At 50.4% G+C, this 69,791-nt stretch overlaps 4 protein-coding genes across 4 annotated transcripts in view; 2 read left to right on the forward strand and 2 right to left on the reverse strand.

Moving 5' to 3' along the window:
- Positions 1-13,729: 13,729 nt before the first annotated feature.
- LOC141975162 (C-type lectin domain family 10 member A-like) lies at positions 13,730-23,210 on the reverse strand. The gene is made up of 9 exons (XM_074935360.1): positions 22,940-23,210; positions 20,844-20,969; positions 20,228-20,290; positions 17,970-18,032; positions 17,684-17,746; positions 16,656-16,745; positions 15,646-15,791; positions 15,424-15,530; positions 13,730-14,095 (listed from the first exon to the last, which is right to left on the reverse strand). The coding sequence occupies exons 1-9, from the start codon at positions 23,028-23,030 to the stop codon at positions 13,948-13,950; spliced, it is 897 nt and encodes a 298-aa protein (XP_074791461.1). The 5' UTR covers positions 23,031-23,210; the 3' UTR covers positions 13,730-13,947.
- Positions 23,211-23,274: 64 nt separating this feature from the next.
- LOC141975336 (adhesion G protein-coupled receptor E3-like) lies at positions 23,275-34,561 on the reverse strand. The gene is made up of 7 exons (XM_074935624.1): positions 34,378-34,561; positions 32,108-32,332; positions 31,274-31,407; positions 30,407-30,619; positions 29,578-29,748; positions 29,220-29,409; positions 23,275-23,336 (listed from the first exon to the last, which is right to left on the reverse strand). The coding sequence occupies exons 1-7, from the start codon at positions 34,559-34,561 to the stop codon at positions 23,275-23,277; spliced, it is 1,179 nt and encodes a 392-aa protein (XP_074791725.1).
- A 6,333-nt stretch (positions 34,562-40,894) lies between these two features.
- Positions 40,895-50,263, forward strand: LOC141975163 (CD209 antigen-like protein C). The gene is made up of 9 exons (XM_074935362.1): positions 40,895-41,009; positions 41,584-41,694; positions 42,073-42,162; positions 44,590-44,640; positions 45,058-45,147; positions 46,330-46,443; positions 47,627-47,778; positions 49,328-49,437; positions 50,131-50,263. Exons 1-9 carry the CDS (start codon positions 40,913-40,915, stop codon positions 50,261-50,263), a joined length of 948 nt encoding a protein of 315 aa, XP_074791463.1. The 5' UTR covers positions 40,895-40,912.
- Positions 50,264-54,519: 4,256 nt separating this feature from the next.
- The window catches only part of LOC141975161 (C-type lectin domain family 17, member A-like), a 23,751-nt gene continuing 8,479 nt past the window's right edge, over positions 54,520-69,791 (forward strand). Inside the window, exons 1-8 of the mRNA XM_074935359.1 lie at positions 54,520-54,694; positions 60,488-60,538; positions 61,488-61,625; positions 61,825-61,875; positions 62,665-62,790; positions 64,441-64,503; positions 65,578-65,667; positions 66,111-66,280. Of these exons, the coding sequence (XP_074791460.1) occupies positions 54,619-54,694; positions 60,488-60,538; positions 61,488-61,625; positions 61,825-61,875; positions 62,665-62,790; positions 64,441-64,503; positions 65,578-65,667; positions 66,111-66,280 (765 nt within the window). The 5' untranslated portion in view covers positions 54,520-54,618. The remainder of the gene's footprint in view (positions 54,695-60,487; positions 60,539-61,487; positions 61,626-61,824; positions 61,876-62,664; positions 62,791-64,440; positions 64,504-65,577; positions 65,668-66,110; positions 66,281-69,791) is intronic.

Raw genomic sequence — 69,791 nt, forward strand, 5'->3', positions numbered from 1 at the left:
TAGGACAAGAAGGAATTGCCTTAGTTAGCAGCAAGGGAGACTTAGGTTAGATATTAGAAAAAAACTTTCTAACTCTAAGGATGGTTCAGCACAGGAACAGGTGACCTAGGGAGGTTGTGGAATCCCTGTTATTGGGGGGTTTTAAGAACAGGTTGGACAAACACCTGCTCGGGATGTTCTAGGTGCACTTGGTCCTGCCTCAGCGCATGGGAGTGGATTGTTCGACCTCCTGAGGTCCCTTGCAACTCCACATTTCTGTGTGAAGATTGTGTGAAGTGATGCTAGGTCCTCTGCACTGTGGTCAGTATCCCCCATAGGTACTCAGCAAGGTGAATGATTATGGGGCTGGGAGAAGTGGTCGGGCAGAAGGAAGGAGAGCAGGGCATGCTGAGAAGACAGTGCTCTCATGTGTGCAGTACTGTTGGTTGATAAGATATAAAGCAACAGGACATGAGTCGACTTGGCTTCCTGTCTAAGTTCTTGAAGATAAGGAGGTTGCAAAGCTCAGAATCCTCAGAACTCGACCTGCCCTGACAGCGTCTGAGCCACCATGGGAACCTGAGGTGACGTGTATCCATTGGGTGAGTGGAACAAAGTCCATGGGCTGAACTCGGGTGGGCCTAGGAGAGTCCAGAGGGGCCCACGGGTCTGTCTGCAGAGGGGCTGGAAGGTGACTGTTCCAGCTCGAGAAGACATAGTCACACTAGCTCTCATCTCGCTAGAAATAGAAGTGTTGCCATGGGGGCAGGAGGGGCTGGCCGGCCTGAGTGCGTACCTGTGGTCTTGGATGGGATCGTAGTCGGGGCAGGGAGCCGCTCCTGTTGCTTGCCCAAGCGTGGCCACGCTTCCATTTTTGGCATGCCAGCTAGGTCAGAGGAAGCCCGGGTATGTCTCCTTGAGCTAGAATTTACACTTAGGTGTAATGCACAATTTCCTCTGCTCCCTCCAATGCTCAGCTTACACCAACTGAGACTCCATCCAGATTCACTGAAACACCCTTAGATTTACCTGGCCTGATTCCTGGGGCTGGCTGAGATGGGCTCATCTGAGATGGGCTCACTATGAGACCAGAGCGTGGAGGGGTCCCAGATGGCTTTCCACCACTTTCACAGCTTCTGAATCCCAGGGGATAACGGCAGATCAGTCTGGTTAAATCTATTTCTGAAGTGTTCACCCATATATGCCAGGCTAATATATCACATGATCAATAGGTATGATTCACATTACATATATTAATATGGATAGTATGTGCTTAATGCATATAACATTCTATTGTATGTACACTTCTAGCAGTTAGATGGCCTGGAATGGTGGCCTGTGTCTTTCTATAGTCTTGTTCACCTTTGCTAAGTATCCCATGATATCTCGCATTAGCCAGGAAACCTGTCAGGATCAGCACATATGTAGTAACAGGCAGGGAGTTACTCTCATTGGAATGTAAGGACAATATATACGGGACAAGCCTAGGAGGTGCATCACGCTCTTGGTACCTGGAATTCCTGAGTCCGGAACAGAGCCAAGGGGTACCGTATGGTACCAGAAAAACAAGGTAGAAAGATGGTAGTTTAAGACTAGCCTCAGAGGATACATACAGTACCTCTTTCCTTGTAAACAGGTTGAGTATAAAAGGGACAGCTTTAGGGGTCTGACTTTGGATGCAAGCCTTCTTAGTAAGGTGAATTCAGCACTGCTGCAGGAGACGGGTTCCCAGAAATTGGAGTTGTATTGAACCTTTGTTCCTGTAATATGCTGTTACTGACTTTTAGCAATAAACCGGACCGATACTGGTTATTTGGTCTCTTGTGCATATTGCATAATGAACCAAAGTGTGGTTGAGCAATTGACCATATGGTTTACCAACAGAAGGGAAAACTCCGAATCTTTGGAACTGGAAAGGTTTGTGGGCTGCATCCCGTGGCGGCACTGATCAGCTGTGCAGCGGAGCCACCAAAGGCACCACGGATCAGCTGTTTGGAGGGGCCACCGATCAGCTGTTCCAGTTGTCTCAGAGCCAAAGCCACCAGCGTGCCCATGTCTGGCTCTGGGAGCAGAGCAGGGGCCGTGTCACAGTTCCCTCCCCACTCTGAACTCTAGGGTACAGATGTGGGGACCTGCATGAAAGACCCCCTAAGCTTATTTCTACCAGCTTAGGTTAAAACTTCCCCAAGGCACAAATTCTTTGCCCTTGGATGGTACACTGCCACCACCAAGTGATTTAACAAAGAATCAGGGAAAAGGTCACTTGGAGTTCCTAGTTCCCCAGTATACCCCCCCAAGCCCTTACACCCCCTTTCCTGGGGAGGCTTGAGAATAATATCCTAACCAGTTGGTTACAAAGTGATCACAGACCCAAACCCCTGGGTCTTTTCGCCGATTGACCATTGGCTTTCCCTCTCAGACAGTTTTTTGCTGAGAAACACGACAGGACAGAATTCTTGATCCGGTCCTTCCTGCATTAAAACTGCTCCCACACCACACTCCGACGCATCTGTGGTTACTAGGAAAGGTTTGTCAAAGTCTGGGGCCCTTAGCACAGGGTCAGACATGAGTGTCGCTTTAAGCTGGTTAAAGGCCTTCTGACACTCTTCAGTCCACTGAACTGCTTTTGGCTGTTTCTTTTTGGTTAGGTCTGTCAGTGGGGCGGCGATTTGGCTGTAGTGCGGTACAAATGGACTGTAATATCCGGCCAAGCCTAAGAAGGATTGGACCTGTTTCTTTGTCTTTGGGACAGGCCACTTTTGGATGGCAGTCACTTTGACGTTTAGGGGGTTGATAGTTCCTTGACCCACCTGGTGTCCAAGGTAAGTCACTCTGTTTAGGCCTATTTGACACTTTCTAGCCTTAACAGTTAGTCCTGCCTCCCTTATGCGCTCGAAGACTTTTTGCAGATGCTCCAGGTGTTCTGCCCATGAATCAGAAAAGATGGCCACATCATCAAGGAAGGTGACTGCAGATTCTCCCAATCCTGCTAGGAGACTATCTACAAGTTTTTAGAAAGTGGCGGGTGCATTTTGCAGCCCGAAAGGGAGTACATTACATTCATACAGCCCTACATGTGTGGTGAAGGCTGACCTTTCCTTGGCGGATTCATCCAGCGGTACCTGCCAGTACCCCTTGGTTAAGTCCAAGGTAGAGATGAACTGGGCCCGTCCCATTTTCTCTAATAGTTCATCTGTGCGTGGCATTGGACAGTTATCTGGGTGAGTTACAGCATTTAGCTTACGGTAGTCCACGCAAAAGGGTATCTCCCCATCTGGTTTGGGAACTAGAACCACTGGAGATGCCCATGCACTGCCAGAGGGGCAGATTACACTCATCTGTAGCATGTCCCGGATCTCCCTTTCTTGTAGCAGTTTTGGCTTGAGGAGACACCCGGTATGGTTGGGCTCTAATTGGTTGAGCATTACCTGTGTCGATGGAGTGGTATGCCCGTTCAGTCAGTCCTGGGGTGGCTGAGAACATCAGCGTGAAGCTAGTGCACAGCTCCTTGATCTGTTGGAGCTACATACATCCGAGGGTCATTGAGAGGTTCACCTCTTCCACGCCACCGTAACTTTTTCCTTCATAGTAGACGCCCTCAGGCCACTCAGCGTCATCTCCTCCCTGGGCTGTAAACTGACAAACCTTTAATTCTCTGGAATAAAAGGGCTTTAGAGAATTAACATGGTACACCTTAGGCTTTAGGCTTAAGGTGGGGGATGCTATGAAATAGTTAACAGCTCCCAGGCGCTCCTGGACTGTAAATGGCCCTTCCCATGACGCTTCCATCTTATGGGCCTGGAGCGCCTTCAAGACCGTGACCTGGTCCCCTACTTTAAAGGAATGTTCTCTGGCATGTTTATCATACCAGGCCTTTTGCTCTTCCTGAGCATCTTTTAGGTTTTCTTTAGCAAGGACTAAAGAGGTTTGAAGGGTGTTTTGTAGGTTGTTTACAAAGTCCAGAATGTTAGTTCCTGGAAAAGGCGTAAACCCCTCCCATTGCTGCTTCACCAACTGCAATGGCCCCTTAATCTCGCAGCCATACACAAATTCAAATGGTGAAAACCCTAAACTGGTGAAAACCCTAAACTGGTACAGCCCTGTAGGCAAAGAGCAACTGCTGCAACACTAGGTCCCAATCGTTGGAGTGCTCATTTACGAATTAACGTATCATGCCCCCCAAAGTTCCATTAAACTTCTCCACCAAGACATTTGTTTGATGGTGGTAAGGGGTGGCAACCAAGTGGTTCACCCCATGAGCTTCCCAAAAGCTTTTCATGGTTCTTGCCAGGAAATTAGTTCCTGCCTCTGTAAGGATGTTGGAGGGCCAACCTACCCTGGCAAAAATGTGTGTTAATGCCTGGCACACACTTTTAACTTTGGTGTTGCTTAGAGCTACTGCTTCTGGCCATCGGGTGGCAAAATCCATGAAAGTCAGTATGTACTGCTTTCCTCTGGGTGTCTTTTTCGGGAAAGGACCCAGAATATCCACAGCTACTCGCTGAAATGGGACCTCAATGATGGGGAGTGGCTGGAGAGGGGCTTTGACCTGGTCTTGGGATTTTCCCACTCTTTGGCACACCTCACAAGACCGGACATAGGTAGAAACATCCTTGCCCATTCCCTCACAGTGGAAGGACCTCCCCAAATGGTCTTTGGTCCTGTTCACCCCAGCACGGCCACTAGGATGATCGTGGGCTAAGCTCAAGAGCTTTACCTGGTACTTAGTTGGAACTACCAACTGTTCCAACTGAGGATGCCAGTCTTCCTGGTGCCCACCAGAAAGAGTTTCCTTGTATAAAAGTCTTCTTTCTGCAACAAACCGGGATTGATTAGAAGAATTGATAGGCGGTGGGTTGCTCCATGCCGCCGTCCAAGCTCCCTGGAGGCTTTCATCTTCTTCCTGCTTGGCCTGGAACTGTTCCCTTGATGCTGGAGACACCAGTTCCTCACTGGATTGTGGACTTGGGCTTGGTCCCTCTGGAAGCGATGCAGGTGATGGGGTGGTTTCTGTTGACGGTGAACCGCTTTCCCCTGATGCACTATGGGGTATTTCAGGCTCTGGCTGAGCCTCTTGTGTAGGGTTATCTGCTGTTGCTAGTGCAGGCTCGGTGGTGCCCTCTGGTGTTGGGGTTGTAGACAGGGTTGCAAGCATTGGATTCAGCGCTGGCAATGGTTCTGGTGCCGGTGGCTCCGCCCATTCTGGTTTTGGGACTGGTTCTGGTTGGGTCTCTGGGACTGGATTCACTGTTGCTGTTGCAGTTGGTGGCAGGGGGTCTGGTTCCACCACCTCAGTCTGGGTCTCTGGTAACACAGACGGGGCCCTGGTAGAAGGCTCAGGAACAGGGATAGGTGTGAAGGCTTGCTTAGCATGGCTGCAGGTGACCATTCCCACCCTCTTGGCTAGCTTCACATGGTTGGCCAAGTCTTCCCCCAGCAGCATGGGAATGGAATAATCATCATAGACTGCAAAAGTCCACATTCCTGAACAGCCCTTGTACTGGACAGGCAACTTGGCTGTAGGCAAGTTTAAAGAGTTTGACATGAAGGGTTGAATCGTCACTTGGGCCTCTGGGTTGATGAATTTGGGGTCCACTAAGGATTGGTGGATAGCTGACACCTGTGCTCCAGTGTCCCTCCACGAGATAACCTTTTCCCCACCCAGACACACAGTTTCCCTTTGCTCTGAGGGTATCTGGGAGGCATTTGGGCCTGAGGACCTTTGGTGTGATTTCGGTGTAATGAACTGCAATTTGTTGGGGTTCTTGGGGCAGTTGGCCTTCCCATGCCCCAGCTCATTACATTTAAAACTGACGGGTCACTGGGGTGAGGTGAGTTGCTGGAGACTGGTGTGGTGGGACAATAAGGTGTTTGGGATTTTCCTTGGGATGTAGGTGGGGCCTTGGGCTGCCCCCCGGTGGTAGGGTTTTGTTTCAGGTTGCCCCTTCTGATATCTGCTCCAACTGCTACCAGCTTTTTTCTTTTCCACCACCTCCACCGAAGAGAGCACAAACAAAACCACTCTCCCCCTCCCTCCAGATTTGAAAGTATCTTCTTTCCTTATTGGTCCTTTTGGTCAGGTGCCAACCAGGTTATCTGAGCTTCTTAACCCCTTACAGGTGAAGTGATTCTGGACCTCTGGCCAGGAGGGATTTTATGTTACTGCATACATAAAGGTCGTTACCTTTCCCATTATATTTATAACATACTTGTGTCTCAATATGTTTGATTCTAAGTAGCCTTAGTGAAGCATTTGGTCAGCTTCTTGAGAAAGGACTATTCTCAGTAAGTGCCGAATCAAGAAACACTTAGCTGACAATGGATTTTGGGAGACGCCAATCCACATCTGAGTTTTCCTGGGAACGTTCAAACTAACATGTAAACAGTGGTGTCGGCCTGCAAAAAGCTGAATCATTCATGGATGTGTGACTTGCCCAGGTGGCTACAAACTCCATCTTGTTGCTGTGACTGCACAGGAAAACAAAGGGGTTTCTGCCCACAAGGGAGAGAATATAAAAGGCCCTGGAAGCCTCTCCATTTTGTCTTCAGCTGGCTTAAGAGATGGTCTCTCCACCCCCAAAAGATGCCTGAAAGAGACTGGAACAGAGGACAGTAACTATAGGGGTGTGAGTGATTGCTGAGCTCAGACTAGGAAGGAGTCAAGTCTGTGAAAGCTGCTTATTAGAATATCTCTAAGGGTGAGATTTACCTGTGTGCAGTTTCTTAATGTATTAGGCTTAGACTTGCGTGTTTTGTTTCATTTTGCTCGGTGACTTAGTTTGTTCTGTCTCTTATTACTTGGAACCAATTAAATCCTACTTTTTATACTTAATAAAATCACTTTTGCTTATTATTGAACCCAGAGTTAGTGACTAACGCTTGGGGGAGCAAACTGCTGTGCACATCTCTCTATCAGTGTTATAGAGGGTGGACAATTTATGAGTTAGCCCTGTATAAGCTTTATACAGAGTAAGATGAATTCATGTGGGGTTTAGGCTCCCAGAAAGACTGAATACTGGGTGCTGGAAAGTCTCTGTTAACGAAGAAGCCCCTGAGCTGAGTGGATCTCAGTTTCAGTGAACTGCAGGGGGGCATGGCCCAACCTCTTGCTCTGTGCTGTAATTGACTGGAGTGTCTTACTCAGCAAGACAAGAGTAGAGGAAAGCCTTCTCTGGCAGGGGCGTATGTTCTCAGTGATATCCCAGCACATCTAGTGACTGTCTTAAGGGGGTTTCTGTGACCAAAACTGTCACACCTGGAGTTTAGCAGCTTGCCTTAAAGGGGGTTATGTGAAAATCCTCTTAATGTGCCAGAGATGATTCTGGATGTAACTAAAACACAGAGGGAGTTTGTTGTGGCTCCACAGAGCAATGCTTCTGTACAGCAAGAAAAAGACGGATTGTTGCTTAGAAAGGCTCCTCCTGAAGAGAAAAATCTTTGCTGCAACTGATGGGTGTGGAAAGGAGAGGGGAGCGCGAGACAACAGCCCCCCCCCGCCCGAAGGGTCCCCTGGGCTCATCGTCTCTTCCCGCCTTAGCAGCAGGGCCCGCGGGGCGCCCAGGGCGGCGCGCCAGGCCCCGCAGCACCAGCCCCCGCTCACCAAATTGCTGCCGCGGAACAGGCCGGGCGACGCTGGAGCCAGCGACCCGCGCAGCGGGCCCCGGGGCTGTTCTCGGCCCGCGGCCGGGCCCCACGAGCCTGGACCCCGCAGGGACCCCGGCTGGGCCCGGCTCCAGCAGCCTGGCCCCTGAGCTCTGTGCGCAGCAGGGGCGAGCCCACCACGTGCCCCCACTCCCCACTCTCCCAATGGCTTCTTGCCCCCTGGGGGAATCACGTGACGGGGGGGAGGAGGCGGGACCAGCTGGGGAGGCTTTGCCTGTTTGTAGCACGGGGCGGGGGGGTGGAAGCAGCCCCGTCCCCCGATCCCACCCAGGTGCTTCCTCAGCTGGCCCCAAGCGCTGTGTCTCCCGCCAAGCCCGCCCCCTTCACTCACCCCGCCCCCCCGCTATGGTTCTGGCTCTTTGGGTCGCCGCCGGGACCCTCGCGCACCTAGGCACCGCCCACGAGGCTCCCCATTGGCGGTGGCCTCCGGCCTCTCCCATTGGCTCCCAGGCGCTATTTAAGCGAGGAGGTGGCGGCGGGAGCATCAAAGTGAATCCCTGGCTGGCTGCCATGTTGTACCTGCCTCCTGGGTCCGGTCCGGTCCCTTCCCTCCTGCCCTGTTTCAGATCCTCTGGCTACTGACTCCAGCTCCAGCTCCAGGCTCTATTCCTGACTCTGACTGTGGCTCTGATCCTTGGCTTGACTCCCACCTCTGGTTCCTGAGCACCCTGGCTCTGACCATTAGGCCTGGCTGCCGGTGGGCTGTGATAGCTCCCCACCGCCCTGCACTCCTGAACCCAGAGCGAGACTCTCCTGCCCCCTAATCCCATGGCTCATCTAGAGCCTGATCCTCCCCCAGAGCCCTAAACCAGAGGGGTATCCTGCAGCACCCCATCCCAGCTGGGTGCTCATCCCCTGCCCACACCCATGTGGGCTCTGTCCCTGTTCTCAGCCTGGGACATTAAGGAGAGGAAGACCAGGAACGTACGATAAAAGCCCAGAGAACACCTCCTTGGGGGCCAGCTTGACCGAACCGCAGCACTCGGGGGGACAAGTGCTGATGTAGCTACTTCTCATTTTTCAGTGAAGATCTGGCCTCACTTACCCCTCCCTTACTGCCCGGCCCTGATCTTACCCATTAGGCTCCTCTCGGGTGTGGGGCTGGGGACCTCCGGTGCAACTGAGCAGACGTTGTCAGGCTCGGGGACGTCAGTGCTGATGGGACATGGTTCGACAAGCTGGTGGGTTGGCCGCGCCTCGGTCTGGTCCATTATGCTTGTTGCTGTAGTTGGATTGGGCAGGAATCTCAGTGTGTGTGTGGAGGGCTCTCCATGGCCCATCTGGGCTCTACGCAAGGGGGGGTGGGCTCTTGCCTCCTTGGGGCAGGAAAGAACAGGATTTGGGGAGGAGGTGATGCCACCTCAGATCCCTGCACCCCATAATAATCTCTAGCTCTTCAGATCATGTTGCAAAGGCGACCTGGTCTCACAAAGTCCCCAGCCCTTCACCAGAACATCTCGAGCTCCTGGCTCATGCTGGACCCTCAAGGACGAGGAGGCCCAGCACTGTCGGGCGCAATTTGGTGGCCATGATGACTAGGGTGGGGCTCAGGGGTGACCAGTTCATGAGAGGGGGGATCTAAAAGGGGGGATAACCCTGTCCTGACCACACCCTGGCTCTTACCCTCCCCCAGCACTGAGCAGGACGCACTTTGGATCAAGCCTGAGAATAATTAAAGGGGCACGGATCGGTGTGTAGCATCTTTAGCTAAAAGAGCTTTTCTCCCTGCTGTGTCTCAGGCATTTGAATTAAAAGGGCACCCGCAAAAATGATAAGGATGAAGCTGAAGGGTCAAACTCTGCTCCCAGTTACACCAGTGTAAATCTAGAGTGAAGGCATTAGTGTGACTCAGGATTTACACTGGTGTAAATGGGAGCCGATGTTGGATCAAATAGGTTCTAAAACTTTGTCGGCAAATAATCATGTCCCCTGCCAGGCAGTGAGGTTTCCCCCGCACAGGGTGTGATGCTGTCAGTCCTGCCAGCTCCCCAGTCACCCCCGGGACTTCCATGGATGGCAGGGTAGGTGAGACCCCCATTTCTGATCTATTTTTGAAAAGAGAAAAAAAACAAACTGCTTTTTGAACTTTCTTCCAGCACCATGAAGGAGCAAAAAGGGCGGGAACCCAACTGCCACCCCTAGAGAATGAGGAACACAAGGAGCAGCAGGTTCCTCATCAGCCAGCAAAGGAGCTAGCATGTCTCACCGTGGGGAAGGGACAGATCCCCAGCCCATATTCCTGGGTCCTCCTGGTCCTGCTGAGGTTCTCCAGCCTGGTTGGGCATCTGCTCTGGGTCCCCTTGGATCTCTTAGTCATGCAGGCGTCTTCCTCTCTGGGGCCAAGGGTAGCGGGCTGGGTGGGTGCCCTGTGTGCTCTGCTGTTAGCTCCGACTGGGCTTCCTGCCCTGTAAGAGGGTGTCTTATACATGCGGTGACTCAGGCGCTCCTGTGGTGAGGCCTGCGTGGGCAATGTCAGGGCCCCGCCCCATCACCCTGCCTCCTGCGTTGGGCGGTGGTGACCCTGAGTGAGTCACAGTGTCAAAGAGGGAACAGCTCTGTTAGGTCCCATCTGGTCCATCGTCCCAGAGCAGGACTATTCTCCCCAGGCTAGTTTTAAATATGGCATAACCGGCTGGGTTGTCGGGATGAGGGATTGAACCCTGGACCTCTGGGGTGAGCTGCTACGACCTGAGCTAAAAGAGGCACTGCAGTAGCAGGCTCATAAACATCCCTCTGGGATCCCACCACTGCAGGGAGACAGGGTATGGCCATATGGGTTAGGCAAATGTCCCTAGCCATAGAGCTCCCAATCGGCCCCCAGGGAAGAGATTCCCAGTGGCAGCATCACACAGTATTTCCTGGTGTGAGTATAGGGGGTGAACAGTGAGGTGGCAAAATTTGAAGACAATACAAAACTATTCAAGCTAGTTAAGGCCAAAGCTGACCGCAAAGAGATACAAAAGGATCCCAGGAAACTGGGTGACTGGGCAACAAGATGGCAGATGACATTCAGTGGTGACAAGTGGAAAGTAATGCACATTGGCAAACATAATCCCAACTACACACACAAACGGATGGGGTCTAAACTAGCTGTTACTACGCAAGAAACGGATCGTGGCGTCATCGTGGAGAGTTCTCTGAAAACATCCACTCAATGTGCAGCGGCCGTCGCAAAAGTCAAGAGAACGTTAGGAACCACTAGGAAAGGGCTAGATGATGAAACAGAAAATATCATTGTGCCTCTATTTAGAGCCATGGTACGACCACACCTTGAATACTGCATGCAATTCTGAGTGCCCCGTCTCTGAAAGGATATATTAGAACTGGAATAGATGCAGAGAAGGGCAATGAAAATTATTAGGGAGCTGGAACAACTTCTGTTTGAGGACAGATTAGAAAGACTTGCACTGTTCAGCTTGGAAAAGAGACACTTAGGGGGGATGTGATAGAGGGCTGTGACATCATGAGGAAGTGACTAGGGAAGTGTTATTTACCCCACTGCAAGAACCAGGCGTTGCCCAAGGAAATTATTAGGCAGCGGGTTTAAAACTCACAAAGGGAATTGTGAAGGCCAAAAGCATAACAGGTGTGACAAAGTTCCTCCTCTACCTTGGTGGGTCTTGCGCTTATTGGTGGATTTGCTCGCCTTGGAGCTTCATGGCAGCCCTCAGCTTGGCCGTTACTCTGAACCCACAGTCCAGGTCGACTCCTCCTGTGTCTGACCAGGAGTTGGGAGGATTTGGAGGGAACCCAGGCCCGCCCTCTACTCCGGGTTCCAGCCCAGGACCCTGTGGAATGCAGCTGTCTAGAGTGCCTCCTGGAACAGCTGTGCGACAGCGACAACTCCCTGGGCTACTTCCCCATGGCCTCCTCCCAACACCTTCTTAATCCTCACCATAGGACCTTCCTCCTGGTGTCTGATAATGCTTGTACACCTCAGTCCTCCAACAGTCTGCGTTTCTCACTCTCAGCTCCTAGTGCCTCTTGCTCCCAGCTCCTCACACGCACATCACAAACTGAAGTGAGCTCCTTTTTAAACACAGGTGCCCTGATTAGCCTGCCTTAATTGATTCTAGCAGCTTCTTGATTGGCTGCAGGTGTTCCAATCAGCCTGTCTGTCTTCATTGTCTCCAGAAGGTTCCTGATTGTTCTGAAACCTTCCCTGTTACCTTACCCAGGGCAAAGGGACCTATTTAATCTGGGGCTAATATATCTGCCTTCTATTACCCTCCTGTAGCCATCTGGCCTGACCCTGTCACACAGGGTTCAAAAAAGAATAAGTTCCTGGAGGACAGGTCCAGCAATGGCTATTAGCCAAGATGCTCAGGGACACAACCCCATGCTCTGGGTGTCCCTAAACCTCCACCTGCCAGAAGCATCTGACACTTACCACTGTCAGAGACAGGACACTGGGCTAGGTGGACCATTGGTCTGACCCAGTGTGGCTGTTGGCCTGTTCCTCCTAATCCTCCGCCTATATGAGGCCCATGGCTGGATGAAGGCGTAGGTGCTACAAGCCCATGGCTAGGGCCTCAGCTCCCGGAATCATGCCGGGATTGAGACTGTTATCCCTTCTCACCCCTGGGCAGGGCCCAGCATGAGAGCTAGGCACCATTTTTATTCCACTTCAGCTCAGTGTGATCCTCAGTGGCTCCCAGCAGATCATGGGGCTGCCACCAGCCTCTGGCTGCAGATGAGAAGAGACCTCCTGCGGTCCCAGCACAGCCTGTCTGTGCGTGTGTGTATGTACATCTCAGCACTCTGGTCAGTGCACACCCAGAATTACACAGAGAAACAAGTCAGTTTACACCAGCACGTGTTCTGAGTCCAAGGTAGCTGTATTCCACACAGGGTCGCCCTCCGCAGCCCGCGTAGCACTGAGGGCCCTCTCCACGCACATGGCCACAACCACACAAGCATCTCAAGGTGGGTCTAAAGCCTCCATTCGCCAGCTCGCCCGGCCCACGGCTGGAGGAGGCATTCTCAGCCCCATTTCACAGGAGGGTCAGCAGAGCACGACGGGGAGCAGCCACCTGGAGCTGAGACCTGACTCCCAGCCCCCCCGTTTTAACCACTGCCCCCAGCTGCCTCCTCCCCCATATAGCACCAAAATGGGCACTGCTGGGTTCACACAGCGATGGGGGTTCAGAGCGGGGGGGAAACACGGGGGCCGGATGCAGGCGGCAGGGATTGCAGGGGAGAAGGGGCTTGCACTGCGAACAGCAAGTTTGTAAACATGAAGCAGTGGTGAACGGGGGGCAGGGTGGCACCGGCAGAGCGTGGACCATCTCCGGTGGGTGGCTGCCGCGAGAGAAATTCGCCCCTGTATGGAGAGGGAGCACACGAGCCCTCTGGGCTGTAGGGTTGCCCCGTGTCTGGTTTTTGAGTGGAACGCCCGGTTGAAAAGGGACCCTGGCGGCTCCAGTCAACATCACTGACCGGGCCACTAAAAGTCCAGACTGTGGCACAGTGGGGCAAAGGCAGGCTCCCTGCCTGCCCTGGCTCCATGTGGCTCCTGGAATCAGCCAGCATATCCAGCTCCTAGGTGTAGGGGCATGGCCCCCGCCCCGAGCACCAGCTCCACAGGTCCCATTTGCCAGGAGCTGCGAGGATGGTGCCCGCGTGTGCAGGCAGCATGCCAAGCCCCCTGCCCCTTGGCCTAGGGGCCAGACATGCTGGCCACTTCTGGGAGCCTCCTGAAACAAGCGCTGCTTGGCAGAAGCCCTCACCCCAAACCCCCTCCCGCACCCAAATCCTTCCTCCCAGAGCCCGCATCACTTCCTTCACCCCAGCCCCCTGTCCTAGCCCTGATCCCCCTCCTGCACCCCAAATCACTCATCCCCGGCCCCACCCCAGAGCCCACACCTCCAACCGAAGCCCGCACCCACTCCCGAACCCCAACCCCCTCGGCCACAGCCTGGAGCTCGCACCCCCACCCGGAGCCTGCACCCCCTTCCGCACTCCAACCCTCTGCCCCAGCCCTGAGGCCCCTCCCGCTTTCTGAATACCTCGGCCCCAGCCTGGAGCCTGCACCCTCAGCCGGAGCCCTCACCCCCTCCTGCACCCCAGCCCCCTGCCCCAGCCCGGTGAAAGTGAGTGAGCATGGGGGAGAGTGAGCAATGGAGGGAGGGGGGGATGGTGTGAGTGGGGCCTTAGGGCTGGGGCAGGGCAAGGGAGTTCAGTTTTGTGCTATTAGAGTAAGCTGGCAACCCTAATGGACTGGTGTGGGGCTGGAACAGTTCTCAGGCCTCATGGGCCGGGGTACATTTCAGCCAGTGCTCAGAGCAAGGGCGGGACTCTGGCCATTTAGACAGAAGCAGCTTTTTCGCAGATCCACCTGTAGTGCAAGTTGCAGGGCTCGTCGTTCCACCGGCCGTCCTCGTGCAGGTGGGCGCAGTCCTCATCTCTGATGTGAAAACTGTACCTGTTATTGGGCTCCCCTGTGGCCCAAAACCTGAAAGGGAAGGAAGAGAAGAGCCCTCAAGCCGTTGGGCCACCGGTTCTGGCTGAGATGCTCCCATCTATGTGCTATCTGGTAACCGGGTTCCCCCTCAACGTAACCTAGAGCAGCCTCAGGGTTGGTCTAACTTATGCTCAGGCCCCTGCGGCGTTGTGGGCAGCCAAAAATAGCCAAAGCCCAGCTGTGCTCCAGCCCCATCCCTACGTAGGAGGCTTTTCTGCTCTTCTCCAGGCCCTTGAGCCCTGGGCAAGTGTGTGTGTGGGAGATTACGTTCCCTTTATGGCCCCTTGATGGCACCAGAGCTGCATAAAGGGGGGTCTCAGGAAAAAGGAGGGAACAAAATGGCCTCCAAGGAAGGCAGGCTGCCCTCTCCCTGAATCGGGGTTTGTGGCATTTTCACCCCAAAACTCAAGGGTTCATTAAATTCCCCCCACAAACAGACAGATTTTTTTATTTTGAATTATCCAGATCAACACAGGTCTGGGGAAAGTGTCACCTGCTAGCAGAGCAGGCTTCGTTACTGGCCCACTAGAGGATAACAACCTGCTACCAGTTAATGGAGCTGCTCTTTTGGCTCAATAACGCCTAGCTTGGAGATAGTACCTTTCAACAGGGGAGAGAAAAGCACTTTACAAAGCATCATTTGGCCATTTTGCAGCAGGGGAAACCGAGGCACAGAGCGGGGCAGTGACTTGCCCAAGGCCACCCAGCAGGCCAGCAGCACAGTCGGGAATGGAAGCCAGCACTACTGAGTCCCAGAGCAGGGCTCTAACCACTGGGCAAGGACGTTACTGTTACAGGCCCTCAGTTCACACCCATGCAGTGGAGGATGTCACCTTATCAGTGGTTGAAGCTGCCACCTGCCCAGGCTATGGCAGCACAAACTTCTCCTTGCCATGGTGGCTCAGACCTGCCCTGCCTTGGAGAGACCCTTCTGTAGGCTGAGAGGGGCGCTCCGTCCCCTTGGCCCATTCAGTCCTTGGCCCCTCGGCTGTGATGGCCGACAAGCCCCCACTGCGATCTGTGGATGCTTTTCCCACTGGGAACTGGGCTGAGACCCAGCAAGCTCGTTTCATACAGAGGGCACCCAGCAGCAACACCATGTAGTCGCTACAGACCTGGGCCCGATTCGAACCAGTGACCTGCGGGGGACTGATAAAGGCTCGAGTTGGTCAGTCGTCAGGGCATGAAATCAAACCTGAGTGGTGCTGCCCCAGGCCTCAGCCTTGGAGCTACTGAGGTGGAAAGCGCCTGCAGGAGCAGGGGCAGCTGGGGAAGGCCAGGGGCAGGAAGGGGAGAGCAGAGGATCGTCCCATGCTTACGTAAATGCCGCAGGGGTATTGTCCACCCAGTGCCAGACACCTTCAGTCCCTTGGTCTGTGAAGCCGATCCAGTGACGAACAGAATCAGCTTTAATGGCCAAGTAATTCTAGAGAGGGGACAGCACAGAGGATTGGGTGGTTAGACCTGGAGCATAAGCTAGGCCTCATGGCGGCCCTCTGCATGGGTGCATTTTACCCGAGGAGGGGGCCGGAGGGTCGTACCTGCTCCGTTTGATCGTTGATCACCACCAGATCGGCAGTCTGGCTCAAACAGGTCCTTCTGGCCACCTGCCAGCCCTGGGCAGCCGAGGAGAAAAGGTAGCACCTCCCTCGGTACTGCTCCCAGCCAGGCTGGCACTGGGAAGTGCCTGCCGGAGAGAACACAGCAGAGCCAGCACGTGACTCGGGAGGTGTGGGCGGGAGGGGCTCCCCACCCTGGATAAACCCAGCGAATGCCTTCAGCAGCTGCCAGGTACCGCGGGAGCTTCCTTCAAGCAGGCCCTGCCCCAGGAAAGCATTTCAGCAAGGGCATAGCTGTAAGGTCACTGGGAGAATATTTGCCAAAAGAAAAGGAGTACTTGTGGCACCTTAGAAACTAACCAATTTATTTGATCAGTGAGCTGTAGCTCACGAAAGCTCATGCTCAAATAAATTGGTTAGTCTCTAAGGTGCCACAAGTACTCCTTTTCTTTTTGCAAATACAGACTAACACGGCTGTTACTCTGAAACCTGGGAGAATATTATTCACCCATTTTATGCTTCCTCTAAATGTGGAGGAAATTCTGAGTCACTTCCTGATGGAACAGATCACTATTTACTCTCTCAGCTTGCCAGCAGGTTTTTAGACACTTAGCTATCGAGAAGAGAGAGATGGATGGGTAGATACAATAGAGACTTTGCTTAATACGCTGCTGAAAACATTAAACTGACTCTTTCAGCACAATCCTTCATACAACGCCGAGGGAAGAGCGCCCCGTAGGACCGCAGTGGGGGATTGCGCTCAGCACTGACTGCGAGGGAAGACTGCCCCCTCCAGACTCCTCATTGCCTACGGCTTCAACGAATATGAAGGCCCCCCAATGTTCGCGAGGGGCTGAGAGTTATTCAGTATTATTATCTATACTGCCGTAGCCCCCCCAATCAGGCCCCGTTGTGCCAGGCGCTGTACAGACGCAGAACAGAAAACGGTCCCCCTGCCACGAAAAGCGAGCCAAGGCTGGCATGTATCTCACCGTTCCCTTTCTGTGCGGCATCCAGGATCTTGTAGGTCTCGGCCCTGATGTCATCTCTGTCATGTTTCGCTTTGGCCAGATCCCTGGACACTGGAAACAGAACACGCCGTCATGTATGGGAATGGGGTCCCATCCCTTTAAATAGTTTGGGAGCCTCGAGTGGCGCTCACCATGTTCTGTGCGTCCAAAGCGACCAGAAGTTAGCCAGAGCCGCGGGTGTGTGCAGCTCGGCCTGGCGTGTCTGTGTACAGACCGTAAGCACCGGGATTTGGGGCCTGGCTGTGACACTGAAATGGGGCCCCTTTCTCAGCAGCGAGAGGCACCAAGCTTGTTACAGTTGGTCCGATACAGTCATTAGGGACTCGAGACCTGGCCGAACACTCCAGCAGAAGCCCACCTTTCACCAGGGTCAAATTTATTCAGCTCAATCCTGGTCTCTCTCTTTCCCCAAACCCCAGCAGGAGCCCTGCCTCTCCCCCCTCTGCCCTGCCCCCCAGTTCCCTACCCTTGGCTCCCCAACACCCCATGCTTATTACACCTGGCCCTCCTCTTTCTGCCACGCCCTTGAATCTACCTGCCTCCCCTCAGCCCCATCTCCTCCCAGCTTTTCCCCAAATGATTCTGGGGCGCAAGAAACAGCCTCTCTGGAGCAGCCCAGCCCAAAGAGTTCCCTGAAGCCCAGACTGGGAATCCCTGGCACTAAAGGGTTAATCGACTTTCCCCCATTCAGAATGGGGCCCCTGGTGCACACAGAGCCCAGAGTGCAGGCTCTGGCGGTATTGGCTGCGTCCCCACTGGGGTCCGCAAGGTTGGGGCTTGGCCCTGAGTTTCCTGCCTCGGTGCCTCCAACTCAGGGAACGAATCACAAAAGCCGCTCATTCAGGCTGGATCCGGTGTGGGGGGGATCCCAGCTTGCCATGGCCACCCAGGGCTGGGATTCTCCAGCCCCATCTCAGCTTCCTGCTGCTGTTCCCCCACCCCGGCCTTCCTCCGCCTGAGCCCTGCTCCACACCCCCGCCTGCCCTCACCTTCCTCTCTCAGCGTGGCCTGGTCCGACTGCAGCCTCTTCAGCTCCTTGGCCAGCTCCTCCCCTGAGAGACAAACAGAGCCCATCACACTCCTGGGGAGTCTCGGGGACCGGGGCTGAGTGGGAGTGGGGAGAGGTGGAGATTGGTCAGGAATGGGGAATGGGGTAGGGAGGGGATTGTGAGGAGGAGGAGGAGGAGGGAGGAAGGCCAAAGGGGTGAGATGAGAGGTGCAGGGGAGTCAGAGAGGGGACGTCGGGCTGTGGATCGTGAGGACTCTGGTACGTACCAGTGCTGTGCATGGCAGATTGATTGAAATGAAGCATCCCCAGTTGCTTCGCCATCTTGGAGCCTGGAAGAGACAGAGCCCGGTGAGCTGGGAACCGTCTTTCTCCCCTGCACTGGTCACGTGGGGCAGGGCCATGTTCCCAAGCAGAGCGGGTCTATGAGGGCCGCCCAGGGCTGGTTTCCTTCCCCAGAGGAGGCTGCATGCGGGTGGATTTGCTTTAACCCCCCAGGCCCTGATAGTCATTAAGGCTCCAGATGGGAGTGAATTGCCCCAGGCCAGGCAGTGAGGCAAGGTTAGAACTCAGGGCCCCCTGACTCCCTGCCCTGTGCTCATTCCCCCAGACCCACGGACGTCGGCCAGCCCTGCCTAGGGGAGAGCCAGTTAGTGGGATTAGTTAGGGTCCCCCCTAGACTAGTGAGTAATGGGGCACCTCGTCAAGAACACCCTTTGCAAGCGGAACGCCCTGAAAAGTCGAGAGATGAAGCTGAGGCTCTGCAGAGCTGCGGTGCTCAGTATCTGGGCCTCTGGGACTGAATTGTGGCCCAGCACCGTCAAGATTGGCAAGAAATTGGGCGCCATTCAGGCGAAGCGTCTTCAAACGATCGAAAGCATCAAATGCCTGGGATGCAGGTCGAATGAAGGGATCTGCTTTCTAACGAATCAGGTCCTGCTCGACTAGACGGTCGCCCAATCCTCTCTCAGGCGGCATGGTCATCTGCTCCGAAGTCCTGCCAACTTCCCTGAGAGACTCTCTTCGACTTTGACCGGCGGAAAGCTGGATGGGAGACCTAAAACACGACAGCTGGACGGTGTCAGAGACGCGTCCCTCACCGGCATCCTAACTCATAATGCGCAGCTTTGGCTCAGGGCAGAACAGCATGGAGGCCCAGAGTGCCTTCCGTCACCTCTATGCTGTCCAAACAACAGCAAGAGAACTGACCAGCCCTCTAGCCTAGGGAAATTTGCACTAGTGTCTCCATGTCCTGGTGCAAATCTCTAGTGTCGACACACAGCACGGGGCTTGCACACTGACATTCCCTTTTGTAATTCACCAGCGTGAGACCCACTGGAGTGACTCCTGCTTTGCACCAAGGAAGCACGTCTACATGAACGGGTTTGCATCACCTTTTAACCATCAGGGCAAAGTCTCAGCGACGGGGCAGATTTTCCGTCACTCAGAGCTTTTAACAGATTGGGCCTCTCTCCCGTAAAGCACTGGTATACTCCACCACCCAATATGGAATCGCTGGGTGGCCTCCTCTGGCCTGGGTTCTGCAGGAGGTCAGAACAGATGCTCCGAACAGTCTCTTCTGGCCATAACATTCATGGGTTTGTGAGCTACCAGGGTGTACATTTCCCTGCTGCAGACAGGCTCTTAGCTAAATAAAGCCTGATCCAAACACCATTCAAGATCATAGGAGTCTTTCCCTCAGGCTTAACAGGCTGAGATCATTAATCAGTGAATTGGGGTGCAACCAAAACAATAAGAGGCTTGACATGTCCTGTTCCCTTGTGCTCCTGCATCTGTTTGCCTGCCTCCACCTCTTGTCCCTTGTCTAATACTTAGGTCGGAAGCGATTTGGAGCAGGGACTGTCGTTTTGTTCGGTATTTGTGCAGCGCCCAGCGCAACTGGGGTCTGGGCTGCGAGTGGGACTTCTATGCTACCGTAATACACCTAATAGTGTTATGCTGGAGGGTGCTGTTGACTGCCCTCACATGGGTCTGGGAGCCACAGACAATGACAGACCTCATTAAAGCCAATGGGTGCCAAGTGTGGGAGGAGCAATCAAGCCCCTGTAGGCCGTGAGATGGCTGCAGACAATGGAGGTGATTGCCCAAAGCACCAGGCTGCATGGCAGGTTAGAGCTGAGGTGGGCCGGCCTGAAGGTGTCACGGGTTGCAGCCCCAGGTGCTAGGAAACCGGCTGCCAGCTGCATGGGTGGAAGGATGAAGGAGCTGTGAGTGGGACCCTGGGAGGAAGCAGAGACAGAGCTCCCCAGGCACAGAGCTCACTGGAGGGGCAGCTGTGGAGATTTCTAAGCAAGGAACCTGGCTGCTCCTGTTAGTTCCTGCCCTGCTCAGTAGAACAGGACCCCAGGAAACTAAACAAGTCACAGTGAGAACAGACATGCCTGTGAGCAGCGTTTGCCCCCCTCACGGGAACAAACCTGGCAAGGCCTCAGATTTTGCCTTGGGCCAAAGGGGTAACAAGAGTAATACAAACAAATGGATGCCTGGGAGAAAGATGAATTGTTACCACTGGCTCTGAGCATGGATTGATCAGTCCGCATCTGCTCCAGCTCCTTGGACATCTCTGTGCCTAGAAAGAGGGACAGACGTCAGCTGTTGTTTATATGGTTTTGGGGGACTCAGAGTAGGGATGGGTTTTCAGTTTGGAGTCACGGCCCAGGGAGGAATGCTGCATTTCTATTTCCCAGCTTCCCACTGCTCACTCGTGTCTGGGGGAGACAATCTCCCAGTCCTCTCTGAGCCACCCCTGCCCTGGCGCAGTCTGGCCAACCCCAAATGTTAAAAAAAAACAAGAGATTGGCTTAAAGATCATGAGCTTTGTAAAAAATAATAAATTTTGGATCCCTTTTCTTTGCCTTCTGGTTCCTGAATTGTCACGTCACTTTCTCATTATGCATTATGTGCATTATGGGGGATTATACCCCAACCCCTGCAGCATTCCACGCTGGCCATTAACAGAGACACGGGCTGGGGATGGGAGGGACATGTGGGGTGATATCTTGGCCTCGTTGAAGCCAATGAGAGTTTGACCATTGACTTAAAAGAGCTAGGATTGCACCCCTGGGATTTTCCACTGGGACTGTTCCTCTGTCACGGTCCTAAATGCTCTCCAGGATACTTACACTTTGCAATTGCCACGGCGAGGAGCACGGCCCAAAGCACGAACGATATGGCATGCAGGGCGTAAAGGGTGAATATGGACTTTGCTGCCCCCTTCGGGCCCCTAGGAAACTGCAGCCAGGCATTCCCTGGAAGGGAGCAGCAGAGATGGGGCGGTTAGAGCACCAATCCCTGCCCCATGGGGAAGGCACGAGGGAAATCAGCAGTCACGGTTATTCGCCTTCACTAACTCAGAGTGATGGACGTGCCTCTGGGGTCAGGCACCTCTGGGCACCGCAGGGCAATTCACACCCAGAGGTTGGGAGGGACATCAAATAGGAATTGGAACATGATTTTGTGTATTTCCATCCAGCCATCCCTGTTCTATCTAATCTCTCTATCCCCAGGACATCTAGGGTCCATCCACCGTCTCAGGCTTCCTTCACTCCTGTTACCCTAGCAGTGAGAGAACCCCATTTCCTGGGAGTCCCCTGTGTTTTCCCAAGGATCCTTCAGGGAACCAGGCTGGGCGCTGCATGTGAGATGCTGTGAGGATTCCCAGGTGTTTCACTCTCTGCCCTGCCCCTGTCTCCTCTGTCCCCTTTGACTAGCTTCCACCATCAGCTTCCGGCTCTATGGCTCAGCTCTCTGTGTACATCTCCCCCCGCAGCCCCAGCCCCTGCTCGACCTGTGATCCCCTCTTGATGGCTGCCTGTACCCCTGCCCTGGCCTCCCCTCCCAGTGCCTGGAGCTTCCCCAGCACTGTCCCCCAAGAATCCTCCCCATCGTGCCAAAGACTCATGCGTTATGAAGACCCCCAGCCAGCGAGGCTGCCCCCAGCTCTGTGCCGCTGTCCCCTCTGCTGTAGCCTCCTACAGGCAGGGACCAGCCGTTGGCTCGGAAGGGTGTTCCCTGCACAGTGCCCTGTGCACCCCAGCCACTCCCCAGCCTCAGCCCACTGTGCTCCTGTCAGCGGGGGGCTGGAGAGGGGAAGGAAGCAGCTATGTCCCCAACCCCCACATCAGCCCCATCCCACCCATCACCCCCCTTCGCTTCCCAGGCATGAAAATAAAAAAGAGGAAGAAAAGAGCTGAAAATCTGCTGTAAATGCAGAATTGTTTCTACCCAGGAAGCACGCGACACCTTCCCATTGCACAACCCGGGGCATGCTGCCTGGTCAGCAGGACTCCGGAGCTGAAATGCAGCGGGCAGGACATGTACCTCTGGGCCTAGGAAAGGCACTGGGGACAAGGCTGCTGATGGCACCACCTGGGATGTGTATGAGAGCCCTGCATGGGACAATTATTTTAATCCCGCTCTAGTCCTGCTCTGCAATACGCAGGCCCACCCGCTCCCGCATTGTTACTTGTGTTTTTATCCCGCTCCCACCCGTAAAAACCTTAGATCCCGCAAATCCCGCAGGAGACACAGATCCCCCCATGCTACTAAAAGTACAAACAAAACAATAACCGTCAGGTAATCTAATCTGTCTAGATAGACAGATCTCAATGAAGTTCAGTTACAATTTTTAGCACTGAAAGAATAAAACTAGATGGTGATCAGACTGAACTCTTGGACACTCTGTTCACCTTCCCCAGACCTGAAGATGAGCTCTGTGAAGCTCAAAAGCTTGTCCCGTCCACCAAGAGAAATTGGTCCAAGAAAAGATATTACCCCACCCGCCTTGTCTCTCACACATCCTGGGACCAATACAGTTACAAGACTATCTATCTATCTGTCTGTCTGCTTTTAGATCCCTCGTTGCTGTACTACCAAAGCACCAAACACAAACATCTGACAAAATGCTGCTGAACCAAGTTGGGAAGTCCAGCCTGGTTCTGTCCAGCGCCCTCCGGCTGCGATGTCTGAAAAGCCACATCCCAGAGTAGAAACCTGCTCAGTTCCCACCCCATCCCCTTCCGGAGAACAGGGGCCCCTTCACGGGTGAGCACTGCACAGCTCTGTATGTCGGGCCCGATTCCGCAGAGCTCCCTCAAACCGCCCAGCCCTTGGTTTCAGTGGTGTGTGAGAGCTGCGGGATCGGGGCCTCTTATTAAGGAGTCAGCTGATTGGGAGGAACCGACGGTGGGATCTCTCACTATTGCAGCCTGGGTGTTACCTGCTCTTCCAGCTGCCATTTCTGCCTCTTGTTCCTTGAGCTCCACTCGGTCAGACTCTTCACACTTCTGGTAAATGCGGTCGAAAGCCATCGCTCCAAGCTTCTCCCTTTCCCGACTCTGCGCCGGTGGGTTTTATAGCCGCAGAGCCTCTGAGCAGCTTTCCCTGAAAAGGAAACACATGCACCCAGTCACCCTTCCCCTCTTCAGAACTGCAGAGATCCGTGTCCCTGTCACGTCTCCCCCAGCGGCTGGGAACCTTCGTACAATCAGTGTTCCTGGAAACTTGTGAGGGGGTACAACCCACCTCCCCCCCGCCCAAACCGTGACTCAGTGCCTATTTTGCTTCAGTCTTCAGGTTAATGGAGACCAGATACTCAGCACAATTAATATTAACAACTGCGGGAAGGAACACAAGCCAAACTCGCGAATGATTAGGTTAAGGGATAGTTTAATAAGTTAGATGTACTCAAGACGGCAGGGCCCAATGCAATTCATCCTACTTAAGGAACTAGCTGCTGAAGCAATCTCACAGCCACTAACAAAGGAATGGTCTCTGTTCCTTCCTGACTGCGTACTTCTGGTTCCAAATGAGGTGTGTGGTTAGCCACTCTGAGGTTCTACTGTAGTGAAAACAAGAGTAAGTTTGCAAACAGAAAAGGAGGACTTGTGGCCCCTTAGAGTCTAACAAATTTATTTGAGCATAAGCTTTCGTGAGCTACAGCCCACTTCATCGGATGCATTCAGTGGAAAATATAGTGGGGAGATTTATATACACAGAGAACATGAAACAATGGGTGTCACCATACACACTGTAATGAGAGTGATCAGGGAAGGTGAGCTATTACCAGCAGGAGAGCGGGGGGGGGGAACCTTTTGTAGTGATAATCAAGGTGGGCCATTTCCAGCAGTTGACAAGAATGTGTGAGGAATGGTGCGGGTGGGGGGAGGGGGAATAAACAAGGGGAAATAGTTTTACTTTGTGTAATGACCCATCCACTCCCAGTCTCTATTCAAGCCTCAGTTAATTGTATCCAGTTTTCAGAGTAACAGCCCTGTTAGTCTGTATTCACAAAAAGAAAAGGAGGACTTGTGGCACCTTAGAGACTAACCAATTTATTTGCGCATAAGCTGTAGCTCACGAAAGCTTATGCTCAAATAAATTGGTTAGTCTCTAAGGTGCCACAAGTCCTCCTTTTCTTTTTGTATCCAGTTTGCAATTTAACTCCAATTCAGCAGTCTCTTGTTGGAGTCTGTTTTTGAAGTTTTTTTGTTGAAGAATTGCCACTTTTAGGTCTGTAATCGAGTGACCAAAGAGATTGAAGTGTTCTCCGATTGGTTTTTGTATGTTACAATTCTTGATGTCTGATTTGTGTCCATTTATTCTTTCACGTAGAGACTGTCCAGTCTGGCCAATGTACATGGCAGAGGGGCATTGCTGGCACATGATGGCATAGATCACATTGGTGGATGTGCAGGTGAACGAGCCTCTGATAGTGTGGCTGATGTGCTTAGGCCCTATGGTGGTGTCCCCTGAATAGATATGTGGACACAGTTGGCAACGGGCTTTGTTGCAAGGATAGGTTCCTGGGTTAGTGGTTGTGCTGTGTGGTGTGTGGTTGCTGGTGAGTATTTGCTTCAGGTTGGGGGGCTGTCTGTAAGCAAGGAGTGGCCTGTCTCCATAATCGAGAGTGAGAATATTGGAGACAAATGGTTACTGTCACGCTGTCTGGAGAGGCTCACAACCCTGAGTGCCAACCTCAGGGCAGAGACCCCAAACTGGTGGTATGTTCTGTGATTTAGCTTTCATTAACCCCGTAACAAGAGTGAATTCCTGAAGTACTGTAACAGTCTTCTCGTGGAGTCACAGTCCTTGTGGGCATTCCAGGCTGTCTCGCCAGGCAAGCTGGACTTTAGATTACACACCAAAGACATCGCTTGTAGCCAGTCCTGTAATAACCTAACTAAAGGTTTATTAACCAGGCAAATGAAATAAGAGAGTTAAAGGAGGCAACATGCATACACAAATGAGTTACACGCTGTGGTTCCCAAAGGTGAGAGAGTTGTAGAAATCTGTCAGCACTGCCTGTCTGTTAGGGCTCACCCAGATTGACACAGGGGATCTTAGCTCCTGTTTCCTAGCTCCAGCCTGTGAGAGTCCAAACAGCAGAGCGAGAGAGAGAGAGAGAGAGAAAGAGATGAAAAAGTTTCTTGTCATCTAGTTTTATTTCCTTCTTCCACAATTCAAGATGATGGGTCGAGCCCTTTCGCAAGGACCCTCTCCATGGGTGCGATGGGGTCATTAACAAAGCCTTTGTGTTGTTATGTCCCACAATGGACCATTTGGATTCAATAGTCCATCCTGATGGGCAGGAGATAACATCTTTTGTAAGGATTCAGCATTGTACATTAAGTGATTTCCCCCCCTGGCTGGTGAGTTATTCAGAAGAAACATTTTACAATTACGGCGCAAACATGTAATATTACCTTGTAGCATGGCATAGGGACATAAATAGGATTAATCCATGCAGCAATTTACAGGCATTTCATAAATTCTAAACACTAAACACATTGTCGTAAGTCCAGTACCCATCTTAACCATGCTAACACATAGGTAAGTGGGACTGGTTGTCAGCAATGAATTTATCAATGCTTGGCTGAGGCCTAAAGCTTTGGCAGAGCGGACGTCTGGTTTGCCAGCGTCACAGTTACATGCAGAGAACAAAATCATAACCCACTTTCTAGAATCTAAGCTTAACTACCAAGCCATTCCCCTGTCTCCTACGAGATAGCTTGGCCCAAGGGCTTTTCCAGGCATGTCCAACCAGTCAGGCAGAGATCTTTTCTCAGAAGATCAAGCCTGCCGGTGGCTTGCCCACACAGATTGAAGGAATCACTGGGGGTTCATCTGCACCCCAGAGAGAGCTCCAAACTTTCATTCTCTGACTCCTACACAGGATAACCCCTTTGGCTTTGGTGTTTTCTGCAACCCAGAAGCTGGGAATGGATGACAGGGCATGGGTCACTTGATGATGACCTGTTCTGTTCATTCCCTCTGGGGCACCTGGAAATGGCCACTCTTGGAAGACAGGACACTGGGCTAGATGGACCTTTGGCCAGACCCAGTGTGGCCGTGCTTATGTTCTTACGTTCTCTGCAGGCTAACAATTAGCTCTGCGCTCAGACTGTAAATGGGCATCCGTTGTGAACCATCCACTCCTTCATTCACACATGACAAACCCAAGTGAGAAAAGCAACAGACAATGGAAGCAGCAGTGAAAAAACTTACAAGCTTTGCCCTTAAAAGGCAGGGACAATCAAAGTGACTCAGGCACCTTAGAGGTGTTTCCGCATCAGTTTGTAACTTTAAAATGGCAGCATCTCAAGCCCCGGAGGGCAGGGCCGGATTTACACCTTATGCGCCCCTAGGCACTGCATCTTCAGCGCCCCCCTGCCTGCAGCTGGACTTCGTGTTGCACACAATTTTAGAGAGGTAAGGTGCCCCTAGAATGCTGACACCCCTAGACATGTGCCTACTATGCCTATAGACCCCTATGGTATGTCTACACAGCGTACTAAGCTGGGGCTCTGACTCAGGTTTAAGACCAAGCCCCACTTCTGTCCACACACAGAAGTTAGTTTGACTCAGGCTTGCAGATCCTGCTAGGGGGTGGGGTCAGAGCCGAAGTCCCTCTGTGATGCAAGTCAGAGCCCAAATGTTTCTTAGCCCTGGTCTACACTATGAGTTGAGGTCGAATTTAGCAGCGTTAGATCGATTTAACCCTGCTCCCGTCCACACAACAAAGCCATTTTTGTCAACTTAATGGGCTCTTAAAAATCGATTTCTGTACTCCTCCCCAACGAGGGGATTACAGCTGAAATCGACATCGCCGGGTCGAATTTGGGTTAGTGTGGACACAATTCGACGGTATTGGCCTCTGGGAGTTATCCCACAGTGCTCCATTGTGACTGCTCTGGACAGCACTCTCAACTCGGATGCACTGGCCAGGCAGACAGGAAAAGCACCGCAAACTTTTGAATTTCATTTCCTGTTTGGCCAGCGTGGCAAGCTGATTAGGAAAGGTGACTGTGCAGATCTCATCAGGAGAGAATCCCTTTTCCTGGGAGTCCCCTGTGTTTTCCCAAGGATCCTTCAGGGAACCAGGCTGGGCGGTGCACGTGAGATGCTGTGAGGATTCCCAGGAGTTTCACTCTCCGCCCTGCCCCTGTCTCCTCTGTCCCCTTTGACTAGCTTCCACCATCAGCATCCAGCTCCATGGGACACTGTGCGGTCCCACCAGTCTGTGCTTGTTTCCCAGGCCCAGAATCGGCATTCCACGGCATGAGCATGCCCCACTGCCACCAGGATGGCCAAATTGCCCATACTTCGAGAGAAGTCTGTGTCCATGTCCTTATCACTCTGCTCACCGTGCTGCTGTTGCCTCCTCGCCTGCTTTTGCAGGTTCTGGTTCTGCATATACTGCATGATAATGGGCGAGGTGTTTACAATGCTCATAACTGCTGCGGTGATCTGAGCGGGCTCCATGCTTGCCGTGGTATGGCATCTGCAGGAGAGCAGAGTTGCAGGGGAAGCGGTGATTGGATGACCAGTTTTGGAGACCTACTGCACCGTCTGCTGCCAGGACACAACAGCTGAGCGGGCTGGACAATTGCCGTGTTATGGCGAGACAAGAGCAGCCGAGCAGAGTTGCAGCGGAAGCGGCCCTGTGAGACCACCAGGAGTGACAGCAGAAGTGGTGGATGATGACGGTCATACAGAGGACCTGCGAGGTGGATTCATAGCAGCAGGAGAGCAGGAGAGCAGAGTGGGAGCGGAAGCGGTGGATGATGACGATGGTTAGCAGTCCTACCGCACCATCTGCTGAAAGCAGTATGGCGCCCGCAAGGAAAAAAGGCGCGAAACGATTGTCTGCTGTTGCTTTCACGGAGGGAGGGGCGACTGACGACATGTACCCAAAACCACCCGCGACAATGTTTTTGCCCCGTCAGGCATTTGGAGCTTAACCCAGAATTCCGAGACTGCAGGAACTGTGGGATAGCTCCGAAAGTCGACGCTAGCCTCGGTACTGTGGACGCACTCCGCCGACTTAATGTGCTTAGTGGGGACAACGCACAATTGACTGTATAAAATCTCTTCCTAAAAATCGACTTCTATAAATTCGACCTAATTTCGTAGTGTAGACATACCCTGAGTGTCTGTTGCGGGGCCAGTTTGTCAGTTTGTCCATGTGCTTGATTGTTTGAAAAGTGTGAATTGGGAGTGCTTTGTTCCAGATGGGTCTGACTGTTATAAAAAGGCAGTCAGTTGCAAACCAGCTGAGCGGTGAACAGCGGAGTGGCTAAGAGGGAGTTTGACTGGGGAGAGCCCACTGAGGCTTTCATCTTGCAGGCTTTTCTGAATAGTTACTGCAACAGCTGAGGAAGCTCTTAGAAGGAAGGTAATATGGATGGTGAGTGATCAGCTGTTGTGACCTGCACAGGATGTGCCATGTTTGTCTTTCTTCCACAGGAGAGAAGCGACTTTGAGTGTACAAAGTGCAAGCTGGTCTTCATATTGGAAGAGAAGGTTCAAGGTCTGGAGAAACAAGTATCAACCCTGTGTTGTATAAAAGAAACTGAAGATTTCCTGGACAGACGTCGGGAGATGCTTCTACGGGCACAACGTTCTGAAGAATCAGAGCAGGCTGCGCAGCGGGGACAGAAAGACGTTGAAAAAAATTGGCAGCATGTGACCTGCAGAAGAAGAAAGAGGAGAATCCATGTACCAGCTACGCAGATACAGGTAAGCAACCATTTTCATGTTCTCTCCACAGGTATTAATGCGGAGAGTGGACTAGATGATACATCTGAGGGAAGGGAACAGAAGGAGACTCCCCCGATTGGAAGGCATGAGATGCACTGTCCTAGGGATGGGGGTTCCATGACCACCTCTCCCAAGGGAGCAGAGATTAGTGGTTAGAGCAGGGGAGCCACGTTTTGTTCCCAGCCTTGCCACAGAGTCCCTGGGTGACCATAGTCAAGTCAGGTTGGAGAGGAATCGAGGCAAAGGGACACTCTGATATACGGATAGAACTGGCTGAACTCCAGGGGTTGGGGACACTCAGACCACTGTGCCCAGTGTGAAGGGGCAAAACAGGGTGGAAACACCCCCCTGGGAATCCCCCCTGTGTCCTGCACAGCCCAGAATCCAGGGAGCATAAAGGGGTTGAGAGCCACACACCCCAGCCCTGCAGCGAGTGGAGGAATCAGGCCGCCCCCGACTGCCGGTGCGGGTCACCGCGGTGAGGAAGAGCAGGTCAGCCAGGAAGAGGCAGAGGCAGAGCTGCAGGTGGAGGGAGGTGCTGACGTTGCGGATGGAGCGGCACACGAGGAAGGTGAGGATGGCGAGGAAGAGGCACAGCAGAGAGAGGGCCAGTCCCACGTAGGTGACAATGGTCAGTGGCTCACTCTCCTGTAACACAGCAAAGGGAGAATCACCAGTGACCCCAGCCCAGCCCCCTCGGCTCCGACTCAGCCTTTCCCCCAGCAAAGCCTCCAGTCGCTCCAGGGAGAGCTTTGCCCATGGCTGAGCGCGGAGCTCAGGGTCCAGCCCTGTGATCCGAGTCTCACGGTGAGATACCGTCGCTGTGGTGGGAGCAATTAGGATGGCGAAGCTGGAGAGATGGTCACAGCGGCAGGTGGTGTGAGTGCTGTTCGTGTGCACGGCGGTGCAGCCGTCCGGAGACCAGCTGCCGCTCTCGGCCACTACTTTCCAGTAGACGCAGAGAGCCTCTTCCTCCTGTTTTATGGCCTGGAAACACAACAGAATCATCCGCATCCTCACGGGACCACAGAATATCGTTTCTGTTATCACATGTCTACAGCAAACCCGAGGCCAGCTACAGCTCCACGGCTCTCCCCACGCAGCCCCAGCGCCCACTGGGGCCATGCCGGTGAGAGCCGAGAGAGAGCGCAGATCCTGCTGCTCCAAACGCACAAGCCCTGCTGTTGGAGCGAAAGGGAAATAAACCCTTGCTAGCCGTTAGCACGAAACGGAACGTGGCCATTGGCTGAGTACTTCTGACTGCACCCAGCAGGGGGCGGTGCTGTGCACACAAACACATATGCACCCTCACCACGGCATCACCGTATCAAAGTGTTTCATGCTGATTTCCTGAACTCCACTATCTGTAGAAAGTGGCTGTCCAGTTATTCCGGCTCAGGGGTGAGCTAAGCGGAGCTGTTACCCTAGAGCACTTTGCACGGCCGTGTGTCGTGGTGCGACCCCTATTCTCCTCCTCTAGTCAAACAGCCCCATCACGTCAGGAATAAGGAGGCCTCTGCTTCTTAGGACCATCGGGAGCCAGAAAGGCAGCATGGTCCAAATGCCGGACAGGAGATTGTGCCTTGTATATGCCCCTCTAGAGGCCCAGATATGGAGTAAAGCGAGGGGATCTTCCTCCACGCACCTGTCTGTGGCGCAGGGTGAAGTTTGAGGGTCTGGAGAGGTTAATGGGTCTCCCGTCTCCGACGGCCCCACTCACCACCCTGGAGTTGAGATGACTCTTCTCCAGCTTCCCACCAGCCGGTAGATTTCCCTCGCTGAGATGTCCTGCACTGATGATGGAGTCCAGGGTCCAGGATGGTGTCCAGGATGATGGAGTTGTTAGGAAGCTGGAGACGTTATGGCGAAGAATGAGCTGGCCAGGTGCCCAGGGCTCACAGTGAGTCTGTGGCAGATCTGGGAATGGAACCCAGGATCCTGGCCACAACTCTTAAGATTTACCCACTGGACTGTGCTACCTCCTCCCTCGGAGCCTCCAGGAACACATCCAGCTGGAAATGTCTAGCTGCAGGATGCAGAGATGAAGATTCAGTTTTTCTCAGTGAGAGCAGGAGAGGGGCTGGCCAGGGATGAGCTTCCGCTGGTGCTGGAGGATTAGCGTCCCTGAATATGGCTGCTGACGGTACACGTTACCCTGGTCCCCCACATCTCCATTTGAGAGTCTAGCTAGACTAAGGCGTCCCTGCCCTTTCCATTCGCTGGGCCCACTTCATACCAGAGACCCTCTCATGAGCCGTCTCCCCTCTGTGCCCCCAACTCCTCACTGCTTGGGGCTCAAGCTGTGGGAAGGCCAGGAAGGAAGGTGTCAGCTCCATGGCCCACAGCCTGAGAACCACTGGTCAGCCAGCAAGGAGAACTCCAGGGCTGGAGACAGAGGCCAGGGCCCGGCCTGGGGATCCATGGGGAGGGAGGGAAGAACGGGGGAACCCAGACTGGGGTTCATTGCCCAGGAACTGATCTGTGCCATGGTTTGGGCCCTGGGTGTCGCCATCCCCAGGATGGTACCTTGTGTGGCTGCCCCGGTGACTGTATCACAGTGCACTTCCATCGTGTCGTTGTGAGCTCTCAGAGTGAAGACCTTGCTGTCCCGGCGGCAGTCCCCAGTGACGAGCCGCGTCTGGATAGCTGCGGGGGGTGGGGGTGAGGAATCACAGAGCCCCTCGCTGTGAAACCCCTTCCCTGGGAATCTGTCCATTCTGGGCCAGATCCATCCCCCTCCCCCTCCACTTGGCGCTGGGGGGCTTCAGGGCTCTTCTGCAGTGTGGGAGGGGGATGTTTGGAGCCCCCCCGTGAGTTCCATTGATCACCCCCCCATATCCCCTCCCCCCATTCTGGCTGTGTCTCCCGGGGGAGTAGTGGGGGTGGAGGTAGGTGCCTGGCTCAGCGTGGCGGCCCCTCGTGGTGGAATGCCAAATATTCCATTTAAACCCTTCTCGGGCATTGCTGTTCCTGGTGGGGCTGGGTTCTGTTTCCTGGTGCAGGGGCAGTGCTGTTCTGTGTCTGTACTGATCACAGGCTCACATCCACAACGGTATACAGGCCCTAACTTCCAGTGGATTTGGGGCACAGCGTATAACCCCAGGTTTCAGCGTAACAGCCGTGTTAGTCTGTATTCGCAAAAAGAAAAGGAGTACTTGTGGCACCTTAGAGACTAACCAATTTATTTGAGCATAAGCTTTCGTGAGCTACAGCTCACTTCTTCGGATGCTCACGAAAGCTTATGCTCAAATAAATTGGTTAGTCTCTAAGGTGCCAAAAGTACTCCTTTTCTTTTAATGTATAACCCCGTGTCTCACAGCAGCCAGCAGGTGGCGCTGAGAGCCACACGTTCCCCCCAGAGACTCTGTCGTCACGGTCTGTGTTGTCCTCTCCGGGGACCGGAGCGCAGTGGCCAGTGCGGCCAGTTCCACGCTCTGCAGCAGGACTGTCACGGCCGACCCCACCTCCTGCTTGTCTCTGCCCTCCCAGAGGGAGGTGCTGTTCAGGAGGGAGTTGAAAGAGAGAGTCACGTCCTGGGGACAGGAAAGGAAAAGCCCTGGGAGCAAGCAGTCTGGGGTATATATGTATTCTCCAGGGGCATTGGGCATCACAGCCTCTCCCAGTTCAAGGGGCAGCAATACTCTCAGAGGGGGAGCCCTTTACAAAGGGGGTCCACTGAGGCTGACTCGGGGCCCCACTGGGACCTGAGGCCAACTGGGGCTAGAACCCTTTGTCATTCCTTCTTCGCTCCTGCTCCCCCATCCCTCCATTACAGATGCCAGGGAACAACATTGTCACAAACCGATGGCTTCCTAGGCTGTCTCTATGCTTCGTCCAGCAGCTGCTCAGAAATGTCTGGCAGGGCAGGGATAGAGCCCAGATCCTGCTGCCTGAAAAACTCAGGTCATGACAGATGAGCTGAAGGAGAATCCCCATTAAGCATTAGCAGTATAGCACCTCTGATGAACAACAACAGGTCTGAACACTAGAGGGCGCATGTGGGTGGACAAACACAAACGTGCACTCACACCCCTGGTGGGCATGTGCACGCAGACACAGACAAACACCACTAGAGGGTGCACCCCCCACCCAGCAGTGGAGGGCACAGGTCTTTTCTGAACAGGATCTACATGTCTCCCCGCCCCCCAGTGAGATTCTAACCCGGCACAGCAGCACGCAGGGCTCTGGGCACACTCAGGGGCACTAGCCCGCAGAGCACATTCAAGGGACGGAGCCTCTCACCTCCAGTGATAACGTCGCACTCCCGTCTCCACACGTGGACATCAGAATCTCTAAGGTCGAATTAAAGAAATTGCAAAAACTGCTGTTTCCGCTGCTCCGCTTTACCTGCAGAGAGACCCAGGGCAGGGGGTGAGTTCTGCAGGGGCTGAAGGGCGACCGACATTGGTGTCAGTAATACGATCTGTGATCCAATTTATGCTAATAAATGAGCAATTCCAATTCCTCGATTGTTACCGAGGCTCCTGGCACTGGTCTATAGGCAATTCAAGAATTCCTCTTTTCATGTTCCTTGGTTCCATGATTAATTTTGTTCTGAACCTCTTGATTTTGTGCTGTGCTCATATCTTCCCTCTTTTTACCCTCCCCTTTTGCTATTATTTTAGCCCTTTAAAAGGGCACTAACCTCTTGAGCGCCTCTGAGTGGTGGGATGTGGTACCACTTTCCTTTTCCTAGCTTTCAGTGCCCCCTGCAGACCGCTGACAGATCTTGGCTGATCTACAGTAGCTTGGCCCTCCAGCCAAGTAAGGAAGTCCAAATGAACCCCTTCCAGGGTATTCTAGAGTCCAACAAATAACCAGTCTCTTTGCCCTTGCTAGGGTCTTCAGCCCAGTTCAGCCTTTTAAATTGAGCCCTTTGTTTGGGCTCCCAAATAAACCCAATCCCATTCTTGGGGTTTATGCCACTTTACCTGTGGCCAGTAGGGGAACCCGGGCCCACCCACAACTCCGGGTTCGAACGCAGGGACCCTATGCACAGCAGCCACACACTGCTCACTTCAGTTCTTCGCTGCTATTTTCCCTGGACCTCTTCCTACTGGCCCTATTATCTCCAGCCCTGTCTCAGGGCCAGCGTCCTCAGGTTCTACTCTATCTGCAATCCCAATTATGTGAGGTCAGCTAACCATAAACTCTGTTTGATTGTCAGATTCCTTTGGCCTGAGAGGAGCCCCCGTCTGCACTCCACTGGTTTCAGCCTGGAACTGAACTACTAAGGGCAGGAACTCCTTTTTTCTGGGCCAGCTGGTCCCTGACTGGCTCCTGCTCACCCTTCTAGCCCTTGGAGGACCAGGTCTCTGTGGTTTCCAAAATAGCTGCTCCAGAGACTCCAATCTAGGCAAGCTTGGACGACTCACCTTTGCTGCTCTTCTCCTCTCAGCCCACTGTTTCTTGGAGCTGGGGGGAAGTAAGTTGCAGGAGGACTACGGGGCCCCCAGCCGGCCAAATACACCCTGTCTCAAACCAACTCTAGCCAGCATGTCACCGAGAAGAGTGGCCACCCTTCTACTGAGGTGGAGGCCATCCACACCATACAGCCCCCTCTCCCCACAGAAGGTGGACCACTGTTCTACAAAACCAAAACCCTCTATCACTTACCTAGCCAGCAGATCACTTCCATAATTTTCTGGGTTCTGTCTTCCTTTACTCGTGGGACAGGAAGGATTTTTTCAAAGATGGCTTGGACATTCTTCTTCTTCAGCACATTTCCAAGTGCCCAGAAGTCATCTACTATCTGTGAGATATCCCGCGGTGCAATGACAGCAATGCCGATATGAACCATCACCAATGGATCCTTACCTGTCAACTTCCGAAGGCTGTCCAGTCTTAGAGTGATACCTTGTGTCTTGGCTCTGGGAGGGCAGCGCCCGGTCCTGTGGTCCTCCTATCCCTTGCAGAACATTCTTTCGATTTTTGGAGTATTGAATCTCCAGCAATGATCAGCTGTCTTCCTTGGACAGTTGGAGACCTCTGTGCAACCAAGCTTGATTTTCTTACAGGTTGGGCCAACCTACAGTGACTACTCACATGTTCCTGGAATACTAGACATCACAACACTTCTCGGAATGGCATGCGCCCACCCCTGCCTGCATCGCCTAGCCCCTGCCAGCGTGACTTCGTCCGCATGGTGTGTGCAAGGTCACACTGCATGGGGGATGCCATTTTCAAGAGCGTCCCGCTCCCATTGGCCTGACCTTGGATGGAGCAGGTGTACAAAGTCATACTGGTGGGGCAGAGAAGTGCACTCTCCAAAATGGGGTCTCCCGTCCGATACTGGAAAAACCGCCCCCAGTTTTTACCACTACCAGATGGGAGACAAACCTGCCAAAAAGAGTACCATCTGGTGTGAAACCAGACAAGTGGCCTCCCTACGCCAAACTGCCATTCAAAAATGTCCTCTATATCTCTCCATTCTCTTGGACTTGCTGGATCTTGTGAGGTATCTTACAAAACTTCCACATTCACGACCTGGCACATCATGCGTCCATCTTCTGTTCAGAAAACAGTGCACACACTGATGGACTTTGGCCACATAAAGTTAATTTTTGCCCAATGAATTTCCCTTTCTCAGGTGTTTCCTGATGGCTGTTCTGTCTGGAGGTGGTGAGCAGTGAGGAATTGTTCAAGATGTGCTGGTGGAGGAAGTAAGGCAAATAAACAACACATTCCCAGTGGTGACACACATTTCTTTGACTTTCAGTTTGTCGGGAGCTGGTGGAGTGATGCTGGCATTGTGTATGGGGGGGTCATTAATCAGGGGGGCCATTAGATTGTCCTGCCAAAAAAGTCTTCGTTCTTTTAACACGATATTGGATCCAGATATTCCTCATTTGAGTGGCTGCTTGGAGACAAGTGTAAACTCCCCAATCCCTGCCTGAGTAAGAACCGGCAGAGCTGTTCTGAGCAGATGTCATGAAGGTCCAAGGGGGTTAGGCTCATGATCACAAGTTAACACTGTAGAAATGCAATTATTCCCTTCCATTTATGTTCTCATAGCCAGTAAAAATCATCGGCTTCGTCATCAGCTGCTATAAATCTGTGGAGCTCCATGAAAGTATGTGGAATTACACTAATTTATACCAACTAAATTTCTGGCCCTTCATCCTCAAGATATATAGACGTGTCTGTATCTCTCCCCTCCCCCAGCACTGACCCCAGACATGCAAAGCACCCCCTGCAGGGCCCAGTGGAACACGCCACACAAACAAACAAAGACATCTGTGGGGAGCATGACCCAGGCTGGGAGCTGGTTGAAGAAGCAATTGTAGAAGAGTCACTGACGAAGGGCTGTGTTGCCACTTATGCCCATACAGCGATACAGGTCTTGTTATCCCCATCTAACCCCACATGTGGACAAACTTATTCTGTTTAGCCTAAACCCCTTCCAAGGTGACATCAAATAAACTGAATAACGGTCACTCTTATGCTGGACTAAGAGGATCCACATGAGGGGTTAACCTAGGATAACAAAGGCAATTTAAATTCACAATTCAGTTCATAGCAGTATAACGTAGAAAAGGCGTAAGAGTGACAGAAAGGGGCCTGACCTCCCACTGGTGTAAAACAGCATCGTTCCATTGGAGTCAATGGGGCCAGATCCCCAGCTGTGAAAATCGGCATCACTCCACTGGGGTCAACACACCCATTGACACCAGCTAAGGATCTGGCCCTATGTAATAAGCTTCCACACACTCAGTAATGGAACTGTGCCCGGAACTAGCTCTGGGACTAGGAAGAGGGAAATTAACTAGAATGAGGAAGCGCATCAGAAATGACCCTAATGTTTAAATTGAGGAAACTCTGTGCAAAGGCTGCTGGAACCAAACCATGGAGCCCCACAGGAGGCAAATCCCAGACACCCAGGCACAGTGAGGCTCCCTGCTTATCCCTGGCTGACCTTCATAACCCCCGGTCACCACAGCCCCTGCGCCATTTGTGATCCTGGTTTTGTTTGCTCTCGTACAATCACCCATGCCCCTCACCCCACCCCCGTCCCCGTCCTTGTCTGCCCTTGTCCAGTAACTCCACCGCTCGTTCTATGTCCTCAGTCTTATCTGCCCCTTGTACAATTGTCCCACGCCTCCTGATCGGCTCATGTCCTGGCTTGTCTGCAGCTGGTACAGCCACTGCTGCGTCCCCCCACCCAGGAAGGCACCGATGCACGATACGACCTCCCATAGCCAATCCCACAGGCTCCAACCCCGTACACACTTCAGTCCCTCTCTGATGGGCTGTCTCAAGTGAATCTGCTGATTGGCATTTGGTGGTTTGGCTGTTCCCCTTTCCTGGTCCCTGCTTCTCTGTCCATCCTTAGCCTGCGAGTTTCTCAGGGCAAGGACCATCCTTTCTTGTGTCTCTGGAAAGCACCTGGCACATTCCAGGCATTGCCACAAACATGGCACCAAAGTGTACACAGCACAGAATTAGCCAGGCAAACTCACTGCCACTGGATATCAGTGAGACCAAGGGTGAAGGGCCTGATTATGATTTTCAAACAGGGCCCTTTGCACTGAAATAAAGGGAACTTCATGTAACTAAGAATCAGGCCCTATGTATTTTCAGCATAAAAATAACAAGTTACATTAGACAGGATAAAAAAATAAACATAAATGCTCTACGTCTCTGCCCTTCTTCTTCAGGGCACAAACCAATCACTAGTTGCCTGGAGTCAGAAATGTCCCCACATTTCAGAATTGTCCACCTTAATTCTATTTGATTTGAATTAATGGCTAATCCCAAAGGGACATGGCCCCTGCAAAGTGAGCGCCACCCAGGTCGATCTCTGGCAAGATACTTAGGGTGGTCTGATTGCATACTCCTTTTATGTCCATCACTGGCAAGCGTAAGCTTTTCACACCCACACGATTGCTGGTTCTTTAGCAGCATTTCTTGGTATGCATGCTTTGGAATTCGTTCATCTTATAATATTTCCGACCAGGAAAGCTGCTGATCCCAAACCAGTGCTGATGGAGGTGATTGCTGAGTTCAGCTTTTAATATCCTCATTTCTGATCTTCTCCTGCCACTTGATATGAAACACCTGACGGAGACAACGACAACATCAGGAGAATCGACAGCACCAGTCCAGTGTCCTTCAGCCTTCCTCACCACACACATTTCACTTCCAGATGACAGAGTCGGTAGAACTGTGGTTCTGTAGGTCCACAGCTTCATAGCAAGCCTGATGTCATGATGGTCCCACAGAGAATCCTGAATGACCTGAAACACGGCGGCTGCTGCAATATGAGCTACGGGCACCCACATCTTTGAAGCATCTACCAGGGCTGTCCAGGGGGGTTCCAGAGAGGCTGGAGCTCGGCTGGTCTCAGTTGTGACAGATGACAGAAAAAGAAGCAATAGTCTCAAGTTTCAGAGAGGGAGGTCTAGGCTGGATATTAGGAAACACTATTTCACTAGGAGGGTGGTGAAGCACTGGAATGGGTTCCCTAGGCAGGTGGTGGAATCTTCTTCCTGAGAGGTTTTGAAGGCCCAGCTTGACGAAGCCCTGGCTTGGATGATTTAGTTGGGGATTGGTCCTGCTTTGAGCAGGAGGTTGGACTAGATGACCTCCTGAGGTCTCTTCCAACCCTAATATTCTATGATTCTATGATGTTGCCCAAATATTTAAAAGTCCAGACAGGTGAACATTGAGCCGGTTGTAATTTGGAGCTGGAGGCTGTTAGATGCTAATGGCCTGGGACTTCATTTTATCTGGGTTAATAGCCGGACCAATGCATGCAGCTTCTTGCCTGACCAGCTTGCCATTGGCTGCAGCGATTCACTGAACTGGGCCAACAAGACAATGTCATTGGCGTATTCAGGATCTCAAAGCAGAATGTTGTTCAGCTCAACACTACTGACAGCTGCCTCCTCAAATGTATCCATCAGCCCAACAGTGCTGGTATAGACGTGTCCACCTAGGGCTCCTTACACCTTCCTCTGAAGCAGTGATAGTGGTTCAAGTCGAAGAGGTCTAATACATATAATGTACCCTGGTCTTCATCAGCAGATCTCAAAATGCTTCATAAAGGAGGTCAATGTCATTATACCCATTTTATTGATGGGGAGACCAATGCAGAGGGTAACTCTGCAACAGAGCCAGGATTGGAACCCAGATCTCCTGACCCCCCAGTCCAACTCTGCTGCCACCAGACCCCACTTTCATGCTTCCAACATAACCTGCAGGGTGATTTTTTTAAAAAATATACAATTGGCCTCAGAATTGTTACTTGCCAAAAATCTCATGACTAGGGCCTTACCAAATTCACGGTCTGTTTTGGTCAATTTCACGGTCAGAGGATTTTTAAAAAGTGTAAATTTCACGGTTTCAGATATTTAAATCTCAGATTTCATGGTGTGGAAACCATGGGGGCCCCGACCCAAAAAGGGGACTGTGGGGGATTGCAAGGCTATTGTACGGGGGTCATGATATTGCCACCTTTACCTCCGCACTGCTGCTGGCGGGGGCACTGCCTGCAGAGCTGGGTGGCCGGAGAGTGGCGGCTGCTGGCCGGGAGCCCAACTTCAGAGTTTATTGCCACCAGCAGCAGTGCAGAAGTGAGGGTGACATGCTATGGGTGGGGTCATAACTTTTTGCGCGGGGGGGGGGGGGGGCAGGGCCGGCCTTATGGGGGGGTGATCACCCAGGATGCTGTGGTCTGCGGGGTGCCATGGTCACCCCCACACACACACAAAGCCTGCCCAAGGCCTCATTAAGCCCGTTTAACCCAAGCACTCGGCCTGGAGCCAGGGAGGGGCAGGGTTCAGGGCACCCCATCTGAGGACTCACTCCCACCTCCAGGAACCTCCCCGGGCTGGAGGAAGCTGCTGGTGGTGGTGGTGGTGGTGCAGAAGTAAGGGTGGCAATCCTGCAACGCCTCTGCAAGAGCCAGATGTCATGGTCTGTGACGTGTTTTTCATGTCCGTGAATATGGTAGGGTCCTACTCATGACCATCCTTGGGATCATGTAATCGCTGACCTAGTGGATCTTGTGCTGGTGTGAGCGAGAGTATGTAGATTTATCAGCGAAATGCTGAGCTGTTGTCTCCAAGGAGTCACTACGAGGCAACGGCCGCTCTTGGATTACAAGTGGAAGGAAGGGATTCTGGCTACTTCCCCCTGCATGGCTAGCCTGCCTCCCCACTCAAACTGCCCCTCAGCAGAGTACCTCGGCATTGGTTCCACCTGGCTTCTTTCAGCTGGACAAGCAGTGCTTAGAGAGTGAACACTGCCCCCAACCTCTTAACTAGCTGGTGTTGACGAGCCCCTGGCAGGGTTACAGCTGGTGTAGTGAGCTCCACTACCCTGCAGTCGCTGGCACATGTTCCCACAAACCCTGAGAAGTCTACAGGAGATTATCTGATCCAGCAGACCCTGGGGTGTCCAGGTTGGGGTCGAATGTCCTCTTAGTTCTTCAAGTGTTCATTTGCTCTTGTGGGATCTAGATGCACATGCCACAAGCTTCCAGTTGGAAGAGTGAGTGTGACTCCTGTTATTGGTGAGAAACTGACATTGTTCTGGCCATGAAGCCTTCTGCTAACCCCACCTGCCATCCTGTCTAGTGTGTCCAGGAATAGTACAGGACCCCATCAGGTGAGGTGCTCGCAGGGGCTGCTCTAGGGACATGCAGTGTAGGCAGATGTCTACGGTGGCAGACTTCTGAGCAGCTGCCTACAGTGGCACATTTAGCCTGGCTGCCCCCCGTCATACAAGACCACAATGCCACGCACTGGAATTTGGCACTGCCGCCCTTTCCTTCACGACGTAGGAGTGACTGGCCAAATCTGCTATCCTTGCTCTCTGAGGAGGGGGATGGAACATCAAAGTTTTGCTTAGGGTGGCAGATTGTCTTGAGCAGCCTCTGGGAGAGAAGTGCTGATTTCAACATGCTCTGATAAAAGTCATTGGGAGTTGAGCAAACCCAGAGCCTGGGAGTCTAAGGACCAGAAACTGCAACCACAGTGATTCTGCACTGATCTGGAGAGGAAATGGTTGGGCCACGGTCCCTAACCAGGCAATTGTGAGAATGGGAAGTGTGACCAGAGGCGTCCGTTCCCCCGGAAAGGCATGATGATGGTTCCTATCAATATAAACTGCACCGACGGCAGGGAACCGAACAGAGACATCCGCAGCCATGCACCCGGACAGCTCCTATCACAAATGGGACAACTCAGAGCAGGTGGAACTGACAGTGCAGGGAGCGAGCAGCTCACCTGGGAGAGGCGGCAAAGGTGAGCTGGCCTGAGGAAGGATGGTCTTGTGATTAAGGAGCTGCCCTGGGAGTCAGGAGGCCTGTGTCCTATTCCTGGCTTTCCGAATTTGTGGTTGGCCGGTGCCCACAATCAGGAGATTGTACCCGTACCTGCCGCCACCCTATCCCCTGGTCCAGGGACCCCCCCTGCAGCAGCTCCCTGCCGCCGCTCCCTCCCCTTGGCCTGGGGAGCCCCCCCTGCGGCAGCTGCCTGCCGTTCCCCTCCCATTACTTGCTGCAGGAGGCCCTCCCCGCGCCTCCCTGCCCCAGCTTACCTCCACTCCACCGCTGCCCCCAACCACTTGGCGCCCTAGGCGACTGCCTAGTTCGCCTAGTGGTTCCGGCCCTGGGGATTCCCAACATGGAAAATGGAACACAGGCGAGACTGAGAAGTACCTCAAGGTATTGACCCTGTGGTGAATCACTCCCCTCCCTTTGTCCAGTCATCTTCCCTTTTAGGGAACCATGTTCAGTGCCTGGAGTCTCTCCCCAAAGGGAATGCTTGGTGGGGTTGATCCTGCATTGAGAGATCTAACCAGTGTTGCTCCCCACAGCTCTTTGCCTCTCCAATTCCGCGCAAGGGAAGGCCATTGTGATCCTGTATGTCCTGCTGGCAATTTGCATTGCAGTGGCTACAGTTCTCATTGTGGTGATCCTTGGGAAATGTAAGTCTCCTGTTCATTTCTACCTCGGCCTCAGATCTCACCTGCCAAGAGTGAGGCTGCTCTCACTAGTTTTTGGTGGATTTTAGCAGTGGGGCACAAAATTGGGCTGAGAATGAGGCTCAGCTGTAACATAGAGCAGCCCCAACACAGCTCTACATTGTACCCAGGACCGAGCTGGTGTCCAGAATAATCTATCCCTCTGTTGAGCACAGTGCGCCTGTTGCGGAAGATCACAGCTAGCATGAGGTAATGGACACCAGAAGTCTTGGGTGGTAACTGGGAGAAAAGTGCGCTTTACGGCAGCACGGATGTCCTCATAGATATGGTTTTCCCCTGCTGATAAATTTTACTCTGCTATCGAAAGTCTCATGTCTACAGTTTCCCAGGGTCTTGCTGAAGCCCAGCTGGATCGAGATACAATCAGAAGAGATGCCAAGAGAAATCTGTCACATCACCAGGACTATCTAGGTGAGAGGATAAAGGAAATGTTTCTATTCCTTGTCGGACTTGGCAGATCTTTCTTGGTCCTTATGCCTCAAGGGGCGGGGGGAGAGTTGGGCCCACAGGGTCAGTTGCACGGCTGGTGGAAGTTGATGTAGCTCCTTGGACTTCAGTGGAGCTGAGCAGACAAACATCAGCTGGGAATCTGACCAGAGCTCAGACAGGACTGTAGATCATTGTGGGGAGTGGGACAACCACAAGAGGTGGAAGCTGCTCTTAGAAGTTGTTGGACAACATTTTCCTGCTCCTAGAATCACTGATTGTCTAATGACATTTTGTTCTGATGAGGTCACATTTCTACCAGTGTCTCATTGGCTGAGAGTGTTATCCTGCTGGGGAAGTCTTGGCATAGATGGAATGGTCTTTCCCAGGAGTAGGCAAGTACCTGGGGCTCCAATAAACAGCCACTGCTTAGGTGAGTGGGGAAAGAGACCTGTGCTCTCCAGGACAGACCCCAGCTCAAATGAAGTAAGGAAGTAGTAATCTGGACAGGGGGAGAAGTGTGGTGGTGGGTCTCCAATCATCCAGCAGATGGCCCCTGCGAACCCACCTAGGGTTGGGTCCATTCTACAGGGGGAGGGCCAATGGGAACTACCATACTGGGTGTGCCCGGTGCCCCTGGATTCCCTCAGTGCTGTCCTGGGACTGACCAGTTCTTTCCAACACAGCTCCCCTTCGCTGGTCATTGACCGGATCTCTCTGAATAAACGCTGTTGTTAATTTTCTAATTTTCCTCTGGGACTCTAAACACTGTAATAAGCCTGCACCCAAGTGGACAGCGGGGGTGTCACTGTGCAGCACGTCATGGGCACTGAGAACATCACAGTAACAGAGGGTTAGTACTCAGACCCTGCTGCTCCCAAAGGGCGTCTGAGCCCCAGCTGAGTAGAGGTTGGCTGCTGTTCTGGCTCAGGCATGGGCTGGAACTCAGGAGATCTGGCTTCAGTTCCCAGTTTCGATGCTGACTTTCTGTGTGACCTTGAAACAGTCACTTCATTTCTCTGTGCCTCAGTTTCACTATCTGTGAAATGGGTAACATTTCTTGTCTAATTGTATTGTTAGCTCTCCACCTCAGGGTAAGGGAGTGTCTCTCATTTTGTCACTGTGCAGTACCCAGAGCAACGGGGTCTCTGTGTCAGTTGGGGTCTGTACAGCACCTGGAACAAGGGGGCCTCAATCACAGCTGGGGCTTCTAGGCAATAATAATGAAATAATAATAAGTGAAACCCATTTACAACCTTACCAATTGCTGCCTGTAATGGGGGGACACTCGCCTCTTGAGTGTCTCCTGCTGCTGCATCTGGTACTGAAGGACTTTCTCCTGCTCCTGGCGCCCCCTGTAGGTTGTCACCGTGAGTGGCTCAGCCCTCTGGCCAAGTCACACAGTCAAAAATGGATGAGCACCTTCTGAAGCAGCAAAGAGTTCAACAAACTGTCGCCCCTCACTAGAGGTTTCAGTCCCATCTCTGGGCCCTTTGAGTCCCGCTCTGCTGAACAAGCCTTGTCCCCTTCCTGGGGCTTAGTCCACTTTGCTAGCGCTGGTGGGAACACCAGGCCTGCCCACTACTCTAGGTCCCAACCCAGGGACTCTATAAACAGCAACTACTTATGGCCTCCTTTAATTGGTTGCTGCTGGATTGCCTCAATGCAGTCCTGGGTCTGACCTGTTTTTTCCACCACAGTTCCCCTGCATGGGTCATTGACTGGATCTCTCTTAATAAACACTGGTCTTAATTTGCTAATTTGCCCCAGGACTCTAAACGCTGTAATGAGCCTGCATCCACCTGGACTGCAGGGGTGTCACTGTGCAGCACGTCATGAGCACTGAGAACATCACAGTAACAGTGGGTTAGTACTCAGACCCTGCTGCTCCAAATGTGATCTGAGCCCCAGCTGAGTAGAGGTTGGCTGCTGTTCTGGCTCAGGCATGGGCTGGAACTCACAAGATTTGGCTTCAGTTCCCAGTTTTGCCGCTGACGCCCTGTGTGACCTTGAAACAGTCACTTCATTTCTCTGTGCCTCAGTTTCACTATCTGTGAAATGGATAACATTTGTTTTCTATTTGTATTGTAACTGTCTCTCGCTCTGTGTCTATGCAGTGCCCAGAGCAACGGTACCCAATCTCAGTTCGGGTTTGTGCAGCACCTGGCACAAACAGGTCCTAATCTCAGTTGGGGCCTCTAGGCAGCACTGTAATATAAATCATTAATAGCTATAAGTGAAACCCATTTACATCCTTGCCAACGACTGCCCTTGCTGCATAAATTTCACACACACTTGGATGAATGGTCCGTATCCAGCGTTCCTCAGGGGTGGAGCGTGTGGGTGGGGCAGCATGAGGTCCTGTGTTGTTATTTAAAAAGGAAACTCCCCATTCTCTCATCTTCCTTTTAGAGTTGAAGATGTCCAAAGAATTCAGCGTGTTTAACAGTCGACTTCTTAATGGTATGTTCTGCGGATGCCTCTCGCGAGGTTGGGCATAAACAGCTCCCTTGTGCTGCCAACCCCAGCATTCAAAAATCTTGAGTCAAGCCCATGAGACTGGCTTAAAACTCACGAGATTTTAAAAAATACAATAAATGTTGGGTTTGATTTATTTGTGTTCTGGTTTCTGAGCCTTTAGGGTCATGCTTGGGTCACGTTATTAAGCTGTTCTCTGCTACCTCGACGGGTAGAAATTAATTTTTTTAAATAAAAGCTGAGACTCTCTCCTAACTGCATAAATCGAGGACTGGGGGCTTGAAGAAACATATCAAATGTCAGAAGACGTGCAATAAACTCGTGGGGGCTCCACATGGGTGGGGTCTCTCCCTTCGACGTGCACATTTACAAAAGTTCTTTTCTGCCCCTTGTTGTTTGCAGTGTCCAAGGAGCTGGCTGGGGTCAGGCTGGCAATAGAGGAGGTCCAAGCTGATTATGTGAAAGACCCATTACATCTCCAGGACGCCATAGGTGAGAAACATCCTTTTCCTTCCAACGCCTGATCACTGCTACTTCCTTGTAGAGGGACTCCTGGGTCTGATCTTCCCGTGTGGAGGGCAAGCTGAAATGGAAGGAGAGAAGGAGGATCAGAAAGGGGAAGTGTGAGGATGGAGCAGGGAGCCCTACATGGATAATCCCATTTCAGTTTGGGATCAGCTGCATCCTGTTCCCTTGGGCCTTCCCGGGTTTTATCCTGAGCCCAGTTCATGCTGCAGCAGAAGTTTGGATCTCAGACCCTGATCCAGCAAGGGCATTATGCAGTGTAACCCATCGGTGAGCCCGCGTGACAGGTCCCGCTCTGGGCTGATTTGGGGAGATGGATGGGTAGCTTTATCTCTGGAGGGCCCCAGCTCAATCCCCAAGTTGTTACCCATGATAACAGCTGTCAAACAACTCTACACTCCTGATTTCTGTGAGGGATGATACGTGCTCAGAGCAGTGGTTTTCGACCTGTGGTCCATCGACCCGTGGGGGTCCACAGACTATATCTAAGATTTCCAAAGGGGTCTTCACCACCGTTCTAAAGTTCAGGGGTCCGCAAATGAAAAAAGGTTGAAAATCACTGGCTTTATGTTTAAGTGCTTTGCTGCATTGTGGTCTCAGTACCCTGTAGATATGTGGGCGTGCGGGCTGGGAGGGGCTCGGGGGGACAGGGAGGGGCTCTAGTTCGCTCAGTGCTGCTGAGAGCTCACAGCTCCCATGGCTTGCAGGAGGAATTCGGGAATGCTCAGCCTTTCTGGTATCAGGCCCATCCCGTGCAAACATGAGCCGGATTCTGATCTTGGTAAGGTGAGGTCACTGCCGTGACTATAGATTTAGACCTCCATAGAAGAGCCCCGTGATTCTGAGGGGGAGTGTGGGCTACCTGATTGCCAGCCAACTGAGCTAAAGATTCCCTCACTGAATCCAACAGTTGGCTTGAAGGAAAATCAATGAGCCCAGGACAGCAGAGGTGCTTAGCGAATACAATGGTGGACTCCAGTATTGGAGTGTAGCTAGGTCGAAGGCTGTGAAGGGGACAGATAATGTGTTTGCGGATGGATGGACACAGATAGAAATTTCCAGCTGCTGTGAAGGACGGTCTGAGCCAGCCCAGAAATATCAACCTGTTGATTCCGGTGACATTTTTCTACCCCCTGCCTGCTGGAACAGAGATAAGGAACCTAACGCACAGTTTGTCGAAGGAGCTGGCTGAGGCAAGAAGGGACCATGACAGACTCCAGGAGGTCTTGAGCAGGGTGCAGGAGGAGTTACGGAACATCACGGGTAAGGGGGCACCAGACAGGGCTTGAAACCAGTGACAGCGTTAACCTTAAACACCCAGAGTCAGTTAAAGTCAACAGGGAACAGCGGATTCGACTTTCATGTTCCCAATAGACCTATGGCTTGCGCAGCTCCCTGTTCACTGAAACTGACCACATCTCCCCAGCTGGGAGTCCCCAGAGGCTGTAGAGCCAGCACAGATGTCTCCCATGCCACCCTCCTGCCTGGCCCTGATTCTCTCATTGGTTCTACGCCTTGGGCACCAGAGTTGGTGTAGAACCAGCCAGAGACTCAGGGAGCCATAACCCATTCCCTGATACCAGCCCTCCACCCAATGGAAACAGACACAGCTGATAATCTTGCCCCTAGTTGGCTAACTACATAATGGAGCCTAACATGGGATGGATACAATACTGTATGGCAGAAGCCACCAGATGGTGCTGTTGTACATCAGCTTGCAAGTTCTCTTTCCAAACATGTCAGCAGTATTCAGTCTTTGAAGACATGCTATGTTGTTGTTTGCAGGCTGTGATATTTTGTGGGGGGAGCTGTTGCAACTAGCAAGGGAGTTTGCTCCCTGCCTGCCACTCTCTAACTAGGGTCAATTCTTGGGGCAGAGTTGTATCTCGGAAACTGGACATCAGTGTCTGGGCAGAGATCACAGATTAGCCTTCATTTTGTTTATGGGCACCTCTTTTCCAGGACTTGTGCACAGAGCAAAAATCAACAAGTTATACTAGGAAAATATTAATTCACTGATTCATTTTTCATTGGGAAACCAACCTACCAGGCCCTGCCACCTGCTATCACATGTCAGAGCGGTGACAATGCCTGTAACTTTTAAAACCACCCCACAGAGGATGAATGTCAAAGTATGAATATTTGCAACAAACTATATGGCAAGCTTTTCAGGAGCGGGCGGGGAAATTTCATGGTGAAATTCATGAATAAGTCTAAGTATTGAATAAATTCAAGAATCTCTTTAACTGCTTGTAAGCAGCTGGTGGAAGGAAAAAGTATCCAATTTCAGGGAATACGCAAATACAGTGCAAATTATTTTCTGGAACCCAGTGAGAATGTGAGAAGTAAATAAAAAGTATGGGGACACAGCTGAGTTTTTACACTGCTGTTGGACTGCATTTTGACTCTCTAATGCAGGCTTGTCCCATCATTTGACTTCTCGCAGAATTCATCTGCACAAAATGTCCACCTGGCTGGCAGCATTTTGAGAAAAATTGCTACTTCTTTTCAACATTGGCTAAATCCTGGTTGGATGCTAAGCAGTTCTGTACCAATGAAGGGTCTCACCTGGTTATTGTTAACACCAAACAGGAACAGGTAAGCCATCCACTCAGATTCCTATTTTGGATCATGCAGAATGGAGGGAATTAAGCACAAGGAGCCAGACTCTGTGCTGTTACCCCGGGGTGAATCTGGAGTTACTCTTGATTGACCCCAGCATAACTGAGATCAGAGTCTGGTCCAAGTTCTCCAGGAATTTAGCAATATCTTTGGATGTAGCTTGCTGTTCAAGAGGGATTGAGGGAACCTGGATACTTAGAGTCATTTGAAAAATGTCGAGTGAGCTTTGTGAACAGAAATCTCAGTGTCAGATGTGGATGGTTCGATGTGAATCAAAATTCATGTGTGTGGGGCGGGGGGCAGTTCTAATCCCCTGTGAATCCAAATCAAAGAGTCCCATGGGGACCTAAAAATAACATTTGATCACTATGGACCTGGGCAGAATTTCAGCTGCTGACCCAGAGGTAAAATGCTTTTCACAGCAGCTCACTACTACACTAGGGAAGGCCTATTGATATCCGGGGGAAGACCCCACTCCAGATTCCTCATCAGGACTTTGCAGAAGGAATCCTGCCTTAAGGTTTACATTGAGACCGGTGCCTGCTGGGAACAGGACCTTGGGAGACTAGTTGGTGCTGGGAGGATGCACATGTAGTGCAAAGGTGGTCAAGGTGCTGGTGTGAATCTGGAGTCACCAGAACCAAAATCTGACTCATGAGCAGTATAGCTCATAGTGTGTGTATTTCGCTGTCTCATCTTCAGGCATGGACTTAAGGCTCCCCCAGTAACCAGGGTGCAGAATGGGACTTAACAGGGACGGTAAGATGATTCCTTGGTACCCCTGCATGGAGGAGACCTAAGACCATGGAATTCACAGGCCCCAAAGGCAGACCCTCAGCAGCTGTAGAAGGATTGAAAATGATCTGCAGTTGTCAGGGTACAGCAGTGTAATATTTGGCCTTATTATTATCACTGATCTGTATTGTGGTAGCACCTGAAGTACCAATCAGAGCCCTGTTGTGCTAGGTGCTGTACGCACGTCACAAAAAGACAGCCCTGCCCCAAACAGGCCAGTGTTCACCTCCCATTCTGCAGGGTAGATTTGCAGGGCAAAGGGCAGGGATGAGGCATTTGAAGTACAGCGGGTCAGAAAATGAGCTTTTTTTTTCCTGTGGAAAATTTCATTTTGCAGGGCAAATGTTTATATTACCACAAATTTTTGACAGAAAACGGAAACGTTTCACTTTGGACATGCTGCTGCAGTGCCTCATGGGAGCTGTAGTTTCAATGCCCCAGGCCCCCATTCTTTAACGGTCAGGCTACCCAGCCCGTCTACAACTCCCATGATGCACAACGGTCACTCCTTTTGGAGAGGGGAAGCGATGCATCCATGGGAGTGCCTGGTGCATCCTGAGAAATCCAGGGTGGCCAGCCCTAATGTAAAGGGTTGGAAAAATGGAGAGGGGTGAGAATCTACAGCTACAGACTCTGCTGGCCACAAACACAGGCCCCATGGAACACCCTCCCCTCCCCTCTCACCTTCTGCTTGGGATCATGATTGTCTTCTTCCCGTTTTCCCACATAGATGTTTTTGTCAAACCACATCATTGAGCCCGAAGTGTACTGGCTGGGCCTCAGCGACTCAGCGAAGGAAGGGGAGTGGCGCTGGCTGGATGGCAGCCTCTTGTCTATCAGGCAAGTCCCTCTTTGTTCAGCCTCTTTGGAGAGAGAACTGTCCCTTACAATCAGCTGTTTCTGCTTTATCTCTTCTCTCCCTAAAGAGCCAGACGGAGCACTGGTACCAATGCAATTGATATTAGAGGGGTCTCTGGTCCCCTTTAGTGGCTAAACCAGGTAAAGAAGGTTACGAGTCTGCTTTCTGTTTCTGGGGAGCAGAAAGCTGCTTTACCATGGGGCATTCTGAATGTCATGCTAAGGAAAGGTGCTGGGGAGAACAGCAACATGGCCCAGTGGACACGTAGGCAGCACTCCTGGGTTCTAGTCCCAGCCCCAGCAGTGTGCTCTGCTGGCAGACTGTGAGGCACATCGCTTCCTGCTCTTTGCCTCAGTTTCCTCACCCGTAAAATGCACCGGACACTGATGTCCTCCAAGCTGAGAACAGCTATGGCTCGAGGAGTGGCTGGGACAGTTCCCACTATTCAGTGGCTAGCACCAACCTGCCATGGCTCTGACCTCCAGGCACCACCTCAAGGAGTGAGTAGGCAGATCGGTCCATGCCCACCTTGACTATCAGACCAGTCAATGCCCACTGGCGTCGGTGACGGGGAGACCTGTCCCCTAGGAACTGGCTCATTTCACACCACCCACATGGAGGAGGTTTTCAAACCAGAGACCTCTAATTCCATGGGGCTTCTGTTTCCTTCTCAGGTTCTGGGGGGCCGGGGAACCCAACGATGTTGGGCAGCATGGGGAGGACTGTGGCAGCATACGCTTCGATGGGAAGTGGAACGATGCCAGATGCTCCACGAGTGAGAGCTGGATCTGTGAACGGCAGTGCTAGCTGAGTCCCTGAATCCACAGCAGGGAGGGGAGGCGTCACACAGCCTGCCCCATGTGGGACTGCTCAGGACCTATTCTCTCTAAATCAGTGATTCTCAGACTTCCGCTCGTGAGCTGCAAGAGGGTCTTTCATGGGTCTCCTACAGCTCTTTGCAGCACATGCTATTAAAACACTGTGATTTAATTATTAATCGATCTATGTTATTAACCAATCTGGAATCTTTTACTATGTTATTAACTCATTCAGTTATAAGCTTGCACTAAGCTACTAACTTATTTGCTGTGAGAATAATATATGGAGAGATATAAAACTAAATATTTCCCATCGTACTGTTTAAATATGAATAGTAATATAGTAAATGAAACAATGAATCCACCCTCCTGTGGCTCCTTTGCATAATGGCGATGGCTAATTTTGCTCCTGAACCGCTGAGGTCTGAGTATCACTGCTCAAAATGCTGGGCAGGTATTGCAGCGAGTGGAGCTATGGGACAGGATCATGGAAAGCAGAGATGCAGAAGCTGACTGGCACTGGACCATCTAATCCATTTCCCTCCCACACTGGGGTCCAGGACCGGCTTGTTCCCCTCACGGCTCTAGCATGAAATGTGGCTCCTGCCCTTCCCACAAGAGGAAGCAATTCCCCAGCCTGGTAGATCTCACGGCCAGGCTGTTCTCCCTGACACTGGGCCAGAGTCTGATCTCAGGTGCACTGCAGTAAATGCACAGGTTGTCCTGGCTTCAAGGGAGTCACCCTGAAGGGACATTGACGTGAGTGAGATCGGAATCGGGGCCGTTCACCTTCAAACATCCTTTTCTTAAATTCATCTCATTGCTCCTGACTCTGCCCTCGGGTGTCTCCACTGAGAGGAAGGATGATCTGATGCGTAAGGCACAGGACTGGGACCTGGGTTCAGTTCCAGCTCTGCCACTGACTCCTTCACCTGTCTGGGGGCTTCAGTTTCCTTCTCTTTAAAATGGAGATCATAACCCTTCCTGTGTCTGTCTTGTCTATTGAGCCTGTGAGCTCTGTGGGGCAGGGAGTGTCTCATTGTGTGTCAGCGCCGCACCCGGCACAATGGGGCTGTGATCTCAGCTGGGGCCTCTAGCTGCTCCTGTAAGTGCTCCCAGATCACCTATCTGCATCTTTAGGGGGCTGTTCTGCCATTAGACGCACGCACTCGGCTCCCATTGAAGGCAGCGGAGTTGCTTGTGTGTTTCCGAGGGCAGCGTCTGGTTCTTTGTTTTACACCCTTGAGATGTTTGGAGCTGGCATCTGGGGCTGAGGGCCCTGCTCCGTCGGCACAGCCTGGCTGACTGCGGGATAAACATGTTAATTAAACAACTGCTTGTTGGAGAGGTGATTTTCTAACTGGTGCCGGGACGCAGCCCAATCTGCTGTAAATCGGATTCAGCATCACTGCTTTAGAGTCCACAGGGCCCAATCCATAGCTGGTGTAAAATAACTGGCATTAAGAGGCCGCATCTCCAGCTGATGTAAATCAGCATTGCTCCTTGGAGTCAGTCAGCCATATCTCCAGCCGGTGTGTATTTACATAGTTCCATTGACTTCAAATAGCACTATGCCGATTTACAACCGCTGAAGATGCGGCCCACAAAAGTGGTCATCTCTCTCTCTCTCACGCTCTCATTTTGCGTTCACCTCTTTGCGTTACTTGCCCTTTATGCTCTTTCAGCAGCAGATTCAGTTTCATGCTCTTTGACATCTGAGGGGAGTTTCTGTTCTGGGCGTTTTCTTTTTTAAAAAACAGAGAGATTGTTACAAACATTTTGCCGGCGCATGCAAATTCACAGATCCCCTCTGCTGGAGCACGGCAGCCTGTGTGGGTTTCTCTTTTAGTGGACGGTACATGAGTGGGTTTACCACATTTACCAGGGGCATATGAGTGAAAGTGTGAGACACCATGTGAATCAGTGTGAGAATGTATGTGCATGCACATGAGAGTGTGTATGTGGATCTGGTATGTTTGTATGTTGACACCAGCTGATCTGGCTGATTGAATTTAATGGACTTATTCATGATTTACACCCATATATACAAGATCAGAATGAAGCCCCCTCTGTGTGTTATTCCTGCATGTCATGTTAAGGCGAGGAGCAGCAGAACGTTGGAGTTCTGATAGTGCTAAATAAAGATCTCCGGAGTAGATTCTGATCTTCGTTACACTGGTGTAAATCCAGAGTCACACCTTGGAACTCAGTGGAGTGACACCAGATTTACACCCGGGTAAGAGTGCAGAGCCTGGCCCTTTGGCTGAACTCTTCAGTGTATGTATGTTGTGGAGTTTAGGCCATGAGCCCCTGGGAGGAAGGATGGTGAAGATGGGAAAACATCTTTGCTCCATCCACCATGAACATGTAATATGATTCAGCAAGTCAAGAGTTAAAGGATTACTTTAGGACCTCTATCTATAGCAGGTGAAAAGTCATTGCAAGCAACCCTTGTTTGGATGCCCTGGTCTCATGACCCCTGCAAGGCATCCCTAGGTGCTTCCAAGGTTTGGGTTACTTAGCTGCCTGTAAAGCCTGGAACATGGTCATTAGCTCAGGTTTGTCTGGATTGGGACTGGTTTCTTCCCACAAGAATTGCAGTTGCCCTGTCCTCCACCCCCACTTGTGACCTCCATCCCACAATTCAGTGCTTTGTGTTAAGAAATTCCCACAAGCCCCTTCTCCCAGGAACTACCGGACAGGTGAATCCCAGAATGCACTGGAACAACATTGGCTGCAAGGGGTGGATGGGCCTGGTGAGAAACACACACACATATACTGTAATGATCATAATAGGACCCTCACATCTGAGCTCACTGCTAGTATGGGGAGCCTCCTTCTTACCCTAACCCATGACGCCTTCCTGTGTGGGCAGGACAGGACCAGTTATAGGTGATGAAGATCACTGGGACTTAACAAATGTGATACATTATTAGCAGGTGCAGATACATCCTCTTCTAGCCCCTTCTTCACAGCACTGTGGTTTGCTGCATCAATGACCATCTTATTTATAAAACAAATAAATAGATGCTTAAAAATAAAAGTGTTGCCAGTCTATAACCTCCAGCCCTACACCTGCTACTGGGCTACATGCTGCTCCGGCGATCTGATGGGATCGGTATCCCACAATGCACTAGGGATGAAACAGACCTCGCTGCAGAAGGCTAGCCCAAGGCTTAGGGCATAAGGAGGATGTACATGGTGCCTCGGATGGGGGAATGCTGTGTATTGATGCCCACTTTCCAACAGCCCAGCTCATAGCATAGGCACGCTTATTTGTGGCAGGGGCCTGCACTGGCACGGATCCCTGCTACAGGACTGAGGTATCGATTGAGTTGTAGGATAAAAATCTAGCTATTTATGCAAAGCCAGGGAAGGACTGTGTGTTTTCTCCACGAACCACCCACAGCCAGGGCGTGGGGACATTGGTGCAGCTAGGACACACAGGTCTTCCTATGGACTCTAGGAGAAGCTGCAGTGGGGCTGGCTGCTGGTAGAGACCAGGATATTGGGCTAAATGAATCACAGGTCCAATCCAGTATGGTGACTCCTATACTCTACAGTGTGGCTCTCAACCTTTCCAAACTACTGCACCCCTTCCAGGAGTTTGATCTGTCTTGCACACCAACAAGTTTCACCTCACTTAAAAACCACTTGCTTACAAAATCAGGCATAAAAAGACAAGTGTCCCAGCACACTATTACTGAAAAATGGCAGACTTTCTCATTTTCACCATATCATTATAAAATTAAATCAATCGGAATATAAATATGGTACTTACAGGTCAGTGGATGGTACATAGAGCAGTATAAACAAGTCATTGTCTGTATGAAATTTTAATTTGTACTGACTTTGCTGGTGCTTTTAATGTATCCTGTTGTAAAACTAGGCAAATATCTAGATGAGCTGATGTACCCCTTGGAAGACCTGTGTGTACCACCGGGGATACGCATACCCCCGATTGAGAACCACTGCTCTTCAAAGTGTGGGCAGTAGACCCATGCAGTTCACAGACCAGGTGGCCACCTCACCACCACTCAACCAGCCATCCCACGACCATGCACCCCGCGGAGGGGTTGTGGCATAGCTACCCTCCATGGCACGCAACATGGTCTCCCCGCTTTCCTGGCTTCTGTGCACACTGCTGCATTTCAGGCTATTTGCATAACCTTATTCATCCCACCCCAGCAGAGAGAGGAACTGAAACTAAGGAAGTAATACAACTGCTCTGAGCGAGGCACTGAGAGCAAGGGAGTGCCTCAAGCAGAACAGGGTCTGGGGTTGGGGTGGGGTCTGTTGATTCAGCAGCAGCCCACCTAAGCCCCTGGTCCCCAGCAATAAGGAATGGCCCAGCAGGAGCTCTATGGGAACTGGCTGTGTCCTCCACCGTCACCAGGGAAGAGACTGGTGAGACAAACAGGTAAAGACAAAGTGGTTGGAAACAGGGCACCATCTGTATCCAGACTTAGAAGGGGCAGATGCGTGTTGTGTTGGGATTGTGTGAAGTGTGCAGCCATGTGCATTGTGGGGTATGTGCAAGGAACATGTACCTACATAGAATCATAGAATATCAGGGTTGGAAGGGACCTCTGGAGGCCATCTAGTCCAACCCCCTGCCCAGAGCAGGACCGATCCCAACAAAATCATCCCAGACGTATGTGCTTTGTGTGTGTATGTATCTGTGTAAGCGCCATTTAAAGTGGGTTATGTGGAGGGTGCATATGCAGTTGTACGTACTGTGCTTTGTGTGCAGGGCTGTATGAGTACACACGTGGGGTTGTGTGAGCGAGTGTTGTGTCTGTGTGTGTACACATGGGTGTGTAGTACATCCATCTTTCCGTGTGCAGGGGTGGGTGTTTTGTGTGTGTAGGCAGCGGTGTGTGCCCTTTGTACGGGAAGGGTATTGTGTGTGTGTGTGTGTGTAAGTATGTGCAGATGTACGTGCTGTATAGTGTGTGGTCATTTTGTGTGTGTGTGTAGCATAAAAGAATGCAGATATGTGTGCTCTTCGTGGTGTGTATCTGTTCAGAAGGGAGTGGGGTAAGATGGAATAAGGTCAGTCAACCATAAACACAATACATCTCCCACTCAAATCTAGTGGTAGCTGGGGAACCGCACTGCGGTTCTCACTTGTATCAGTTTAGATCTTTGTGGAAATAAATGACTTGGAAAATAACTGAGGAACCATAACCGACTGTGGGCTGAATTCTGCTCCCACTCAAATGCAGGCAATGGGCTGATGGTGTTAGCAGGCCTAGTTCCTCTGGAGCTAGTAGAATTGCAACTGCTTGCACCCGGGTGGAATTTAGTGGGGCTGGATGTGGCCAGATCCCAAGCTGGTGTAAATTGTCATCACTCCATTGACTTCAGCACAATGACGCTGATTTACACCAACTGGGGATCTGGACCTTTGTCACTAAGGGCATGTCTACATCAGGGGATATTTTAATTTGAGGTTTACAAGTGTTTGGAAAGAATGCAAAACATCAACCATTACAAAGTTAACTTCTTCCAGTGAACTGGCAAGTAATAAACTCCAGGTCATAAACTCTTGTGTAGACAAGACCTGAAGGTAGAAATAATATTAAAATGTCACCAGGGTCATATAAGTCATGTCCAAGACTCTAGGACAGATCTCAGAGGCCATTCAAACCCATACAGATCCTGGCTGTGCTGTAAGATTGAACTGTGTTTTAACAGTTTCTGGGAAGAGCATAACTGTAACGCCTGACCAGGCTGGATTCGTAGCAGGGATGGGATGTAGGAGGCTCAAGGGAGAGCAAAATCTCCCCAACCACGTCAGGACATACGACCTCCATGCCCAAGGGAAAATGCTTCTGAAGAGAAAATTTGTTTCCCTTTTGGAATACGCCAAGTATCAGGGATTTTCTAGAGCTGTCAAGTGATTAAAAAAATTAATCGCGATTAATCACCCAATTAAAAAAATTAATCACGATTAATTGCATGACTGATCGCATTGTTAAACAATAATAGAATACTATTTAAATATTTGTGGGTGTTTTCTATTTTCAAATATATTGATTTCAATTACAACAAAGAATACAAAGTATAGAGTGCTCACTTTATATTTATTTTTTATTACAAATATTTGCACTGTAAAAAACAAAAGAAATAGTATTTTTCAATTCACCTCATACAAGTACTGTAGTGCATTCTCTTTATCATGAAAGTTGAACTTACACATGTAGAATTATGTACAAAGAAAACCTGCATTCAAAAATAAAACAATGTAAAACTTTAAAGCCTACAAGTCCACTCAGTCCTACGTCAGCCAATCGCTCAGACAAACAAGTTGGGTTATAATTTGCAGGAGATAATGCTACCCGCTTTTGTTTACAATGTCACCCAAGAGTGAAAAAAGGTATTCTCATGGCACTGTTGTAGCTGGCGTTGCAAGATATTTACATGCCAGATGTGCTAAAGATTCATATGTCCCTTCATCTTCAACCACCATTCCATAGGACATGCATCCATGCTGAGGATGGGTTCTGCTCAATAAGGATCCAAAGCAGAGCGGACAGATGCATGTTTGTTTTCATCATCTGACACAGATGCCACCAGTAGAAGGTCAAGAATTATAACATTCAAAAACCAGTCAGAGAACACTTCAATCTCTCTGGTCACTCGATTACAGACCTAAATGTCGCAATATTACTACAAAAAGACTTCAAAAACAGATTCCAACGAGAGACTGCTGAATTGGAATTAATTTGCAAACTAGACACCATTAAATTAGGCTTGAATAGAGACTGGGAGTGGATGTGTCGTTACACAAAGTAAAACTATTTCCCCATGTTTATTTTTCCCCCCTACTGTTCCTCACACGTTCTTGTCAACTGCTGGAAATGGCCCATCTTGACTATCACTACAAAAGGTTTGTTTTTTCTCTCCTGCTGGTAATAGCTCACCTTAACAGATCACTCTCATTATAGTGTGTATGGTAACACCCATTGTTTCATGTTCTCTGTGTATATAAAATCGTCCTACTGTATTTTCCTCTGCATGCATCTGATGAAATGGGCTGTAGCCCATGAAAGCTTATGCTCAAATAAATTTGTTAGTCTCTAAGGTGCCACAAGTCCTCCTGTTCTTTTTGCAGATACAGACAAACACGGCTGCTACTCTGAAAGCAGTAGAAGGTTGATTTTCTTTTTTGGTGGTTTGAATTCTGTAGGTTCCACATCTCAGTGTTGCTCTTTGAAGACTTCTGAAAGCATGCTCCACATCTCGTCTCTCTCAGATTCTGGACAGCACTTCAGATTCTTAAACCTTGGGTCGAGTGCTGTAGCTATTTTTAGAAATCTCACATTGGTACCTTTGTTCTGTTTTGTCAAATCTGCTGTGAAAGTGTGAAAATGAACATGTACTGGGTCATCATCCGAGACTGCTTTATCATGAATATATGGCAGAATGTGGGTAAAAAAGAACAGGAGACATACAATTGTCCTCCAAGGAGTTCAGTAGCAAATCTAATTAACGCATTATTTTTTTAATGAGCATCATCAGCATGGAAGCATGTCCTCTGGAATGGTGGCCGAAGCATCAAGGGACATACAAATGTTTAGCATATCTAGCACATAAATACCTTGCAATGCCGGCTACAAAAGTGCCATGCGAACATGTGTTCTCACTTTCAGGTGACATTGTAAATAAGAAGCAGGCAGAAGTATCTCCCATTAATGTAAACAAACTTGTTTGTCTTGACGATTGGCTGAACAAGAAATAGGACTGAGTGGACTTGTAGGCGCTAAAGTTTTACATTGTTTTGTTTTTGAGTGCAGTTTACATTTGTAAGTTACACTTTCACAATAAAGAGATTGCACTACAGCACTTGTATGAGGTGAACTGAAAGACAGTATTTCTTTTGTTTATCATTTTACAGTGCAAATATTTGTAATAAAAATAATAATATAAAGTGAGAACTGTATACTTTGCATTCTGTGTTGTAATAGAAATCAGTATATTTGAAAATGTAGAAAAACATCCAAAATATTTAATAAATTTCAATTGGTATTCTATTGTTTAACAGTGCGATTAATCGTGATTAATTTTTGGAGTTAATCGCATGAGTTAACTGTGATTCATTGACAGCCCTAGTATTTTCAGAGGGCAGTTATCATGGAAACCTTCCTGCTACAAACCTTCAGTCCACCAACCTCCACGGGAGATGGCACTAGCTGAAGTCTATGCTTTGCCACCATTGGATAATTAGGGCCAGATCCCCAGCTCATGTTATTTTAGAGTTGTCTGCCCTAGAAATGTTTGTTGCTTTAACTATATACTGGTATTGCTAAAGTGGAAAACCCCAGGTAGCATGAATGCAGTTATAACAGCATAAAAGTCTTTATCCTGGCATAGCTTCTTCCGATACAGGAAGAAGAATAAGCTATATTGGTATAAGGCACCTTTCAACCAGTATAAATGCATCTACACTGAGGCTTATACCAGAATTTGGTTAAAAAATCGTGCCCTCAATTGACAGTTGTACTGGTGACAGGTTTCAGAGTGGTAGCCGTGTCAGTCTGTATCAGCAAAAACAACAAGGAGTCCTTGTGGCACCTTAGAGACTAACAAATTTATTTGGGCATAAGCTTTCATGGGCTAAAACCCACTTCATCAGATGCATGGAGTGGAAAATACAGTAGCAGGTATATATACACATAATACATGAAAAGATGGGAGTTGCCTTACCAAGTGGGGGGTCAGTGCTAATGAGACAATTCAATTAACAGTAGAATACGAAGGGAGGAAAAATCACTTTTGTAGTATAATGAGGGTGGCCCATTTCAAACAGTTGACAAGAAGGTGTGAGTAACAGTAGGGGGAAATTAGTATGGGGAAATTAGTTTTTGTAATGACCTATCCACTCCCAGTCTTTATTCAGGCCTAATTTGATGATGTCCAGTTTGCAAATTAATTCCAGTTCTGCAGTTTCTCATTGGAGTCTCTTTTTGAAGTTTTTTTTGTTGTTGTTGAAGAATTGCCACTTTTAAGTCTGTTATTGAGTGACCAGGGATATTGAAGTGTTCTCCGACTGCTTTTTGAATGTTATAATTCCTGATGTCAGATTTGTGTCCATTTATTCTTTTGCATAGAGACTGTCCCGGTTTGGCCAGTGTACATGGCAGAGGGGCATTGCTGGCACATGATGGCATATATCACATTGGTAGATATGCAGGTGAACGAGCCCCTGATAGTGTGGCTGATGTGGTTAGGTCCTATGGTGGTCCTATCCCTTGAATAGATATGCGGACAGAGTTGGCACTGCGGTTTTGTTGCAGGGTTTGGTTCCTGGGTTAGTGTTTTTGTTGTGTGGTGTGTAGTTGCTGGTGAGTATTTGCTTCAGGTTGGGGGGCTGTCTGTAAGCAAGGACTGGGCTGTCTCCCAAGATCTGTGAGAGCGATGGGTCATCCTTCAGGATAGGTTGTAGATCCTTGATGATGCGTTGGAGAGGTTTTAGAGTGGGGAAGTAGGTGACGGCTAGTGGCGTTCTGTTACTTTCTTTGTTGGGCCTGTCTTGCAGTAGGCGACTTCTGGGTACTCTTCTGGCTCTGTCAATCTGTTTCTTCACTTCACCAGGTGGGTACTGTAGTTTTAAGAATGTTTGATAGAGATCCTGTACTGGTATAACTCTTCTAGTGTAGACCAGCCCTTGGTGTTGTTCTCTTGGAGTCAATGAGCCAGACCCCAGCTGAAGAAAATCAGCTGTAGCGCCACTGAAGTAAATGCTGATTTACACCTGCTGAGAATCTGGCCCATCATTTGTAACAGACTTTTTCTTTGATGAGTTTCACCTCTTTTTTCCCCCCCCGTTGGTGAACAGTTTCAATTTCTGTCCTAATTATGTGGTATCTGAAATGGTTTGCTGAGCAACTCCTCAGCTTGTAAGACCATTTGCCATATTTTGAAATCCAAGGACACATGGCATCACTTCCTTTCCCTGACTGGATAACTGTACCTCCATGGATCAGGTTTCTAGTAGCAAAGGGTCACGCTTACAGGTTCAAAGATCTCTTACCAATGCTGCTTTAGTTTGATGTTGCCAAAGAGCAGCTGCAGTGAAGATGATTTGGTTTCACCAGCTTGAGGGCTGCCTCTCAGACTGTGGTATCAGCATCAGATCCCACAGTGGTATCCTCTAGAGAATTCTCACTTTCTCCAAACATATACCCTTTTCCTTCCTTGTTTGCAGGGATCTACTTATTATCAGGGGGACCAGCACATGCAAGTCACGTCAGACCTGGTGAGTACATATTATTTCCTCCTGATGTTCTTTGGATCAGGATTTCTGCATCTGGGCCAGAGCAGAGTCCTGGGCCATAGCATGGTGCAAAGCGAACCTCGATGAGATGCCAGTGTAGAGATGACGCTACTCCCAGCTCTGCAGGTGATTTATATGCGACCTTGGACCTCTTCTCTCTTTGTGCCTTGGTTTCCTCATCTGTGAAACTGGTATAACAACTTCAAACCCACCTTCAAACAGGTGCTTTGAGATCTGTGCATAAAGGGACTGATTCTCCTGTCCCACACACCAGTTTTATTATTTGTATTATGATAGCATCTCAAAGCCCCACCTGCGATCAGGGCCCCATTGTGCTGGGTGTTACATAGTCACATCATCAGAGATAGTCCCTGCCCTGAAGAGTTGACAGTCTAAATTTACAAGACAGGCAAATGTGACAGGACAGTGGCAGGAAGTGATTTGCTCAAGGTCACATGGTGGGTCAGTAGCAGAGCAACAAACAGCACCAAGGGCTCCCGAGTCTTAGACTAGTGTCCTATCCACTAGGCCACAGTGGCTTTTGGCTTTGCTCCGTAAACCAAACCTACTGGACCAGCCAACATCTCCTAACTTCAGCCGTTTCTACAGATTTTCACCATTAGAAGGGAGAAGAGAATGAGGCTCCAAAAGAAATGAGTAATATCATCATCATTCTTCCAGTAGTGAAGAGGGCAGTTGGTGAAATCTCACTGCAAGTGTTCTGTAATTCCAGAGCTACTAAGAGCTCCATGCCTGGGAGCTCCATCCTCCCTATGAATGCTCTCAGATGCAAATGATTTGCTCTAATATAAATATATTAGCTCATTGGGCCAGATCCTCAGTTGATGTAACTTGAAGCTATGCCCATTTATACTGTTTGAGGATTTGGCTCAGATTACTGCACTGGGATTAAGTCTTCTCATCTATTTAGGCTCACCTGATAGCTTTTCCAATGAGGAGGATTATGATGATGTGTCCCTGTCCGAGATGGGACATCAGATGCAACAGAGGCTACCAGCTTATAAAGACAATACAGATGTAGCAAGCCAGAGAAGCAAGGAAGGCACAGGTAGAACCTATTTCTTCTCCTCCTGTTCACTCCCTGGCCTGAACTGATCCCTGGTGACGTCAGTGGGGATTCACCAGAGATGAGTTGGGGCCCATGACTGCATGTGGAGTTACAGTCCCAGCAGCAACGTGGCCTGGAGAAGCCTGCATATTTGATCATGGGTGAACTGACATGCCTGCACTTTCCTTCCTGTTTGCAGGCGTTTACGTGCTAGCCGGGAAACCAGCATGTTCAAGTCTCCCAAGGACAGGTTAGTTGGAATTCCTGCAGTCTCCTGTCCCTTGGACTCTACTGTCTGCGTTGCGCTGGGTAATTGGATTCCTATGGGCTACGGAGCAGCCGTCGGATGGGAATGGCTTTTGGTTGCGATAGACCTGGAACCAATCGATCTGTCTAAAGGTTTTATCCGGCCACCCATATCTGACCACCTTCCACATAAAGTTAATAGTATTAGCAGAGTCCCTAGTGGACTTCATGGAGTCTCTACCACTTCTCCCTTTTGGTTTGGATTAGGACTGATGCCCTAGAGATTAAAGTCCTCATGTCCATTTTCCATGACACCCCACAGCCAACCCCCTGCCTGGGGCCAGATTGGAGCCAATGCCTTAGAGGTGAACGGTCCTGTATTCCCTTCCCCAACCTCTCAGTCTTCTGATCTAACCATGAGACTCCGCTCACCTCTCAGAGCTGGGGAGAGAACCTGGGAGTCCAGATGCCCAGCCCTAACCACCAGGCACCCCTCTCCTCTCAGAGATGGGGAGAGAATGCAGGAGTCCTGAATTCTGGGCCCCACCCAGATGTGACCACTAGACCACACCGCTTCCCATTACTCATTTAAAAGAGAGAGCCATTGTCATTGTTTTCAATGCAAGCCAACATGATTCTGAAAAGTTTAAATAACCACAAAGTCTTCCTTTAACATCAAGAGCCTGGGTGAAACCCTGTCCTGGGGTAAATGATTCCAGGGTCCTTCCTGCTAGGAAATGCTGAAAATACAGGGAGGTACGGTCAGAGATCTAACCAGTGCTGCTCTCCACAGCGGACCCCATTCCTGGCTCCAATCAAGGAATAGGCTACAGACCAAAGTCCATTGTGACACTGTATGTCCTGATGGGGATTTGTTTTGCAATGTGGGCAGTTCTCCTCTCAATAGCAGTGGTGAAATGTAAGTCTCAGCACAAGTTAGTATGGACACCTACGTGGGGGGGTTGGGTGTGGGAGGGGCCTACTGATGTTATTCTCTTCTCTAAATTAATATATCTGTGCTAGGACAGGCATGCCACAGGGGCAGAAGTGGGGAGAGAGCATCACAGAAAAGCAACTAACAGAAAAAAATGCATGGCTATCAGCCCCCCTGGACGCCCCCCCCACACACTGATTTCAGTGACACTGGTGCTAAAACACCCCCTACACACACCGATCTCACAGCGGTGCCCAAGCATCCCCAACACACACCGATCTACTATGCTAGTGCCAAGGCGCGCGCACACACACACACACACACACACACACACACACCCTGATTTCAGCGCCACTGGTGCCAAAGAACCCCCAGAATACACACTAAGCTCAGGAACACTGGTGCAACAGCACCATACGCTGTGTCTCGGATCTGTTACACTAGTGTAAATCCAGAGTAACTCCAGTAAAGTCACAACGCCGTAAGCGTCATTTTATGCTGTCCTGAGCCCTGTCCTGACTTGGTATGACTTTCCACTCACCTTGCACTGGTGTAGCGGACTGCACAAGGTTCAGGGCAACAGGAGATCAAGCTCTCCTTTATCTACTTCCACAACCCATACAAGCAACACGGCTTTACCGCTGGATGTTAAATGGGCTCACGCTATTATGGAACATGGAGGATGAGGGTGGGGGAGTGCGACCAGCAACTCCAGACAAACCCCTGCTCCAGCGATTCACCCATCAGGTCCCCTCCAAGGGAGAGTTAGTGCTACATCTCTTTCCCCCCGCCACGTGGTCCTTATAATTATTTATTTATTACTATTCTTACTTGTATGACAGCAGCTCCTGGAGAACCTGACCAAGATTAAGGCCCCATTGTGCTCGGCACTGTACAGGAATACAGAGAAAGGCGGTCCTTGCCCTTTCAATCTAAATGGATGAGGGTACATCTACACAGTAAAAAAAAGAACCCCAGACCCCATGGCAGCGGTCTCAGATCAGGATCAGCTGACTTGGGCTTGTGGGGCTAAAACTGGCAGTGCAGATGTTCGGGCTCGGGCTGGAGCTGGGCTCCAGGACCCTCCCCGCTTTCAGAGCCCAGGGTCCCAGCCCGAGCCTGAATGTCTACGCTGCTAGTTTTAGTCCTGCAGCGTGAGGCCCGTGAGCCTAGCCAGTTGACCTGGGCTCTGAGACTGGCTACCACCGGCCTTTTTTTCACCCCCTGTATAGACATACCCAAAGGGTGGGAGGGACTCCTGTCAATGCAGTCGAGTCCCATACCAGCAATCCCACCCTTAGGGATCAGATACTGCTCTTGGTTACAGTGGTGTAAATCTGGAGTAACTCCACTGGGTCAGATTCTCAGCTGTGTAAATCAACATAGCCCCACTGACTTCAAGGCATAAGCCAACCTCTCATTATTGGGTCATGGGAGGAAACATCCCTTGGAGTCAGGTTATCACCAGTGCACCTTCCCCTGAAGCAGCGGGTGGAGGCCGCTGTTGGAGACAGGATACTAGACAAGATGAGATTCCTGATATGATCCAGTGTGGTCATTTCTAACTACCTGAGGGGCTGGCCTCTTTATTTTAGCATGAATGGAAAAAGGCATATTCTTTTGTTTCCCTTTTAGACTTGGAGGTGTCAGAGGAGTTAAAAGTTTTAAACTATAACCACTCGGAGAGGCTAATGAACGGTAGGTTCTTGGACTCTAGCCAACGTGATGTAGGTACTTCTGGTTAACAGTGGAACTTGCTGGATTTGAATTAGGGGTGGGTGGGTCAATTTGGCAACGCTAATCCTTTCAGGAATCCTTGGCCCATCTCTAGCACCACTGAAGCATCACAAAGCTTTTTGTAAGTAATGAAAAAAGCTAAACAAACCACCCCCTAAATCTGATTCTCCTTTCATTTATATCAAGAAAAGAACCATTGACTTCGATAGAGTTACTTCTGATTTACACCAGAATTACACCTTTAGCCCTGATTCAGCTCTCACATCAGTTTATATTAGTGTAGCACCAATGGAATTAGTGCAGGTGCCCACTGGTTTAACTGAGATCAGGATCAGACCCACTGAGCTTAATGGAGTTACTCTGATTTACACTGGATAGTATGAGAGGAGAATCAGATGGACAAACTGAAGCTGCAAGAGGCAAAGGATTTGGTTAAGGTCACACAAAAGAGACTGGACACTTAGAAGATCCTTAGCTGATGTAAATCAATAAATGCCAATTGACATCAATTGAGGCTTATTGTTATCGTTTATCTGTATTGTGGTACCACATAGTGGCCCCATCCCTACCATGCCAGGTGCTGTGCAAACATATAAAAAAGTCATGGCCTTGATCCAAAGAGCTTACACTCAAAGACAAGAAATATCAAGTGAACACAACAAATAAATGGTAGGAGCACACGATCACAATGAAGGAATTAAGGATCTGGCCCGTCATGAGGAAGGCTGCCTCTCATAAGAGCTTAAGCCTAGTTTTTCAGCTCCAAATGGAGCTGAACTGAATTTCAATTATTACTTGCATTACACCAAAGTCAGGGCTCCATTGTGCTAGGCACTGTACAGGCACATGAAGAAAAACAGCCCTTGCCTACACAGTCTAAATAGGCAATACAGACACAGGGTGAGAGGGAAAAGAGACTTGCCCAAACTCGCAGACAGAGGTGGGAATAGAACCCAGATCCTTAGCACAGCACCTCATCTGCTAGACCATGCTGCCTACTTCCCATTGCTTCATATGATGCTTTGCACTTTTCAGTGGTGCAGGACCTGGCTGATGGACGAATAGAGCGAAAGAGAATCCAGAGCGACATGAACAAAAGCTATAAGGAATTGTGGGATTTGGCAGGTGAGAGAACATTGGGCATATTTTCATCGCTGTTATTTTCTCATGGTCTGTTCATGGTACCGTGGAAACTATGGTTGATTGTTATCAATTTTACCCCAAGAAGCATCAGAAGGGGCTGGTGAATGAAAGTCAGTTTCTGCTCTTGGTTACCCAGTATAAATCCAGAGTAACTCAACAGAAGAATATTGAGTCACTTTGAGTTTATGGCAGTATGAATAAGAGCAAGATTTGGAGAAAGGAGGATTCTACGGTAGGCAGAATCCAAATCAAAAAGGATTTACAGGTCAAAATGGCTCATGGAAACAAATTGGAAGACTGAAATTTCTGGAAAACATGTGACGTGCTCCCAGTGAGCCACCTCACTAAATAAGCAAAAAACTGCTTTCTGCATGAGCCAGAGTTTCCAATGGTAAAGCAAGGCTGTCCTGAATTCTCCCTTACAGCATCCATCTGCAGTGTTCTCCCAGAGTCTATAAAATGTGCAGCCGGCTGGAAGAAGTTTGGGAAAGCATGCTATTACTTTTCAAATACGACGACAGACTGGATGGGTGCGAAGCAGTTCTGTACTGATCAAAACTCTTACCTGGTTATCATTAACAATGACAATGAACAGGTAAGCTATCCCCTCTGTTTGCTATAGTACGCCATTCAGAATGGAAAGAGTGAGGCATAAGGATCAGATCCTGCTCTCAGCTCCATCCATGTCAATCCAGAGTAACTCCAGTAAATTCAGGGGGTTTCACAAGTTTACACTGCCTCATCTTCCTCTCTGACTCATGTAACTCGACTGGCTGCAATTAAGTTACGCTGATGGGAGAAGAGAATCAAGCTTGGGGTATCAGAGTAGCAGCTGTGTTACTCTGCAGTATCAGAGTAGCAGTCTGTATTTGCAAAAAGAAAAGGAGGACTTGTGGCACCTTAGAGACTAACCAATTTATTTGAGCATGAGCTTTCGTGAGCTACAGCTCACTTCATCGGATGCATACTGTGGAAACTGCAGAAGACATTATATACACAGAGACCATGAAACAATACCTCCCCCCACCCCACTCTCCTGCTGGTAATAGCTTATCTAAAGTGATCACTCTCCTTACAATGTGTCTGATAATCAAGTTGGACCATTTCCAGCACAAATCCAGGTTTTCTCACCCTCTCCCCCCCCCCCCCCCACACACAAACTCACTCTCCTGCTGGTAATAGCCCATCCAAACTGACCACTCTCTTTACAATGTGTATGATAATCAAGGTGGGCCATTTCCAGCACAAATCCAGGTTTTCTCACCCCACCCCCCCAAAAACCACACACACAAACTCACTCTCCTGCTGGTAATAGCTTACCCAAAGTGACTACTCTCCTTACAATGTGTATGAAAATCAAGGTGGGCCATTTCCAGCATAAATCCAAGTTTAACCAGAACGTCTGGGCGGGGGGGGGGGGGGTAGGAAAAAACAAGGGGAAATAGGCTACCTTGCATAATGACTTAGCCACTCCCAGTCTCTATTTAAGCCTAAATTAATAGTATCCAATTTGCAAATGAATTCCAATTCAGCAGTTTCTCGCTGGAGTCTGGATTTGAAGTTTTTTTGTTGTAAGATTAGACAAGCCATTTACAACGCACACTTTGCTTCTCTACAAAAGAAAAAGGACACTAAACTTTCTAAACTACTACAGGCTACAAGGGGCCACAGCAATGGTTCCCTCAACCCACCCAGCAATATTGTTAACCTATCCAACTATACTCTCAGCCCAGCAGAAGCAGCTGTCCTATCTCGGGGCCTCTCCTTCTGCCCCTCCACCCCCACGAACATGATACAGTTCTGTGGTGACCTAGAATCCTATTTTCGACGTCTCCGACTCAAGGAATATTTCCAACATACCTCTGAACAACATACTAATCCACAGAGACCTCCCTACCAACACTACAAAAAGAAGGATTCTAGGTGGACTCCTCCTGAAGGTCGAGACAGCAGACTGGACTTCTACATAGAGTGCTTCCGCCGACGTGCACGGGCTGAAATTGTGGAAAAGTAGCATCACTTGCCCCATAACCTCAGCCGTGCAGAACACAATGCCATCCACAGCCTCAGAAACAACTCTGACATCATAATCAAAAAGGCTGACAAAGGAGGTGCTGTTGTCATCATGAATAGGTCGGAATATGAACAAGAGGCTGCTCGGCAGCTCTCCAACACCACTTTCTACAAGCCATTACCCTCTGATCCCACTGAGAGTTACCAAAAGAAACTACAGCATTTGCTCAAGAAACTCCCTGAAAAAGCACAAGATCAAATCCGCACAGACACACCCCTGGAACCCCGACCTGGGATATTCTATCTACTACCCAAGATCCATAAACCTGGAAATCCTGGGCGCCCCATCATCTCAGGCATTGGCACCCTGACAGCAGGATTGTCTGGCTATGTAGACTCCCTCCTCAGGCCCTACGCTACCAGCACTCCCAGCTACCTTCGAGACACCACTGACTTCCTGAGGAAACTACAATCCATCGGTGATCTTCCAGATAACACCATCCTGGCCACTATGGATGTAGAAGCCCTCTACACCAACATTCCACACAAAGATGGACTACAAGCCGTCAAGAACACTATCCCCGATAATGTCACGGCTAACCTGGTGGCTGAACTTTGAGACTTTGTCCTTACCCATAACTATTTTACATTTGGGGACAATGTATACCTTCAGATCAGCGGCACTGCTATGGGTACCCGCATGGCCCCACAGTATGCCAACATTTTTATGGCTGATTTAGAACAACGCTTCCTCAGCTCTCGTCCCCTAACGCCCCTACTCTACTTGCGCTATACTGATGACATCTTCATCATCTGGACCCATGGAAAAGAAGCCCTTGAGGAATTCCACCATGATTTCAACAATTTCCATCCCACCATAACCTCAGCCTGGTCCAGTCCACACAAGAGATCCACTTCCTGGACACTACAGTGCTAATAAACAATGGTCACATAAACACCGCCCTATACCGGAAACCTACTGACCGCTATTCCTACCTACATGCCTCCAGCTTTCACCCTGATCACACCACACGATCCATTGTCTACAGCCAAGCTCTGCAATACAACCACATTTGCTCCAACCCCTCAGACAGAGACAAACACCTACAAGATCTCTATCAAGCATTCTTACAACTACAATACCCACCTGTGGGAGTGAAGAAACAGATTGATAGAGCCAGAAGAGTTCCCAGAAGTCACCTACTACAGGACAGGCCTAACAAAGAAAATAACAGAACGCCACTAGCCGTCACCTTCAGCCCCCAACTAAAACCCCTCCAATGCATTATTAAGGATCTACAACCTATCCTGAAGGATGACCCAACACTCTCACAAATCTTGGGAGACAGGCCAGTCCTTGCCTACAGACAGCCCCCCAACCTGAAGCAAATACTCACCAACAACCACATACCACACAACAGAACCACTAACCCAGGAACCTATCCTTGCAACAAAGCCCGTTGCCAACTGTGCCCACATATCTATTCAGGGGACACCATCACAGGGCCTAATCACATAAGCCACACTATCAGAGGCTCGTTCACCTGCACATCCACCAATGTGATATATGCCATCATGTGCCAGCAATGCCTCTCTGCCATGTACATTGGTCAAACTGGACAGTCTCTACGTAAAAGAATAAATGTACACAAATCAGATGTCAAGAATTATAACATTCATAAACCAGTCGGAGAACACTTCAATCTCTCTGGTCACGCGATTACAGACATGAAGGTCGCTATCTTACAACAAAAAAACTTCAAATCCAGACTCCAGCGAGAAACTGCTGAATTGGAATTCATTTGCAAATTGGATACTATTAATTTAGGCTTAAATAGAGACTGGGAGTGGCTAAGTCATTACGCAAGGTAGCCTATTACCCCTTGTTTTTTCCTACCCCCCCCCCAGACGTTCTGGTTAAACTTGGATTTATGCTGGAAATGGCCCACCTTGATTATCATACACATTGTAAGGAGAGTGGTCAGTTTGGATGAGCTATTACCAGCAGGAGAGTGAGTTTGTGTGTGTATGGGGATGGGGGGGTGAGAAAACCTGGATTTGTGCTGGAAATGGCCCACCTTGATTATCATGCA

Source organism: Natator depressus, chromosome 20, assembly GCF_965152275.1.
Source record: "Natator depressus isolate rNatDep1 chromosome 20, rNatDep2.hap1, whole genome shotgun sequence".
In the NCBI taxonomy this organism is placed as follows: Eukaryota; Metazoa; Chordata; order Testudines; family Cheloniidae; genus Natator; species Natator depressus.

Bases quoted from the DNA above. Each gene is read 5' to 3' on its own strand.
- LOC141975163 (XM_074935362.1), top strand. From the start codon at position 40,913: ATGCACCCGGACAGCTCCTATCACAAATGGGACAACTCAGAGCAGGTG. The intron at 41,695-42,072 runs GTAAGTCTCCTG...TCATGTCTACAG, and splicing joins TGTGGTGATCCTTGGGAAAT to TTTCCCAGGGTCTTGCTGAA. The intron at 45,148-46,329 runs GTGAGAAACATC...CTGCTGGAACAG, and splicing joins ACATCTCCAGGACGCCATAG to AGATAAGGAACCTAACGCAC.
- LOC141975162 (XM_074935360.1), bottom strand. From the start codon at position 23,030: ATGGCTTTCGACCGCATTTACCAGAAGTGTGAAGAGTCTGACCGAGTG. The intron at 20,970-22,939 runs GTAACACCCAGG...GCTCCCTTCCAG, and splicing joins AATGGCAGCTGGAAGAGCAG to GGAATGCCTGGCTGCAGTTT. The intron at 20,291-20,843 runs GTAAGTATCCTG...CCCTCTTTCTAG, and splicing joins CGCCGTGGCAATTGCAAAGT to GCACAGAGATGTCCAAGGAG.
- LOC141975336 (XM_074935624.1), bottom strand. From the start codon at position 34,561: ATGGTTCATATCGGCATTGCTGTCATTGCACCGCGGGATATCTCACAG. The intron at 31,408-32,107 runs GTGGCTCTCAGC...CACCCCCCGCAG, and splicing joins AGAGTCTCTGGGGGGAACGT to CTATCCAGACGCGGCTCGTC. The intron at 29,749-30,406 runs GTGCGTGGAGGA...TTGTGTTTCCAG, and splicing joins TCACCCTGCGCCACAGACAG to GCCATAAAACAGGAGGAAGA.